We start from the raw sequence: 60,948 nt of genomic DNA, 5'->3' as shown, positions 1-60,948 counted from the left end.
ACCCACCTTTACCCAAACGCTAACCCGCACCCTAACCCAAAAGGTGTTTCGTTGTGGTAGGATTCTAGACCAGCGCCAAATTGTTTTACATGCAAAAATTAGGATGAAATAGGCTATAGCTCATTTTGAAATAAATTTTAACAAAAGCCTTCATTTTTACCTAAGTCTTTTTTACGAAAGACAAATCAAGTCAGCTCATTTAAAAATAGGGCGCTAGTCTAGAATCTTACCACAAGGCATAATATTTGGGTTAGCCTCTGGGTTTGGTTGGGTAATTAAGCAATATTAATATTAATTAATAATACTTGACCCACCCTAAGCCAAACACCAAAGGGAAATTGGCAGCTCGAATTATTTGCGTAATATCTCCAGAAGTAAACAAGATATCGATTAGAAATTTTGACACATTACTCAAAGCAACCTAACTTAGCCAGCAATTAAACTTTTTTTTTTTAAAAACATAAAAATATTAATATTCATATTTATGAAAATTATTATTCAGTCATATTCGGCCCCAAAATTAAAATGTGCCCTAAGTGACTTACATAGGGTGATAGCTACGAGTCTATTCTTTAAAATGAGATATGACTCGACCGCCAATTATTCGGTGATAAGTTATTAATATTCCTTCAAAAATTCATAAACGTCGATAATTTCGGCGCTGGTCTAGAATCCTACCACAACGAAACACCATTTGGGTTAGGGTGCGGGTTAGCGTTTGGGTAAAGGTGGGTCAAGTATTATTATTAAACAAAGAATATAATAATACTTGACCCACCCACACCCAAACGCTAACCCGCAACCTAACTCAAATTTTGTGCGTTGATTTTAGAACTGTGGTAGGATTCTAGACCAGCACCATAATTTCAAATCGGACAAAAAAGCAAAAGTCCCATAACTCGAGAAATAAAGAAGGTTTTCAGTCAAAATTTTTACACATTACTCGAAGCAACCTAACTTAGCCAGCAATCAGACTTTTATATTTATGAATATTAATATTCATATTTACGCGCATGCTTCCGGACAAGCACATGGTTCGCATCATCTTGGAACTTGAAAAAAAAAAAGCAAAAGTGTGGCCGAGTGGATGGCCACCAAGTGGGAAGAGGAGTGGGAACGCAGAACCACCCCTCTCTTTGTTTTATTATATAAAAGTCTATAAGCTAAAAAATGAGCTACCTTGTAATTCAACCAGGCTGAAATAAATCAAAACTCAAAAAAGACACTTAATTAAAATACAGCATCTCAAAAACTAAAAAAAAAAAACCTCTCTTATATTATAAAATACTTGTCACTAGGTGGCAGCACAGAAACTCTGGTCGAGTCTTGGGGTAGCCTTATTCTATTCCTAAAACGTAACTATGAGTGCTTAGTGCATTAGCCTTTCTTTACAGAGTCCATTCTTTAAGGGTAATTTGGCTGGAATATCTACGGCCGCCTAGCATATGAAATTGCATTGACGTGCGCAAGTCTAGAATCCTACCACAATATTTCGGCTATTTGCCCGAATTTAGAATTGTGTAGTTGCCCTTGTGCTGGGTCTACCCTAATGATTAACACACCGTAAGAAAGAGCCAACCCTCTTCTGTACAGCGAGAGTAAAAATAAACCCCTATATGCATGGTGCGACGCCTAGCGGGACTCTTAGCGTACCCTATATTATAAAATACTTGTCACTATGTGGCAGCACACAAACTCTGGTCGAATCTTAGGGTAGCCTTATTCTATTCCTAAAACGTAACTATGAGTGCTTAATACAGTAAAAAGCGCAGGGAGTGCGCTGAAAAGGCCAAACTGTCTAAGTTTTAAATCTGAAAGAATGCTTAAACGAGACGAGTTATGGCAGTTATTAAAGGAGGCTGATTTTCCTATCTGCAAAGTACTGTAGAGGTGCGGGTCCGATTAATGAGTCATCATTTATATAATTGCCAAGATGAATCGACCACACTCCTACAAGATTTGAGATGGCCTGTCTTCGTGAGGCCATTCAGGTCCAATTCTTTCCTTTAGTTCAGATACATGAACAGTCAATTTTTGCTGTCTTCAGTCAAAGCTGTAAAAGCCTCTCTCTGGTTCAGTCACAAAAGCACTCGAGTTTGCTGTCTGAGTAGAAGCTATATAAGCCTCTATCTCTCTCTCTGGTTTATATTGATTGAACACGCTATTTATAGACGAGAATCAGTTAAGAAAATTTCTGCGATAAAGAAAGATTTACGTCATTAATTCTTATAATACTTAACAAAATATCACGTGATAACAAGGCGTGGTCTAAACCTTTTTCTCTCGACTCTTATAGACGGAAATAATATTTTTGTCCCAATATGGCTTGAACAAAAGCGCTTCGATCTACATTGCGACGTAACTGGCGTTCGATTCTAAAAATAATGGATTGTTGACAATAAGGCGAATTTCAAAACAAAGCGCTCACATTAAACGGATATACGTCACATCACATACAGCTCTGACGCATAAAAATTGGTGTAACAAGGCATTCGTTGCAAACTCTAGCAAGATATATCGGCAATCGAATTTAAACAAAAACTTTCATGACGCAACATTAAGGCGATAAAACAAAGAATTAATTTGATGTGCTGACGTGTTGCGACAAATACTCCCTTTGCAAAGGTTTTGCAGTCATTTCGAATATATAGGAATGACATTCTTTTCCAATTGTTTTCGTGTGTTGTGTTTCAGCTGTTGTGAAATGCTTATGGGGCGTTGGACGCGAAATTGTCCAATCATTCAACGCATTTGCGCAATTGTTTTTGGTTCGATTCCTGATTCCTCGAGAAAATTTTCGTTTGTGCCTGAACTGGCAAGGAGGATTTTGATGTCAGCGTTCGCTGGTTGCTTGAAATGTGTTTCATCGATACGCCAGAGCAGTTTGCTGTGGCTTTTTTGCTTTTCAGGAAATCTGTGCGGCTTGCAGGTGAAAATCCCTGCGCGGTTCGTTGCAATTCTGACGTCACCAGGAAGCCGTTGTTTTGCGCGTTGCATCTCGATCTATCGCTTTGTCCAACGCTTGTTGTGTTTGTTTTCTGAAATTTCAAAATATTTTTCCGGCAGATGTGTGTTCGAAATTATCTGTAGCAACACTCAGTATTCAAGTTATTTATATTTTGGTTATAGACACACATATTTTCTATACTTATATATATATATATAGGCGCGACAGGTTACACTTAAAGTTTGAGACAATTAATTACTGCAATTTGTAATTACTCACGTTACATCTTTTGCGATTCAATACAAAATTAAATTCTATTGTTTTTTTAACATTGAGCAACATTTCCTTAAAAATTTGCATTTTTTTTTAGTTTGCACAATTCGTTCAATGTAAGTTTTAAAATAACGACGCATCACAAGAAAATACGCTTTGAAGTTGCTGCTTATTCACTATTGCTTTCAACAAAAGGCAGGAAATGGGGTGTTCCTAAAGTTGTGATTTGAAAGCTAATGTTTCACGTGTGGATAAATCATTATGCTTGATACGAGATGTTTAAACTCGTGTGTAAACGCGGCTGCGTGATGAGAGAAAAACAGACAAAAACCCAAAACGTACCAAATGTTTAAAAGAATTCGGAAATTTAACACAAAATTATTTCGTGCACAACAAAATTAAATCGTGATTGACAAGTTTAACGCGTTGATTTCAAACTATTGTGCTCCAAGCACAAAATTAAGCTCTTTTAACATTTATCAAAATATCGTGCAATCGATGTTTAAGCTTAGACTTCATAGATATAGACTATACATAATTTGCGAAATGCGATACATAATGGTTTAATAAAAAGTCGCATTAAAGCAATTTACAGACCTTTCAGTCGATATTTTTACTTATTATATATATAATTTTGTTTTTTTGTTTTTAAATGTATAATAGATTTTCACCTGATAAACTAGGCAGAATCAGTTATTGTGAAATCCATAATTCCGTTTCGTTTTCCATGATTCCAAACAGTGGTGATGTCTTTATCGGCAACGCTTGTTTGTATTTCGTGTTTCGAATTCCAAGCAAATGCTTTGCTGACGCTATGGAGCGTCTCTTCACGTATCTTTCGATGAGATTATTTTCTTCTAAAGCTGGCTTCTTGCAAGTTCCAAACATGACAGTTTTTAGGCGGTCGCTTGTAGCTGGAAAGCACATCTTTCCTTGTACATATGCGTGAAATTTGAGTTGTTCGATCCTCACTCGGGTCGCGCCAATTTGTAGGGGTATGCGTCCGGATTAATGAGTCATCATTTATATAATTGCCAAGATGAATCGACCACACTCCTACAAGATTTGAGATGGCCTGTCTTCGTGAGGCCATTCAGGTCCAATTCTTTCCTTTAGTTCAGATACATGAACAGTCAATTTTTGCTGTCTTCAGTCAAAGCTGTAAAAGCCTCTCTCTGGTTCAGTCACAAAAGCACTCGAGTTTGCTGTCTGAGTAGAAGCTATATAAGCCTCTATCTCTCTCTCTGGTTTATATTGATTGAACACGCTATTTATAGACGAGAATCAGTTAAGAAAATTTCTGCGATAAAGAAAGATTTACGTCATTAATTCTTATAATACTTAACAAAATATCACGTGATAACAAGGCGTGGTCTAAACCTTTCTCTCTCGACTCTTATAGACGGAAATAATATTTTTGTCCCAATATGGCTTGAACAAAAGCGCTTCGATCTACATTGCGACGTAACTGGCGTTCGATTCTAAAAATAATGGATTGTTGACAATAAGGCGAATTTCAAAACAAAGCGCTCACATTAAACGGATATACGTCACATCACATACAGCTCTGACGCATAAAAATTGGTGTAACAAGGCATTCGTTGCAAACTCTAGCAAGATATATCGGCAATCGAATTTAAACAAAAACTTTCATGACGCAACATTAAGGCGATAAAACAAAGAATTAATTTGATGTGCTGACGTGTTGCGACAGTACTTGGAATTGCTGAAATGAAAGGAACGCAGGTGGATGTGACCTGCACAAGTCGACAAAACGTCTTAGAATTACAAAGTAAGCTGGCTGGAATATCCTACATAAAAAATGTTCGACTTTATGAGAGTGACCTCATCAACGTGGGAATTGGCTGGGTTCCAATACCGTTTCAAAATGATATAATCGCAGAAACATTGAGTCAACATTATGGAGAAGTTGAAAAAATGATACACAAAAAAGACAAGGTTGGATTGCTCTCGGGAATGCGTATAGCCACTATGAACAAGACAGATTTGTCGGAAAACCCAATTCCAAGCTTCATAAAAGTTAATAGCTTTGAATTTTACGTAACTTATCATGGACAACAAGTTAGATGCAAGTGTTGTGGTGACGCTGGACACAAGTAAGCGAATAGCCCCAAAAGGAAACATGATTTTCCGGAATTACAACGAAATAATATGGCGAAAGAGTGGAGGACGAAACTAGGCGAAACCTTATCAGAACCAGTTCACCTGCGGCGCGCCAGACTACGCAACCAGCTACTGATAAGAAGTTGCCAAGCAATGGAAGAGAAGCGGGAAGTGATAAGACAAACAACCAGGATACCCCAAGCAACATTGAAATTCCAGAAAACAACTCCGACAACGAAAATGCACTGTCCACATGGTTTTTACCGGACGGTGCTAGCATTCAGCATACTGGTAAACCATAAATAGCCCGAATCCTAAAAAGAGAGTTCTAGAAAGTCCCGAATTGCTACCAAACAGCAAATCACAAAGCATGTGTGAAACGCCGATCTCGCTTGCATGCCCAGAATGCCACACCGAAAGTTGCCTGGGACCAGAAGCAACCCAATTCTATTGCTACAAGTGTAAACATGAGTTCAACATATCCAAAGCATGCTGCGACAAAGAAACTACAATTTTGGTGCCTACCCAGGAAAAGGCTATCAGCTGCCCGAAATGCACAGCGGTGCTGCGCTGGATGCCCTGCTGCAAACAATTTCAACCGGAGTTTGTGACGAAGGACAACTTATTTGAATGCGTACAATGTAACAGGTACTCAATTGCATGTATGTGTAATACATTTAATTCAGTTCCGAATCTCGCAATGAGCAAAGAGTGTTCCAATAGCTCATGTAACTATAAATTAATCAACTGTAGTTGCGGCAAGAAATCCAACGAATGTATCGAACCAAGTAAACCGTTTCGACGCCCATGTGGACTCGAATATGACGGTGACATAGAACTTGGGGCGGAACAGAAATGATAGCCCGATTGTACTTGTATTATTTTTGTGAATCTCGTGTTGTTTTTTGTCTTTTTTTGCCTAATGTCTATTACTATTGCGTCATTTAATGTTGCGGGAATCCGTGATCCGTCCAAACGAAAATCTATCTTAAGTATATTAGAGACAAAAAAATACCATATAACCTTAATACAGGAAACACATTGTACCCTTGGGGATGAAAAACTTTGGCAGATGGAATGGGGAGGAGAAATTGTTTGGTCACATGGTACAAATCGCAGCAAGAAGGTAGCCATTTTATTTTCCAAAAATTTAACGTATTCTATTAATCAATTGACAGCTGACCCAAGCGGGAGGTATCTCACATTAACCATTAAACTTAGTAATAAGCAACTAACATTAACAAATATTTACGGGCCAAACAATGATAAACCAGCCTTTTTTGACAACTTTTTTGCAGACCTTATCACAGCTACTGACGGCGACATGGTTGTAGGGGGTGATTTTAATATTATTCTAAATGCGAGTTTGGATAAAAGTCATGGACCCCGCATACAAACAAAAGATCACGGGCCACTGTGCAGGCTCACATGAATTCACTCGAATTGTATGATGCTGTTCGCCATGTGCATGGGGTAAAAAGAAAGAACTCGAGAATTCAAACAAAACCAATGGCAGCGTCTCGTATAGACTTCTTTATAACCTCAAAATCACTATTGACCAACATTATAGACGCCAGTGTAGCGCACGGCTATTTACCGACTAAGAGATTTTGTGTTTATTGTGCAATTTACGCTGTAACGGCTTATGCCCCAGATTTATTGTTTACTCGCACCAAAGTGTAAATGCTAAATGTGCTGTTCCGCGATTATCTCGGCGGTCAGCAGTTCGATTGTCTGTGGCTACTTAAGACCGCCTTCCGCTAGTAAGAAAAAAATTCTACCCAGTTATCGTCCGGTGCTGTTGACAGCGTTGTGCTGTTTCGCCGAAATAGTTGAAATTGGCAACCTGACGTGTCTCCGAACACCAGAAACTATAGTAATTTCTCGCTTCCATTAAGCGTTAAATTGAGGGTTAAACCGCGTTTATCTGGGTTACCCTAAGGCGGAAAGAAGAGTTCAAAAACATCTGTTGTGCGATTTAGCCGTTTGGTTATTTTCGCAGTACCTTGAACGAGTTGTTTCTTGGCAATTTTCTTAAACCTGTTCCAAAAAGGTTAAGAATTGTCAGAAAAACTACGTCCTGGTATCATCCGCCACGACAACCATTCCAACGCTCGCTGTCATCAACTTAAGGACAAAACCTTTGGTTGGACAAACGAAGTCTTGGACCATAACAAACTTTCTTATGCACTTGCGGTCATGGTTGCGACCTGCAAGGAGCTAGCTGTTGGAGGAACTGATCTCGTCGAAAAATACGTTACGAGACGCTCCATAGCATCAACAAAACATTTGCTTGAAATACGGAACCCCATTGATGAAGTACGGTGCAAGCTAAAGAAAGCGCCGCCGATGGAGGACAAATCACCACGCGGAATCATGAGAACGCAATTGCCGTTGAACATGTTTTTCACAATAACTGATTCTGTCGTGTCAACCAGGTGAAAATACTTTTAAAAATATTAAAAACATATATAAGTCAATATGCCGACCGAAAGGTCCGTAAATAATTTTTTTTGTGTACGAATTTGAGTTGAAACGCCGATCGCAAGATCTGTTGATAAATTTTAAAAAAAGCTTACTCTTTTGTACTTGGAGCTCAATAGTTTGAAATCAACGCGTTAAACATGTGAATCACGTTTTATTTTTGTTGTGCACGAAATAATTTTGTGTCAAAATTCCAAATTCTTTTAAACATTTGGTACATTTTGGGTTTTAGTTAGGCAAGTCTGAATCAAAGTACGCACAAGGCGTCTAGTTATGTAGAAAAAAAAACACGAGACGAAAAAATTCCTCGTTAAAAAGCATAATGATTTCTCCACGCGCGACACATATGCTTCAATTCGTGCAAGTCCAAACTCTAATTTAGGGATAAGCCCATTACCTGCCTTTGTTAAAAGCAATAGCGAATAAGCAGCAATTTAAAACGTATTTTCTTGTGATGCGTCGTTTGTTTGAAAAACTTACATTGAACGAATTGTGAAACTAAAAAAAAAATTGTAAAATTATAAGGTGATGTTGCTCAATGTAAAACATTTATAGAATCTATTTTCGAACACTTTACTGCTTCTTTCTCTTTTATGTTTTCACAGTTCACGTTTTTCACAATGAATGACGGAAGGACGTGGACTAGACAAAGAGACAACAACAAAACACCTGTCGTTCGTTGGCTTGTCGACAGAAGAATAACATCTTGTTGTTGAACGTGTTGCTAATGCTACAACTCGTGTGACTCATTGCCTTGTTCATGTTCAGGTTCATTTCGCTCTAATTGTCCAAAGCACAAATCTAAATGGGTTGGATAGATACATGTAGCGCACGGCTATTGACCGACTAAGAGATTTTGTGTTTATTGTGCAATTTACGCTGTAACGGCTTATGCCCCAGATTTATTGTTTACTCGCACCAAAGTGTAAATGCTAAATGTGCTGTTCCGCGATTATCTCGGCGGTCAGCAGTTCGATTGTCTGTGGCTACTTAAGGCCTCTATCCGCTTGTAAATGAGAGCTCTTCTCAGTTAACGTGTTGTGCGGTTGACAGCGCTGTGTTGTTAACAGTGTTGATTGTCCGCCTTCTATAGTTTCAACTGGGTGTTCGCTTATCAGATAATACAATTAATAATCACCAGAAGCTTTGTGGTTGGCAAACGAGTTATACGCATGCAACCTTCAAGCAACCTTAAAGCGAGAGTCAGAAACTTCAACTAATAAACTCGTGTCCCACACCAACATTGTCACAGGTATTATGTCTGACCATAAAATCGTAACGTTGACTTTAAAGCTAGCTCCAAATGAACACGGTAAGGGATACTGGAAGTTCAACACGCGCTTGTTAAATAACAAACAATATACTGACCTAATTAAAAAAACTATCAACGATTACATAATAACCAACCCGGAAAATCACGTCAATCCCCACGTTAGGTGGGATGCCCTTCAAGCTGTCCTTCGCGGCGTTTCGATTGAATTTAGTGCTAGATTGAAAAAATAAAACACTTCTCGCCAGAATGAACTGGAGAGAAATATAGAAGCGCTCGAACACGAAATAAGTCGCGCCAACAGCCCTGCTGACCCGAGGCTTGCAGTTAAATTAAAACAATATAAATGTAGATTGGATCAACTAGTAGAAAACAAAACAAAAGGGGCGATAATTAGAAGCAGAGCGCGTTGGGCCGAAAAGGTGAAAAAAACACAAAATATTTTCTTAATTTAGAAAAACGTCACGCGGTTAAAAAATCAATCAACCGTCTTCAAAAGGGTGACCACGTCTATACAGACCAAAAGCAATATTAACAGAATTATCGAGATTTTTTGGAAACCTATACAAAAGACGCAATTCGAAATGCGTCAAATCACAAATCGACCTTAACCTGTCAAACCTGAACCTTCCAAAATTAAACGCTTCCCAGCTGGAAAAGACCGAAGAGCCTATCTCAACGGCCGAAATTAAGTCTGCAATTAACACAATGCCAAAAAATAGGTCACCGGGTCTCGACGGACTGCCGGTTGAATTTTACCAAACGTTTTGGCCAGATATAAAATCTCTGTTTTGCGAAGCTTGGGTCTACACTGAGAATATCGGTCAATTTAGCCAGAGTCAGGCACAAGGGGTCGTGACCTTAATACCGAAACCACAGAAAGACCCCTTACTTACAACCAATTACCGTCCTACTTCGTTATTAAACGCTGATTATAAAATAATGTCCAACTGGCAAAGGCACTGCGCGATGATGCTTTTCAAGGAATAGAACTTAACAACACCGAATTTAAAGTGTCGCTCCACGCTGATGACGCGTTAATATTTCTCAGAGGCGACCAACTTGATTTTGATCGGGTATGTCGTGTTATTAATCTGTTTACTGAAATGTCAGGTTGCGCAGTTAATATGGAAAAATCCCTTGCGTTCTTTGTAGGTCCTAAACGGTTAAGTGAACATAAACCCTATGCAGACAAAGGTCTGGCATGGCCAAACACGTCATTCAGCTATCTCGGTGTAGAAATTCCAATCAGAGATAGTAAACAGTTGTTTTCACTGAACTTCGGAAATTTTATTGGAAAGGTTAATACAATTTTAAACATATGGTCGTCCCGCGGTCTAACTCTCTTGGGTCGTATATCCATTTTAAAAAGCCTTGTAATACCAACGTTAATTTACAAATGTAGTGTACTACCAATTACCTTGCCGAATACTTTTGCTCGTCAATTAAAAACAAAATTATTTCAATTTATCTGGGGCTCCAGCTGGGAAAGAGTAAAAAGAAACAAACTGACTGCAAACATTGATCTAGGAGGTGTAAATATGTTAGATGTCGATTCGTATATTTTAGCTTTAAACCTTAAATGGGCAGCTAAATTTTTGGATGTTAACTACACAGCCCCTTGGAAACTTTTAGAAAAAATGAGTTATCCTTAATGCAGCTAGAGTGCTGGGTTCAAGGCAACCTGGGAATAAACTCAAAACAAAGCGAAAAAATTGTCCCCCTGCGAACAATACGAAAAATAATATTTGACCTCAGAGCCATAATCCAAATTGTCCATTCAACTAAAATGCACAGCAGGTCACTGTGGGTGTCAAAGAGCGTTAAATTTAAAAGCCAAACATTTTACTTGAAGCCTCTCATCGATGCGGGAATACACGAACACTCAGACTTACTCGATTCGGAGGGAGAATACCTTAAGTATGACCAATTGGCAATAAAATACGACTTTAAACCGAATAACGAAGACTTCAAATCCTTCATTAAAATGATTGCTGCCTTACCACCCGAATGGGACCATACTGACGACATTTCGAAACCTAAAGTGTGTTTAGTTAGCAAATGTGCGGAGCTGTTTCAAGTATGTGACACTCCAAAGACGCTTTACAATAAAATTAAGAATTGAAACCAAGCTACGCTCTTTTCAAATCAAACTTAACCTACGTGCGATAGTAGCAAACGAAGCATTACACTCCTTTGGGAAAACTGACTCCGACCAATGTGTTTTCTGTCGAAATGCCCTTAAAACTATTTCGCACGTATTTTATTATTGTCTTCATATTGAAAGCTATTGGGAAGAAATAACATCTTGGATTTCTTCAAAACTTTTAATTTAATTGCAAAACGACCCTGTAACTCTCCTTTTTGGAACTGGTGTGGACAATGATTTACCGAATTGCTTACTGTTATGTGCGCGCTTCGTTATATACCGTTCTAAGTATGCAAAGACATTACCGACGCTTTCCATGTTTGTTTTTATGATCAAGTCTGTAAAACACTCTGACTAAATTCAGAAAATCTCGCAATTCATAAAGTTAAGTGGGCTGGCCTTTAGCCCAACCTCGCTTCTTAATAGGTGCTATTTTTTATTCTCGTCTGTCTTTCTATTTTGTTGTTTCAGCGTAATAAAAAAAAAAGCTGAGAAAAAAAAAATTGGTTCGTAACTTGCTGGTTACTGCGCTTTTTAGAGGATCGCCAAAATCAAAGGCTTGTGCCAAAATATTTTTGAGTTAACAACAGATAGGTAATTCATTGTTGAAAGTTACAACTGGGCAATGCGTAAACAGCCTGTATGATTTCGCCCATTTGGGCACTTTTAACAAAATATCAATTTTTTTTTTATTATTACGCGATAATAAGTTACACGGCGAAAGAAAAAGACGCACGAGAGATAAAAGATGGATAGCACTTAATAAGAAGCGACAGGTGTACGTTTAAAGACTGGCCCATTTAACTCGAAATGCTGCGAGATTCTTATTTCCTAGCGCAATATGGTATTCTGATTTTTTCACTGTTTTTACCATGTTCTTAAACATTAATAAAGAAGGAAAAGTTTTGGCGTATTTACATCGATAAATCACAAAGCGAGCACAAATCAGTAAACAGTTTAGCAAATCATCCTCATTTACTGTATCAAACAGAACAGTTACTGGAATGGTTTGTATGGATATAAAAAGTTTTGTGAAATCCATGCAGTGACTTCTTCCCAAAACTTTTCAACATGTTCGCAATAGAAAAACACATGAGAAATTTTTTCAACTTTTAAATTGCAAAATACACACCGGTTGGTTTCAGTTATATCAAAAGAGAATAGCGCATCATTGGTCACAATCGCACGAAGATTAAGTTTAATTTGATCGCAGTTTAGTTTCAATTGTGGCTTTACGAGTTGTTTCATATAACCTGTCCCAAGGAATTGTGTTGGGGACAAGATTTAAATCCCGTTCCCACTTGCGTTGTTCTTTATGCGGACGATCAGTGTGTATGTTTTTATCTCATTGTATAAAGCTTTTGACGAGTTATGTACCTGAAGTAACTGCCTTGAAGTGGTGACTAGTTTAGTATCGGGTGGAGATCCTGCCGTGGAGTGGTTCCACTCAGGTGGGAGAGCAGCGATAATTTTAATAAAGGTTTTAAAATCTACATTGTTTGGGTGGAATTTGTACTTAACAGCCAGTTGGTGATAGGTCATATAGTGTTCCGAGTCGTTGTGGTCAAAAACTCCCGCATTGATAAGTGGCTTTGCATAAACGTTTCTGTCTTGAGTCGGACGTTTTTGTTTACCCATAAAGGACGGGCCTTAAGTGTTTGCAATTGTGTTATTGTCATATACTTCCCACAGTCGGATATTGCCTTTCTAGTAGTGCGTAAAGGTATTAGTTTAGAACATTTCTTCGATGCGACAGACAAGTCTCCTCGCAGCCAGCATTCGAGTTCTTTGCCTGTTAGAACGCCTTTTTCAAGCGTTTTCCATGGTGCATTTTATACTTTATATTTATACTTATACTTAGGCTTGCCATTTTTGAAAAACGTAAATCCGGGACGCATATTGAAAACGGCAAATAAACTTAATGTACACCTAATACAAAATAATTTAATGCAAGTAATTAACTTAACGGGGTTGCGGTTGTTTTATATTTTGTCGGGGGGTATTTTTCAGGGCCCTATTTTTAATGGTGGTTTGTCTAAGTAATTTAAATTGTAACCGAAGGTAATGTTCTGTAATCTGTATTGTAAAAAAATGAGACGGATAATTACTTTCTACAATTAAAGCAGGATGCGGCCCTCGTGAAAGCAGCAACAATATTAGGCCCTAAATATTGGCAAAGGCGCTGTGTCCATAACAAATTCGTATTTCCCGTACCAAATCATTATCAAGCATAAGTTAAACAAAATGTAAGATTCCAGCAAGCTGGCCTCTTAAAACTATTACATATTATTTTGTTGTACTCTGCGTCATTTGCTTGAGCCGCGTGTTATTGCCGATGATTTAAAAAAGTAATCTACCATTTTACTAAAAAGTAATGTTATGGATAGCGTAATATCCTGGCTTGAGTGCTAACTAGTGTGTAAAGTGGTAAACATTTTAATTTTTTCTAAATAAAACTTTTTAATTTCTCTAATAGTTAATTCTTATACAACATATATGTTGGTCGTCCCTTGACTATTTTTTTCTTTTTGTGCCTGAAATGGGTTAACTAAATGATTCCCCACAAATGGGACACATACTTTAGCCTTTGTGGAAGCAGCATTTAATCGGATGGCGTGTTATAAATTATCGCATTTATCTGCGTGACTGTGAAACATCGTAATTGTTCGTCTTCGCAAACTAATATTTTACATTTTGTTGAAACAAAATCGCAAATAATGCGTGCTGCTTATTTGAAATGAAACGACTGAATACCCAACAGCTAAGCACGTCAAACATCTTTTACGTAACGAAAACCACCGATATATATCAATAGGGAACCACTCACAAACATCAAACCTTAAGTTGTAGCAGCCATTCAAAATGTAATCAAAAAAAAAAAATTTTGAGCGGTAACAGACATCAAAAAGTTTAAGTCTTCAGTTTGAAACATTAAAACTTGTTTGTATTAAGGAAATCAGTATGTTATGACTTCAATTTGATTTGTAATGCTGAAAACCCGCGACATTTATCGGTCCAGAATTACTAACAAACGTCAAACTTTAAGTTGTAACAGCAATTGTTTAGACTTGCGTAATATTCAACCAAATAATACCGGCACCTAACTGCGTCATACGTAAAAAAATCTTTGAAAATAAAAATTGTTTCACGGTGACCGGTTTGCGACGACGATAGCTTACCTTCCCCAAAAAGATATCTCCCAGCACTCGCCGGATAATATTCATTTAATTTTTTTACTCATCACAAACAAGAAAGGAACTAACCCCAGCAACCTCACCCCCAGAAAAATATTTCTTAAAACCCGCTGGAAAATAATTAATTAATGTTAAACAAAAAATTGCTACCAAAAATGAAAAGTAAAAAGTATTACTTAGTTTTGAACAAGAATTGCTAACTCAAGAGTTTTTATATTTTTATTTTTTTTTTGTAAATCTCAAATTGAAAAAACCGGGACAAATTGGTTAACCGGGCGGGACACCGGGACAAGGCCTTGAAACCGGGACTGTCCCGGCTAAACCGGGACGCATGGCAAGCCTAATTATATTCGTCGTCAAAAAGTTTTGACACCCATTTAATATTCAGCGACATAATATATGCGTCAACGTCCAACATATTTTCTCCTCCGTGTTCAGTATTTGCGCATATTTTTGTTCGCTTAACTCTCTCCCATCTAGACCCCTATGTAAACTAAAATAATTTCGTTTTTAGTTTACGCATCCATGCTTCGGGCAGGTTGTCCGGAAGAACACTCATTTTGTAAATTAGTGTGGGAATCACTAAGCTTTTTAGGATACAAATTCGTCCCAGAAGAGTTAGCCCCCGAGCGGACCAAATGTTTAAGACTGCACTAATTTTATTTATAACTTCACCAAAGTTAAGCGGAAACAGTTTCTTTGGGTTTTTTAGAGGAATTTTTCACCAAAATACTTAAATGAGCGTTCTGGCCAGGTTTTTCTGTCGAAGAGCGATTGGCTCCTACATGGAATGCAAGCGATTTTTGCATATTGATTTTACATCCGGACTTGTCTCCAAATTTATCTAGCACACCAAATATTCGTTCGAAATCTTTCTGTTCGCCTCTTAAAAAGACTAACGTATCATCAGCAAGTAGAGATACTTTAAATTCGTCGTTATTCAGTTGTATTCCTACAAATTCATCTTTTCGCAACGCCGTTGCTAGACATTCGATACATAGCAAAAAAAGTGTCGGAGATAATGGGTCTCCTTGCCGGACACCTCTTTCGATTTTAAATTCGCGCGACAAAAAGTTGTTGTTGGTTATTTTACAGGTAGGTTCCGCATAACAACATTTTATCCAGTTTATTAGGTTATGTCCGAAGCCAAAATTTCCTAATGCTGCGTAAATAAAATCCCAACCAACGGTGTCAAACGCTTTGTAAATGTCCAAAGATAGTATGGAACCCGGAATTTTATAACATCAGAGGAATCGATAATATGAAAGAGCAGGCGAAGATTATCCCCAATATATCTGCCCTTCATAAAGCCATTTTGGTCTCGACTGATTAGGAATTCGATATTGGCTTTTAACCTGTTGTTTATAACTTTTGAGATAATTTTATAGTCCATATTAAGCAAAGAGATGGGGCGGTGATTAATTATCAGGGAAGGATCTTTATGTGCTTTGGGGATCAGTGTTAGGCTACTGCACCTTGCGCTTGACTTTGGCTAAATTTACCGGTTTCTTCAGTATACATCCAAGCGTCGTAAAACAAGGTTTTTATCTCATGCCAAAAAGTCTGATAAAATTCTACTGGCAATCCATTAAGGCCCGGGGATTTATTCCTCGACATAGTGGTAATTGCCGCTAGAATTTCCTCAAGCGTGATTGGGCGCTCGGTCAATTCTTCCTGCATTGCGTCTAGCCTCGGCAGATTTAGTGTCGATAAGTGTATGTTAATTTGTGTTTTAGTATATTTAGCATCGCATCGTTTATATAGACTTTCAAAAAAAATGGCCAGTTCTTTTAGAATGTTCTTTGGATCTGTTTGGATTTGATCACCCGCTTTTAGGCGGTTGATTAATTTTTTTGGACGTTGTGTTTCTCTAAGTTTAGAAAACTTTGTGTTTTTTTCACCCATCTCTGCCCAGCGCGCTCTGCTTCTAATAATAGCACCTTGTGTACGTCTTTTAATCAAGTTATCTAACTCCAGTTTTAATTTGGCCAACTTATCGCTTTGAACCGTGTTGGGTTGATTTGTCAGTGTTAATTCTCGTTCAATGTCTTCTATCGCCCGTTCTAAATATTGCTGTTGGCTGTGGTTTGCTCGTTTTACTTTGGCGCTGTGTTTAATGGACTCCTCAAATATTACTGCTTTAAGAGCATCCCACCGAATGTGTGGATTCACCTCATGTTTAGGATTGTTAGCCACGTAATCACGTATTGTGCGCCTCGTGTTTTTTATGTATTCGTTGTTGTGAAAGAGATTTGTGTTTAGCTTCCAGTATCCTTTGCCACGAGGAGAACTCGAGACTGTCATCGAAAGGGTTACTATTTTATGATCTGATTTAATGCCTGGTGTGATATTTGCGGAATTTAAGTAATTTAATAATGACTCCGATATTGAAAAGAAATCAATACGCGTCGCGGTCAAGGGGTTCACCTGAAACCTTGAGTATTGGCGGGCTGCTGGGTGCAAATATCGAAACGCATCACTTAACTTGTAGGATTGCATGTGCGATACAACTCTGGCACGAAAGTTTCGGTTAGAATGAGAGGGACCCTGGTTTTTATCCAAGTTACCCTGCAAAATCGTATTAAAATCAGCCCCCAAAATTAACTCCGAGTTGTCAATAGATGCCAGTTTCGCAAATAGTTGATCAAAAAACTTAGGATCGTCGTTGTTTGGAGCGTAAACGTTGCACAATTTAAACTCTTTGCCTTCAACCGTTAACGAGGCAACCAGATACCTCCCTTCGAGGTCTATTTCTAGCTCCTTAATCGACATCGAGGTTATTTTTGTCAATAGAATGGCAACTCATCTACTGCGAGTAGAGCCATATGCCCATAATATTTTAGATCCCCACTCCTTTTCCCATAATTTTTTGTCTCTTACTAACGAGTGTGTTTCCTGCAAAAGGACAATAATGAAGTTTTTCTCTAAGAAAATTAAAGATTGGCTTTCGTTTGCGCGGATTTTGAATACCCCCCCCACATTAAATGATGCAATATTGAAGCTCATTATACAACAACAAAAAATATACACCAAAATAGTTACCATAATACATCTAATTGTTCATCTGTACTCCTAGTTCGATATCCCATTCATATTGGAACCCACAACTGCAGTTATATGGCCGGCTCGGTTCAATAACCTCGGCGGACTTTTTCCCGCAACTGCAGTGTATCAGTTTATATTTGCACAGATGATTTACACATTCCTTGGACATGGTAATGTTTGGAAGGGCATTTACAGTGTTACACACAAGTTATTGCGTACCTTTTGCATTGGATGCACTCAAACATGTCGCCGTCCATTCGAAACTCCGGTTGTATTTCCTCACAGCTGGGCATAAGTCTCATTTTGGCGTGGCACTTGGGGCAGTTGGCCACTGTTTCCTCCAAGGGCACCAAAAACAAGACGGTGTCATACAGCATGCGTTGGTAACTCTATATTCTTGTTTGCATTTGCAGCAGTAAAAATGACGGCATTGGGGATCCAGAAGACTGTCCGTGTGACAATTTGGGCAATCCAGTGAGACGGTCACTCATGCTTCTTGATTTACTGTCAGGGAGAAAAGGTGGACTGGTGCGGAATCGCTTTTGGGATGTTTGTAGTTGCAAGCTCGGAGATTCTGCGTTGTTTTGTTGTCAACGGGGATTGCTTCAACCCCGGGCAGTGATTCGTTTTTATTCTCGAGCGTTGGTAATCTTGCAAATAATCTTTTGTCCGTGGTAGGTAACAAAAAATTCACAACCGTTCATTCTTATATAGCTTGGTATTGGATTTTTTTCTAAATCCGCTTTGTTCATTGTTGCAATTCTCATTCGAGTTAACAATCCTTCTTTGTCTTTTCTGTGTGTCATTTTTTTTACTTCTCCAAACTGTTCTTCAATCCGGCTTTCAATAGCTTTATTCGGGAGTGGAATTGGTACCCAACCAATTCCCACATTAATCACACCGGACTCGTAAAGACGAACATCCCGAATGTATGACACATTCAGTAGTCTTCTATGAAGGTCAAGTACATTTTCCCTGAACGTACACGTCACGTCTTCTAGAGTCCCTTTCATTTCTGCAATTCACATAATTTTGGAAAATCAACCTCTTTCATTAAATCCCATAAATTTTCTCTTTTAAGCTGCATAGCTCCTCTAAAGCTTAAACAGTTAGGCCTTTTCTGCGCACTCACTGCACTAAAAAATCAAACTTAAATAAAATCTAAACATTTGTCTGCCAACAGCACCACCTAATTTCAAGATTTAGAATTACAACGGCTTTTAACAAAGAGAAACATAAAATAAACTCCTTTTTTTGAGTCACACAAATAAGTTGAGTCAATCATCTCTAAGTACGTAATGTTATCCAAATGACCACGAATATATAATGTTACACCCAGACCAAGCAACCAACTTCAACACAAGTAACCATAGTTCGAACAAACGTTGCTTTTATTGGACGTAATAATCTTATTCAATCGTGGCCAAAATAGGTTCGGGGGTCAGGTTCAAAGAAAATGCTGAAACAGAAAGTTATGGATTTTTTGTGCATTGGAAAAAACGCAGGTTTTGCGAGAATCAGTAAAGTATGAAGCCTAATAAAGCATTTCATGCGTAATTTAGCAATTTTCTCGTAAGGAGTTAATTTGAATATAAATATTTACCGGGTGCCTTACAGCAGTGGTTCTCAACCTTTTTAGCTTACGGTAAAATTTCAAAAGAATTTTTGCGGACCGGTGGACCTTCAAAAATAAAAATCAACCCGAAATTTAATTACGACAGAAGTATGCAACTAAAACGCTTCTTAGATTTCACGTACAACTGGACTTAAAGTTTAAGACTTAAACAAGTTGTAGCCTACTTTAAACAGTTGGCCAAAACACTTGCAGCATTGTGACATACGATAAATTCCAAAGTAGACCATTAACTCTATGTTACGTCACAATGTTGCAAATTACAAAGCTGGCGAAGTTCTAAATTTGATGGACAAGCTTTCAACATCTTGAATTTTGCAATTGAGATATCAAATTGTAATATATTTGGCGGACCAGCAGGAAAGTTGATGTGGACCGGCGGTTGAGAACCACTGCTTTATTGTATGATCTTTATATATATAAAATAAAAGATTTGTGAGATGTGGCAACATGTTCGCCTGGTCTGTCGCTGGCAGAGCAAACGCCGTCGTCGACTAACAAAAAGGAGCGGCGACTCCCCGCCGTGTGCTCGCCTCTCCCCAGGCGCGCGCGTGACAAATCGAAAACTTCTTAACGTAACCGCGCACAACTTTTTTTTTTTTAAGCGCAATTACCTGCGTTTCATAAAAAATCAAATTAGGTATATTGCCCTTATAAAAAATAAGTTTTAATGTTTTCAACTTAAAGTATGTTTGACGTGCTTAGCCGTTGGCTATTTAGTCCTTGCAGCGGTTTTAATAGTAGCCAATTTTCAGTTTCAAGCGAGATTTTACTTACGTTGGAAGAAGTATGGTACCGGGATTACGTAAAAAGCAAGGGTTGCGGGTTTTTCTGACGTTGGACGCAGCTTAAATTGGCGTTTAGTGCAAATGTTTACCATTTTTCACTTTTATAAACGCCCTTTGAATAAACATCAGGAAACCTACACGGACATCTACAAGAAACCTTCCCAACAATATTGTGACAGTGATTGAGGCCCAAGCCTAATGGCTTCTTACAATGTGTTTATCCACGCAATTCTTGGAAGAGTTCGCAAAATATTGCGTTTTTTGCAGCAGTTTCATTAGGATTCATTTATGAGGCATTAGGACACTTACACAGACAACGTACAGCAACCCTAACCGAGTATAAACTATACGCAACATTTGGAATAATTTTGCAAAATATCGCGTTTATTTCAGCGGTTTGAACACTAAGCAAATTTACTTTTCAAACAGGATCGCTGGATCTTGGATGCAGTATGCCACCTACCGGGATTACGTATTTGCACGAATTTCGCGCAATTTGAACAATTGATGCTACGACTTTTTCACGTTTGTTAGTCATTTTTGATCGACATATGTCACGGGTTTTCGTTACGTAAAATATGCGAAACGTCTTTAGTTAAGATTGTGTGTTTAGTAGCTCCATTTAAAAAAACACACAACGTTGCAATTTGGTTTGATGTTAAATATATTTTTTTAAATTATCGGCTATAACATGCGGCTTCAGGAAAAAGGTTATACAATGCATTAATGCCGCTTTCACACAGGCTGTGGGAGTTACTCTGATTGTGGGGAAGCATTAGGTTAAACATTTTTTGTTAGACACACGATATGACATGATTTGAAACACATCACATGATTTAAAATTTCTATTTAGTGACATGCAGTGTAAGCGTTTAGGCATAAGCAAATTTGTTATGACATTGAATTAATATGTTTGCATTTTGCCCTTTACGAAGTTCTTACGCTATCCGTAACATTCTTTTTTGGATATATTCTAATTACCACATTTATCTTCCATATTCATGGTATATAACATGAGGCTAGCAGGTCAACATGTAACCAATACCTATACAATACATGCCTGGACACGACTGCGATTCGTCAAAAATGCTTCTGCCGTGTTACGCTTCACTGAATTTACCACGCCTCGTTGATTTCTTAGCGCTCTTGGCCTCTTGGTATGTTTTTTACCACAGTTATTATTAGTCTTGTGCTTTAATATGGACAAAACCGAGAATTTTGATGACGAAGAAGATTTGGATGAAGCCTTGGAGCAAATACTTATTGAAATAGAAATGGATATTTCGTCAAACCAAGCAGACGAAAAGTATATATGCGAATCGTGTAAAAAATCCTTTTGTACATCACGAGGTCGTCAGTCTCATATCAATAGACTGCATATTGTTTCGGAATGCGACGCCATCACTATTGATAAATTAATGTCTCTTTGGAAAATTGCTGAAGAAAAATGTAAAATATACGTTTCTTCATTAACATTAGAAAATTTCGAGTTAACTTTGGATAGTGTATTGCAAATTTATAATCAAAATATAAAAATGGAGGATTTTAGCCAAAATTTTATGTTGACGGTTCACAATCAAAACTTAAATACCAGGTCAGTGCTGATAGAGCTTTTTCCAGCTTTGTTGAAGCAAAAATTGCACTGATTTTGAAAAACAACATGCTTCCATCAATGATACTGAAAGAGATATTTGCTACTACATAAGGGGAGAGTTCTACGTTCCCTGTATTACAAAACGGGCGAGGTTTTAATTCTGCAACTAAAAGGAGAAAATCCCAGCAGTGTTAAAAATCTTTGGGGTATAAATGAAGTTGCAAAAAATATTTTTCTGCAGTCTGAATTAAATGTAAAATCAGTACTTCAACAGGAATCTGCACGTGAACTTGATCCTGCATTGATTGCCGAAGAAGTTTTGCTTTCACAGAAAAAGTTAATTGAAAAATGGGTTCAAGACTTGCCAGTGGATGTCAACCAAACGCATTACTATGTGTTTTCAATTTTGTCTAATATTATTAAAAAATATGTCCGGACTAGAGGGCATTCATATGCCACCCACTTTACACAACTGTTTCACAGAGCCCAAGTGTTAAAGCGCAAAGTTAAAAAAAAAGCAAAAGGTCAGGGTGCATCATTTCGTCAGCAGTTGGCTTCTTCATCAAAATCTACAGTTTGATAATTTCAAGCTACATAACTGCTTTCATAGCAACAGCCAAGAGTAACCAGTTTAATTTTCCATAGTTTCCGAATATGGGGCTATGGGTTTCAGTTCTGGAATATAAAAAAATGGAAAACCTGGACAAAGGGCGACTCCTTGACGATGGGGTCCAGGCTTATTTACCAAGTTCGCCCGGCTAACAACCTGGTTTAAAGTTTATTATGCTCTTCAATAAAACAAAGGTGAATAACATGAATAAAAGTATATAAAAGACAAAAAATGTGTATATGTCATGGCGTGCAACATAAATCGGTTTGAAGCCCACCTCTATAGGGTGGGAAGGAAAAACAAAGCTAGGTCCTTATCATTTTGAACCTACTACTTGTGTTATAAATATTTGAATTACACCATACTTCCCTCAGAAATTACATTGCCAAATACTGAACGCTTCAAGCCCCTTGTTACATTCAGTGCATGAGCCCGTTGGCTAAATTCCCTTAAATTTGGATTTAAATTACAACCACCCTGTTGCCGCACCTGTCCGAAAAACGCCTCCAAGACATCCTGGGATAGACGTCTCAGAATAACATATTTGGCACCACTAGACAAAATAATTTTTGTAATAGTAACTATTAGGATTTCGCAGTGAAAATCAACCCATTTTTTGTTGCATGGGAAATCTTCATTTTTTCTTTTTCTGGTGCCGTAAAACTTTCTCCATTCTGTTTTTTTCTTGCTTCCACGACTCTGTCCCATTCCTGAAAATAACTTATAAAATCCTGCTCCAACCACTTTAGTCTCCAGTAATTAACATCATAGAATGGTGCTTTTAAAGGGTTGCCTTTTCCTGTACTGGAGTTGCAGATATCAAAGAAATCATTTATGAGTTGGCAAAACTTAGAAAGTGCCTCGTCACCTTTCTGTTTCAGGGCTGCAGCAACAGACCCTGACAACACCTGAGCAGCCAGATTAACCTTCATTTTGTCAAATCCATTGGGATACATGTGCCGTACTGTTAACTTGTGGAGCATCGTTAAGCACTCAGCACCAGGTTCACAGTTGTTATGATAAAGTGACAAAAGTGATGACCAGGTTAAATAGCCACTATTCCATAGGAGCTTGGATCCCGAACGACTGTTACATAGGTTGTTTCTTGCTGTTTTAAAAAAGTGACTTGGGTCACTCACGAAGAATAAAGTCCTACAAAGCATAAAATGTTTTATAAAACTTTATAATCATAACGACAGAACTCTTAGATAACTCAATACTCACTTATGTGGTTCAACTGGGTTTGGAGCACAGTGTGGAATTGGGCTTCCATCTGGTAATGCCGCCAGTATGCAAAACATTTTTCTGTTCATCTGACACCCATCACCTACATTAGTTTCTCAAAAGTATTTATTTGCAATATATATGAAATTAATTAAAATAACATGCTGTATGATAATATTTAACCAACATGTAAACCTGAATTTTACAATTATTAAACTTTTAATAAATGTAGGACATACCAATAAGTGCCAAACAACGAAGGTTAGAAATATGGAACAGAAGACTAATTGCTTGCATCACAAGCGACAACAATTCTTGTCCATTGGCAGTTGTCGTGGCAAAATGTCCCAACAGCACAGAAATGTTTGAGTTAGTTATACCTAAAATATAAAACTAGGTGCAATTTGTTTTTAGAAATATGAAAAATGACATTAATTTTAGACATTAAAACCGATTACTGTAGTCTTTTAAACCATACAAACAAAGACATTTTACCTTTAACATAAATTCCTAAGCATTGCTCGCTAACGATTGATTTTCCGATGTTAGGTTGCTGCCCAGATCAACAAATCCCAAAAATTTTGATGATGAGGCTTGAAATACCAATTCCTCTAAAATTAAACTTTTTCCATTCATATTTTGTAAAACCGAATTTACCACCTTGATAATTTTACTTACCACGAATTTTCATCTCATCAACAATAAGCATCACTTGATGGCTGTGGTCATCAATATCGCCTGGTAGATTTAGATTTTTCAAAATGTCATGATCAAATCCAACATTTGGCCGTGTGGCATTTCTTTTAACACATAACAAATAAATTAATAAATATCTATACATCTATAAATATATGTATATCCACTTTTATATGTCCATATAGCAACAGTTAAAATATATATATATACAGTATATCTCACTCATCTGTATATATATATATATATATATATATAGGAACTAAAAATGAAAATCAGTTGTTTACCTATATCTGCGGAGTGTTCTTGAAGATGGAAGAACAAGAATGTCAGTTTCCTGAAGCATTTGATAAGCTTTTGGTCCTTTAGCATAGAGAAGTAAACAATACCTGTAAACATGTAACCATTATTTTATTTTTAAATAAAAACCCAGCAGCAAAACTTACTTTATTAAATCAGGATGATATCGATTGGTTTTTCTACTTTGATGATTAAGAGAAAGTTGTTGTTTCCAAAATTCTTCATAGAAAGGCGAAATTCCTTTTTTTCCTTTAACTATAATATTCCAAGTATAATTTTATATATATATATATATACATAGGATATCCAAAAAGCTGTAAGTGTGAATTACAAACTGACCTTCTTGCATACAACTTTGGATATCAAAAGATTGATTATCGTCCAGTAGTATATGTTTGCTTTGATCCTTTAGTAGCTCCGAAATTTGATTTTGCAGGTTTGCAATGCTAAAATATTTTTCAATTAACATATAATCAATACTACGATCACATTTATTGATTTTAATATTTTATTTTTCACCTTTCATTTTTATCCTTTATGGTGTTTTTTACACATTGTGGTAGTGAACAAGCATCTACTTTGTGAAGGGGAATACCTTCAACTTTGGCAACATACCTCTGCTTTTGTTGCAGTCTTTTTTTGTTTGTCATTGATACCATCACACATTTTGGACAAAATCCAGCAAAAAATATTTCACACAGCAATGACCTAGATTTGATGAAGTTTACAAATACATTACTATACCAATATATTTTAAGTAATTTTTTGGCAAAAAATATAATCTTTTTATGAGCTGATTATCTCTATTTAAAACTTCCGAAAATTTTATATTTATTTTCATATATATATATATTATATCCTGTTCTAACTGGCTTCTTCTAACAAAATGTAATGTTCTTAACCTTAATATTAATCTATATTTAGAACTCTCAATAGGGATGTCTGATACTTGATATTTAATACCGATACCCAGTATTTCGAGCAAAAAGAATCGCGATCTGATCTGTTACCCAATATGGCTGTTAAGCACATACTATACTGGTATCGGATCGGCACCGATACCAACGGGTGAGTACCGACACTATCACACCAGGTTTAGGCTACGATCCTATATTATCGGACATACCAACTATCAAATAATCTGTAAGTGCTTAATATTTAAATAACATTAAACCCAGATTACTGAATAATTATGCATATACAAATTTTATCTGTTTTGGGGTAAACAAAATAAAAAGGTTTGAACATATTATCTAAATAATATATTTTACAAAAGTTCTGTATAACACACCTAACAGCCAATGTTACTGATTGAAGAGGTTTGCAGTGATCAAACGCTTGACTTGATTTTGTTACAATATGTGAAGCTGTCATATTGCTCTCTTCTCCATCTGCTAACACAGACACTCCTCCACAAATTGGTAGGTTCGAAATAAAATTTAAAAGATCTCTTACAGATTTGGACCTAACGTTATACTCAAAAATTTATTTAGAGAGGCCAGACCATCCAAAGTAGTGCACATCTAATTGAAAATTTTCATTAACAAATATTTTATATTTTTGTTGATCGAATTCAGAGACGTGGGAAATGCAAATTTGTGAGAAATCTTTTGCATGTATTTTCCATGTATCACTTTTTGAAACAAGACATTTGGCTTGTTTTAGAAATGAACTAAAAGTTTTAAAGACAATAGAATTTTCTGGATTTCGTGGAGTGGGTGGTCTGCGAGCTACCTTTGTACTGGCTGCTAACTTCACTGGCATGTTTAATGTTGGAATTGATCCAAATTTTAACGTATCTCGTTTCTGTCCTGTAGATAAATAATAATTTATGTTTTTTAAGTAAACTAACATAATGACTATTTCTAAAATACACAAACTTTTCCAAACCAGGAATACAATACAGGTGTAGAATAGTTAAGAAATTGTTTAAACTAACCATGAATAAACTGGTCTGCTTTAAAATGACGACCACATATCTTTACTACATCTCGTTTATATAAATCCCCAATTGCTTTGTCAGCCCTGAGGCCAAGAATAATTTTTTCCAAATCATTTGCCCACTTGAGTTTTTCGCCTGAACAGAATCTTTTTGCTGGCACATGGTAAAGTTGGTCGGGATATTTACCATCACAATCAGGAATACAGCAATGTTTACTCATTTTCAACTAGTCTATGAAAATAGGAACAAAAGTTACTTTGACCAAGGTAGTGAAATCTTGCTCAAGGTTTACAAATACTGGACCAGTAAATAAAAGTCATTGTTAAAGGTAAGTAGGTCTACATGTACACATGTAAGAAGAAGTTTGTTCTTAGCCGACGACCAGTCTGTACTTCAAAGCACTTTACGCAAAAATCACCGAGATCTCCTGTGCACACAACTTGCCTAAAAAAATGTTGGGCATGCGTTTGCCACACCATACAGACTGGGCCAACGAAATCTCGTTACTGTTGTATTACTTTGCCCACAATCCAAATAAAAAGTAACTATATTGTAATTTTTTCGTTCGTGTCGAAAATGTAAATATTTTGGTCTTTAACTAACTTTATAAACTGCAATCCTAATAAACATATTACAAAATCTAATGAATCTCGCAGACTACAACCAACGTAAATTGTTTCTTTTGGTAAATTCAGTCAAGCGTGAGACGGCAGACTCAAATATACAACAAATAATACAGCTACAATGGGCGGGGGAATTCCCGTGTCCATGCCTGTGATATAAGCCTTGATGTAACACTGTAATGTGCAATAGTGATAAAGAGCCACAGTATGTTGGATTGTTTCATTTTGTTTAATCAGACAAAATTCAGGTAGACTTCGTACATTATTGTGATTGTTGTGGTGTAATTCATTTTTAACCAGTTAAAATAACTAGTTAACCTGGGCAACGCCGGGTATTTCGTTGGTAGAGCGACGGCCCCGGCTTGACCGGAGGTCGTGAGTTCGAACCTCACTGCAGGCTAGTTGTTTTTCTAGTCTCCCCTGCTTGCATCATTGATCTACAGATTCGGTGAGTCTGCAATGGCTTTTCGGTGTATCACGGTATTTGTATACTTTTTTACTTCACTTAAATCGCAAAAGTGGGTAAAATTTTACAAAACTTTTACAGTTTCGGTGTAATATATGTGTCTGTATGTGCAATATTTGAGTTTGTATGTGTAATATTTATAACTTTATGTGTAATATTTGTGTGTGTATGGGCAAAATTTGTGTCTGTATGTGTAATTTTTGTGTCTGTCTGTATGTGTAATATTTTTGTCTAGGACGATATTTCTGATCATCTTATTCTCACAACACTTGAGGAACATTGAGATCCCTCTACCACGCTTCAAACCCGGTCCGAGTGAAACTCGATTTGTCAGAGTCAGATTCTTCTCGCTATTTCCGGTAAGAACCGCGTCATATCCGGTATCACCCAGGTTACGTTGGGTCATATCCGGAAGTATCAAAGGTTAATATTCGCGTAGTAAACAGGTTAATATGGGTCACACTTACAGGTGATCCTGGCCGTTCCACTTTCCTGGGGTTTCTACCCCAACAACTCCCTAACCCCACTTTTCACCCACAGGTGATATTGGCCGTTCCACTTTCCTGGGGTTTCTACCCCAAACAACCCTCTAACCCCACTTTTCACCCACAGGTGATCCTGGCCGTTCTACTTTCCTGGGGTTTCTACCCCAACAACCCCCTAACCCCACTTGTCACCCACAGGTGATCTTGGCCGTTCTACGTTCCTGGGTTTTTTACCCCAACAACCCCCTAAACCCACTTGTCACCCACAGGTGATCTTCGCCGTTCTACTTTCCTGGGGTTTCTACCCCAACAGCCCCCTAACCCCACTTGTCACCCACAGGTGATCTTGGCCGTTCTAGTTTCCTGGGGTTCCTACCCCCAACAACACCCTAACTCCACTTGTCACCCACAGGTGATCTTGGCCGTTCTACTTTCCTGGGGTTTCTACCCCAACAACCCCCTAACCCCACTTTTCAACCACAGGTGATCTTGGCGTTCTACTTTCCTGGGGTTTCTACCCCCAACAACCCCCTAACTCCACTTGTCACCCACAGGTGATCTTGGCCGTTCTACTTTCCTGGGGTTTCTACCCCCAACAACCCCCTAACTCCACTTGTCACCCACAGGTGATCTTGGCCGTTCTACTTTCCTGGGGTTTCTACCCCCAACAACCCCCTAACCCCACTTGTCACCCACAGGTGATCTTGGCCGTTCTACTTTCCTGGGGTTTCTACCCCCAACAACCCCCTAACCCCACTTGTCACCCACAGGTGATCTTGGCCGTTCTAGTTTCCTGGGGTTTCTACCCCCAACAACCCCCTAACCCCACTTGTCACCCACAGGTGATCTTGGCCGTTCTACTTTCCTGGGGTTTCTACCCCCAACAACCCCCTAACCCCACTTGTCACCCACAGGTGATCTTGGCCGTTCTAGTTTCCTGGGGTTTCTACCCCCAACAACCCCCTAACCCCACTTGTCACCCACAGGTGATCTTGGCCGTTCTACTTTCCTGGGGTTTCTACCCCAACAACCTCCTAACCCCACTTGTCACCCACAGGTGATCTTGGCCGTTCTACTTTCCTGGAGTCTCTACCCCCAACAACCCTCTAACCCCACTTGTCACCCACAGGTGATCTTGGCCGTTCTACTTTCCTGGGGTTTCTACCCCAACAACCTCCTAACCCCACTTGTTACCCACAGGTGATCTTGGCCGTTCTACTTTCCTGAAGTCTCTACCCCCAACAACCCTCTAACCCCACTTGTCACCCACAGGTGATCTTGGCCGTTCTACTTTCCTGGGGTTTCTATCCCCAACAACCCCCTAACCCCACTTGTCACCCACAGGTGATCTTGGCTGTTCTACTTTCCTGGGGTTTCCACCCCAACAACCCCCTAACCCCACTTGTCACCCACAGGTGATCTTGGCCGTTCTACTTTCCTGGAGTCTCTACCCCCAACAACCCTCTAACCCCACTTGTCACCCACAGGTGATCTTGGCCGTTCTACTTTCCTGGGGTTTCTACCCCAACAACCTCCTAACCCCACTTGTCACCCACAGGTGATCTTGGCCGTTCTACTTTCCTGGGGTTTCTACCCCAACAACTCCCTAAGCCCACTTGTCACCCACAGGTGATCTTGGCCGTTCTAGTTTCCTGGGGTTTCTACCCCAACAACCCCCTAAGCCCACTTGTCACCCACAGGTGATCTTGGCCGTTCTACTTTCCTGGAGTCTCTACCCCCAACAACCCTCTAACCCCACTTGTCACCCACAGGTGATCTTGGCCGTTCTACTTTCCTGGGGTTTCTACCCCAACAACTCCCTAACCCCACTTGTCACCCACAGGTGATCTCGGCCGTTCTACTTTCCTGGGGTTTCTACCCCTACAACCCCCTAACCCCACTTGTCACCCACAGGTGATCCTGGCCGTTCTACTTTTCTGGGTTTTTTACCCCCAACAACCCCCTAACCCCACTTGTCACCCACAGGTGATCCTGGCCGTTCTACTTTCCTGGGGTTTCTACCCCAACAACCCCCTAACCCCACTTGTCACCCACAGGTGATCCTGGCCGTTCTACTTTTCTGGGATTTTTACCCCCAACAACCCCCTAACCCCACTTGTCACCCACAGGTGATCTTGGCCGTTCTACTTTCCTGGGGTTTCTACCCCAACAACCCCCTAACCCCACTTGTCACCCACAGGTGTTCTTGGCCGTTCTACTTTCCTGGTTTTTTTACCCCCAACAACCCCCTAACCCCACTTGTCACCCACAGGTGATCTTGGCCGTTCTACTTTCCTGGGGTCTCTACCCCAAACAACCCCCTAACCCCACTTGTCACCCACAGGTGATCTTGGCCGTTCTACTTTCCTGGGGTTTCTATCCCCAACAACCCCCTAACCCTACTTGTCACCCACAGGTGATCTTGGCCGTACTACTTTCCTGGGGATTCTGCGCGGTCCTCACAGCCACCGGGGTATTTCCCTCATCGGAGACCGAGTACGGGTACTTGGCCAGGACCGACATCAGGGGAGGTGTGCTGGCCCAGGCCGCCTGGTTCCGGGTTTCCTACCCAGGTTAGTTTAATCCCTTATGTTTAAAGGTATTACGAAAGTTTAAAATTCAGGAATTGCTGATAACCAATTTATTTGTGACATCAGCAGAGGTGTATTGTTGCAGGACAATGGGGACTTCCGGTGGTGACGGCTTCCGGTGTCCTTGGGATGGTGAGTGGTGTCCTTGCTTCGATGATCGAGTCGATAGGCGACTACTACGCATGCGCACGACTGTGCCGCGTGAAACCTCCCCCGAACCATGCAATTAACAGGTCAGTGGTGAGCTCACAAACCACAATCGGAATGCAGGAAGCCCAACAACAACATTTCTGACTTAATGAGATATTTCTGTCACAACGGCGGTCGGATTCAAGGGGAGTTTGTCGTAAAAACGTTATTCTGCTATTTATTCTATTGTAAGGTCTTTTTTTTTACTTTGTCTATACTTCAAGTTTGAAAGTGGTTTTGTTTGTAACTTATCTGTGACGTCACAGAGGCATTTTCATGGAGGGGATCGGTTGCGTCATTTCCGGTTCGCTCGGCACCGGAAACGGAACTACGTCATACAGCGAGAACATTGGAGCGATCGGGATCACAAAGGTGTGACGTAACAATTGAACCATTTATTGATAAATAAAATGTTTGGGGAGTTTCTATTGCAAGGATTTACAACTCCACGTGAGATAACTTGATCAGCAACAACATAAAAAGAAACAAACACGTTTCACATTCGAATATTTGTTGAATCTGCACCAGCTGTAATGTTGATTAATCACATGATTTAGGAAAACGTTTAACTGTAACTTGTTACTTGCGAAATTGAGCACTTGTCAAAAATATTGGCCCAAAATGGGTCGCACATAATGACCGGGTTTGACGCCTCTTCTATTGGATGGAACTTTGTCACCACCAGCTCAGCCAAGCGGGCAATGAAGTGTAAACTTGGTTCAACTCTACATTACGTCGCACTTTAACCCTAACACCACCCTTTGTGCGTCAATAGTTGTGTGTGACGTCATGTGATTCTGTTACACAACAAAAGCTGGCTCACAACGATTCGCCATTTCTCAAGATATATTCATTCTATTAGATTGAACATCCGATATTATTCCCTCCATTAGTAAAACCTAAATGCGACCAACAATGATTTATAGAAGAGTTGCAAACATTAGATTATATTCGAATACTTACGTCACAAACGAACCACCGATGTTCCGTTTCTAGGTTGGCAGTCGGCGCGTCATTCAAACCGGGGCTGTCATCATGTTAATTCTAGCTGTTATCGGCAAGTTCGGCGCTCTTTTCACAACGATTCCTGATCCCGTTGTAGGTGAGCATACGTAAACTATGTATCACATTATGTCACAGGCGGTATATTGTAACATTGTAACATGTGCGTGACGTCACAGGCGGTATATTGTAACATGTGTGTTACGTCACAGGCGGTGTATTGTAACATTGTAACATGTGTATGACGTCACAGGCGGTGTATTGTAACATGTGTGTGACGTCACAGGGTGTATTGCAACATGTGTGTGATGTCACAGGCGATATATTGTAACATGTGTGTGACGTCACAGGCGGTATATTGCAACATGTGTGTGACGTCACAGGCGGTATATTGCAACATGTGTGTGACGTCACAGGCGGTGTGTTGTAACATTGTAACATGTGTGTGACATCACAGGCGGTGCATTGTAACATGTGTGTGACGTCACAGGTGGTGTGTTGTAACATGTGTATGACGTCACAGGTGGTGTGTTGTAACATGTGTGTTACGTCACAGGCGGGATGTTCTGTGTGGTGTTCGGGATGATCGCTGGGGTTGGAATGTCGAGTTTACAATTTGTTGATCTCAACTCATCGAGGAACTTGCTCGTTATGGGGTTCGCCACCTTCATGGGGATTACCCTTCCGGAGTGGGTGAAGGCCAACCACACCCTCATCGCAACTGGTGAGTGGGAAACCCTCCATGGGGTAAATCGAACAAGCGACCTTCGTAACTCGCTAATGCCTCGCAGGAAAGCGAACCCGCGACCCTCGGTGGCACGTCTTAAACTGGGCTCGTGCGACTTGCATTTTAAAACGAGGCTTCTCTTTAGTAAAATTACTTAATGCTGTTAAGAAACAACTTATTTTACCGCCGCAAATTTAAATGCGAAATCTGGTGGCAACTCTAATCCAACATATCAACACCAGGCCTACACAACTTAAAATCGTGTGTTGATATGTTGGATTGGAGTAACATACTATACAGGTGCAAATAGCAAATATTCTCCAAATACGATTTTTCCAATATTCTCCAAATCGTATTTCATCGTATTGTCGCGGTAATACACAAAGAGGTAAGGCCGTGAATAAAGTTTCACCCACCATACAATTAACGGAGGGAAGCATTGCGAGTAGAGATGTTCAAAGCAAAATATCGGCGACTCATTTATAATGCTTGCTTTCAATGCGGCGTTAGTTTTTTTTCGGGCGACCAATTACTTCGCGATAATCTTCGCCTAATAATTAAGTGTCAATAGGGTGTATTTACCGCCGCAAATTTAAATGCGAAATCTTAAGGCAGTCTACGCCTCTCTGTTAGCACCTGTCGTGCATCTTGCTCCAACCAGCATACTACCAACATCAGGCCTAAACATCTAGCAAAACTTTCGATTTAATAGTTTGCGTATTGAGAACATAATAGTGTTTTTCATATTGTTTAAAACTACAGATTTAAAGTCTGTTTTAACAGTGATTGCTCGGACCAAGCCATGGTAAAAATTTACCGAGTAAAAGTTTGCAAAAGTATTGCAAACCATAGGCGTTAAACCATTTTAAGTCTTTAGGAGAATGATAATATTTGCTTTTCAAACACGTAAGCTGGCCAAAATGTAATAAAATGGCCATACGCATTATCTACGTAAATTCTATTTATCAAATATATGTTTCGATCATTCCCCAAGTACTACGCCATATTTGAACCCCTTTCGCATCAAAGTGGGGAAGTTTTCGGCCCATATCTGTTTTTGCTTGCAGAAACAAGTTAAGGAAAATGAAAAACAAAATATGAAGTATATAATATAAAATACACAATACAAAATATTAAAAAATAAAAAGTAGAAAATAAAATATAAAAAATAAAAATTTAAAAATGAATATGAAAACAAAAATTGAAAAAAATAAAAATAAAAAATAAAAATTGAAAATGAACACTAAGCCCTGAATATATACCCCCTGACAAAATATACAACAACCGCACCCCCGTCTAGTTCTTTTATATTTTTTTTGGTTTGTTTCAGACCGTTTTTTGTCCAGAGTTTTACAGGAAAACTATAATTTGGAAAGACTTCAAATGTCCATACAAGATGGAGGCGTATATGTAGATGAGCCTTTAAGGGTTTAGAAGTCTATTTACCTAGGAGCCTTATGCTGGGGGTAGAAATTGCAAACAAAATATGACGTCATCGTAAAATTGGTTTTAGCTCTGTACTCCTACCTAGCGGTGGCAATATTTCCTAAAAAGAGGATCTGGTTAAAACGACACCGGTTATACCGACTGTCTCGCGTTAATACGCGTCAAAGGGGCACTGTTAAAGCAGCGAAACAGATTCCGCCAAGGGAGTGCATTTCTGATTTGAAACGCCAGACACAAGTATGTCAATACTTACAGCCGAAACCTAAACATCTTCCCTGCCATAGGCTGTTATCTGCAGTTACGAAAACTATCCATTATGTTTTTATAAGCCTATGGATATGTGTATTTTTACATTTATTATTGCATTAAGCAAACCAAACAATCAATTCTTTGAAACGTATAACGTCACTCTAAAAAACACATACTACGGTATGTCATGGATTCTACACTAAACGCTAACATTGTATAACGTTGTAAACCTAGCAAGATTTAGCTCGTTTTAAGGGAATTGTTGCGCAATTCTATAAGATTTACAAAATTCAACTTTGTATCTCATGCGGCTCTTTGTAAAAAACTTGCCCATTCTGGTCTAAATGTTTAAAAAACAATTCTCAATTGAAAAATTATTTTTTCAAATTTAATGTCACAATAATATGTCAATTGCAGTCTTAGGATTTTAGGAAAACAGTTGGGCGCACAAACGTTTGACGTCTTTTTCGCAGCTGCAGTCTGGGGGAGTTTCTACTGCTCTGTTGTGAAATGATCTTTGGTTGGCTGCATTATATTGAAACTGATGCCTGACCGCCCTAAACAAACACCGCGTAGCGCAATATAATTATATGGGCCGAAAATTTATTTTCGGGACATATCTTGTTTTTGCCGTTATTATATGGGCCGAAAATTTATTTTCGGGACATATCTTGTTTTTGCCGTTATTCTTTTTTGGTTTCCTATGGTTTCCTATGGTTTCCTATGGTTTCCTATGGTTTCCTATGGTTTCCTATGGTTTCCTATGGTATGTTTCAGACCGAGTTTTGTCCGAAGCTTTATAGAAAAAGTAGACATCGTAGAACCTTCAAATTTTCAGACATGGCGTAGAGTGGTATGTAGGTGCTTTGTAAAAGTTTATGAGGCTGCACCCCCAGGGGCCTTTGCTTGGGGGGAAAAACCTGAAATATTGCGTTTTAGCACTTTCTAGCTAACTGCCATCTAGCAGCAGAAAAACTTTCATACAGAACTCGTTCACATTCGCTTGCTTTGTCCAGCTTGTGAAGTGACGAAGCGACTTACCGCCTGCTGGGCTTTATTGTCCCGCGCGTGAGACTTTCATTGTGCGAAGTTGCATGTCCTAAACTGGGCTCGTGCGACTTGCATTTTAAAACGAGGCTTCTCTTTAATAAAATTACTTAATGCTCTTAAGAAATAACTTATTTTACCGCCGCAAATTCAAATGCGAAATCTTTTAGGCAGTCTACGCCTCTCTGTTAGCACCTGTCGTGCATCTTGCTCCAACCAGCATACTACCAACATCAGGCCTAAACATCTAGCAAAACTTTCGATTTAATAGTTTGCGTATAGAGAACATAATTGTCTCGCGCGTGAGACTTTCATTGTGCGAAGTAGCACGTCCAAAACTGGGCTCGTGCGACTTGCATTTTAAAAAGAGGTTTCTCTTTAGTAAAATTACTTAATGGTCTTAAGAAACAACTTATTTTACCTCCCTAAATTTAAATGCGAAATCTGGTGGCAACTCTAATTCAACATATCAACACCAGGCCTACACAACTTAAAATTGTGTGTTGATATGTTGGATTGGAGTAAAATACCATACAGGTGCAAATAGCAAATATTCTCCAAATACGATTTTTCCAATATTCTCCAAATCGTATTTCATCGTATTGTCGCGGTAATACACAAAGAGGTAAGGCCGTGAATAAAGTTTCACCCACCGTACAATTAACGGAGGGAAGCATTGCGAGTAGGGGTGTTCAAAGCAGAATATCAGCGACTCATTTATAATGCTTGCTTTCAATGCGGCGTTAGTTTTTTTTCGGGCGACCAATTACTTCGCGATAATCTTCGCCTAATAATTAAGTGTCAATAGGGTGTATTTACCGCCGCAAGTTTAAATGCGAAATCTTAAGGCAGTCTACGCCTCTCTGTTAGCACCTGTCGTGCATCTTGCTCCAACCAGCATACTACCAACATCAGACCTAAACATCTAGCAAAACTTTCGATTTAATAGTTTGCGTATTGAGAACATAATAGTGTTTTTCATATTGTTTAAAACTACAGATTTAAAGCCTGTTTTAACAGTGATTGCTCGGCCCAAGCCATGGTAAAAAATTACCGAGTAAAAGTTTACAAAAGTATAGCAAACCATAGGCGTTCCATTTTTAGTCTTTAAGAGAATGGTAATATTTGCTTTTCAAACACGTAAGCTGGTCAAAATTTAATAAAATGACCATACGCATTATCTACGTAAATTCTATTTATCAAATATATGTTTCGATCATTCCCCAAATTCTACGCCATATTTGAACCCCTTTCGCATCAAAGGCATATTTTAAGTGGGGAAGTTTTCGGCCCATATCTGTTTTTGCTTGCAGAAACAAGTTAAGGAAAATAAAAAACAAAATATATAATATAAAGTACACAATACAAAATATTTAAAAAAAAATAAATAAATAAAATAAAGTAAAAATTGAAAATAAACACTAAGCCCTGAAAATATACCCCCTGACAAAATATACAACAACCGCACCCCCGTCTAGTTCTTTTTTGGTTTCCTATGGTTTCCTATGGTTTCTAATGGTTTCCTATGGTATGTTTCAGACCGATTTTTGTCCGAAGCTTTATAGAAAAAGTAGACATCGTAGAACCTTCAAATTTTCAGACATGGCGTAGAGTGGTATATAGGTGCTTCGTAAAAGTTTATGAGGCTGCATCCCCACGGGCCTTTGCTTGGGGGGCAAAAACCTGAAATATTGCGTTTTAGCTCTTTCTAGCTAACGACTGCCATCTAGCAACACAAAAACTTTCATACAGAATTCGTTCACATTCGCTTGCTTTGTCCAGCTTGTGAAGTGACGAAGCGACTCACCGCCTGCTGTGCTTTATTGTCCCGCGCGTCAGACTTTCATTGTGTGAAGTGGCACGTTCAATCTGGGCTCGTGCGACTTGCATTTTAAACAGAGGCTTCTCTTTAGTAAAATTACTTAATGCTCTTAAGAAACAACTTATTTTACCGCCGCAAATTTAAATGCGAAATCTGGTGGCAACTCTAATCCAACATATCAACACCAGGCCTACATAACTTAAAATTGTGTGTTGATATGTTGGATTGGAGTAACATACTATACAGGTGCAAATAGCAAATATTCTCCAAATACGATTTTTTCAAATATTCTCCAAATCGTATTTCATCATATTGTCGTGGTAATACACAAAGAGGTAAGGCCGTGAATAAAGTTTCACCCAGCGTACAATTAACGGAGGGAAGCATTGCGAGTAGAGATGTTCAAAGCAGAATATCGGCGACACATTTATAATGCTTGCTTTAAATGCAGCGTCAGCATTTTTTCGGGCGACCAATTACTTTGCGATAAGCTTCGCCTAATAATCAAGTGTCCGCTGCAAATTTAAATGCGAAATCTTAAGACAGTGTACGCCTCTCTGTTAGCACCTGTTGTGCATGTTGCTCCAACCAACCTACCAACATCAGGCCTAAACAACTAGCAAAACTTTCGATTTAATAGTTTGCGTATTAGGCAAATAATAGAGTGTTTCATATTGTTTAAAACTACAGATTTAAAGTCTGTTTTAACAGTGATTGCTCGGACCAAGCCATGGTAAAAATTTACCAAGTAAAAGTTTGCAAAAGTATAGCAAACCATAGGCGTTAAACCATTTTAAGTCTTTGGGAGAATGATAATATTTGTTTTTCAAACACGTAAGCTGGCCAAAATGTAATAAAATGGCCATACACACTATCTACGTAAATTCTATTCATCAAATATATGTTTCGATCATTTCCCAAAATCTACGCCATATTTGAATCCCTTTCGCATCAAAGGCTTAAGTGGGGAATTTTTCGGCCCATATTTGTTTTTGCTTGCAGAAACAAGTTAAGGAAAATGAAAAACAAAATATATAATATAAAATACACAATACAAAATATTAAAAAATAAAAAGTATTAAATAAAAAAAAAAAATGAAAATAAAATAAAACATAAAAAATTAAAAATTAAAAATCAAAAAATTAAAAATCAAAACAAAAATCAAAAAAAACTAAATCAAAAAAATAAATAATAAAAATAAAAACATTAAAAAATAAAAATATTGAAAAATAAAAATAAATAATTAAGTCAATGAAAAATATTAAAAAAAAAATTGAAAAAAAAAAAAATTAAAAATTAAAAAAAAATAACACTAAACCTTGAAAGTATACCCCATGACAAAATAAACAACAACCGCACCCCCGTCTAGTTCTTTTTTGGTTTCCTATGGTTTCCTATGGTTTCCTATGGTTTCCTATGGTTTCCTATGGTTTCCTATGGTTTCCTATGGTTTGTTTCAGACCGAGTTTTGTCCGAAGCTTTATAGAAAAAGTAGACATCGTAGAACCTTCAAATTTTCAGACATGGCGTAGAGTGGTATGAAGGTGCTTTGTAAAAGTTTATGAGGCTGCACTCCCAGGGGCCTTTGCTTGGGGGGTAAAAACCTGAAATAGTGCGTTTTAGCACTTTGTAGCTAACGACAGCCATCTAGCAGCAGAAAAACTTTCATACAGAATTCGTTCATATTCGCTTGCTTTGTCCAGCTCGCGTCGCGACGAGGCGGCTGCTGGCATCCCTGCTGCGCCCTATTGTCCCGCGCTGCAACATTTGTGTTGGAAGTGGCTTGCCTAGTAAAACTATGCACATGCGACTTGCCTTTCATAAAGAGTCCTCTCTAAGTAAAAAAACCTATTGCTCTTACAACACAAAATATTTTACCACCGCAAATTTAAATGCGAATCCTACAGGCAGTGTACACATCTCTGTTAGCACATGTTGTAATTGTTGCACAATTCAAACATATCAACACCAGGTCTAAGCAAATATAATTATACAAGGGCCGCAACAACAAAAAGCTTAAGTTTAACGCATTCTTAACGACGACGTTACAAAGCTACGTCATAACATGGCGTCATAAATAAATAAATCTTGCGTTTATTGGATTTAAATTGGCAAAACTTTCAATATAAAACGTGGCTTATTAGGCACATAAACGTGTTTGCATATTGCTCAAAACTACAGATTTAAACTCTGTTTCAACAGTGATTGCTCAGACCAAGGCATGGTAAAAATTTACACAGTAAAAGTTGGAAAAAGTATAGCAAACCATAGACGTTAAATCATTTAGAGAGAATGAAAATATTGACTTTTTAAACATGCTAGCTGACCAAAATGTAATAACATGGCCGTAAGCATTATCTACGTAAATTTTTATTGATCAAATGTATGTTTCGATCATTTGCCAAAATCTACGCCATATTTGAACCCCCTTCGCTTCAAAGCCATAAGTTATTATATTATTATATACAACTTATAATTGTGTGTAGATATGTTGGATTGGAGTAACATACAGAACAGGTGCAAATAGCAAATATTCTCCAAATACGATGTTTCCAATATTCTCCAAATCGTATTTCATCGTATTGTCGCGGTAATACACAAAGAGGTAAGGCCGTGAATAAAGTTTCACCCACCGTACAATTAACGGAGGGAAGCATTTCGAGTAGGGATGTTCAAGGCAGAATATCGGCGACACATTTATAATGCTTGCTTTAAATGCGGCGTCAGCATTTTTTGGGGCGACCAATTACTTCGCGATAAGCTTCGCCTAATAATTAAGTGTCAATAGGGTGTATTTACCGCCGCAAGTTTAAATGCGAAATCTTAAGGCAGTCTACACCTCTCTGTTAGCACCTGTTGTGCATCTTGCTCCAACCAGCATACCAACATCAGGCCTAAACTTATCTAGCAAAACTTTCGATTTAATAGTTTGCGTATTAGGCACGTAATAGTGTTTTTCATATTGTTTGAAACGACAGATTTAAAGCCTGTTTTAACAGTGATTGCTCGGACCAAGCTATGGTAAAAAATTACCTAGTGAAAGTTTGCAAAAGTATAGCAAACCATAGGCGTTAAACCAGTTTTAGTCTTTAAGAGAATGATAATATTTGATTTTCAAACACGTAAGCTGGTCAAAATTTAATAAAATAGCCATATGCATTATCTAAGTAAATTCTATTTATCAAATATATGTTTCGATCATTCCCCAAATTCTACGCCACATTTGAACCCCTTTCGCATCAAAGGCATAAGTTAAGTGGGGAATTTTTCGGCCCATATCTGTTTTTGCTTGCAGAAACAAGTTAAGGAAAATGAAAAACAAAATATATAATATAAAGTACACAATACAAAATATTTAAAAAAAAATTAAAAAAAAAAAAAATTAAAATAAAGTAAAAATTGAAAATAAACACTAAGCCCTGAAAATATATCCCCTGACAAAATATACAACAACCGCACCCCCGTCTAGTTTATGTTTATTGTCGCGTACAAATTGCAGTGATGTGATTCTAGTGACCTCCAATGCAGACAGGAACTAAAATACGTGATGAATAGTGAAACATACTAAACGAATGGAATTAGGCTACGCTTAATCAAAACCGGAAACTTTTACGCGCTTGCGATTACATAACAACGTTTATTTATTGCTACAATATCATGAAAACATAATTATTCGCAAGGATTAGGATGAAGCAAAATTTTGAATTTTAACTGGTAAAATTAATTACACAAAATCTGCAAAAAAAACTCTCGCTTGCAATGGTAGAATATAATGGGCAACAAAAAAAGTTTTTTTTTTAAGTTTTTGTGGTCTTAAGTACCAACAGGTTTACTGACGAAACTTGGTGAATATCAGCCCCCTGTAAATAAAAGTCCTAACGAAACAGAACCTATCTAACGGTTTAAGCCCGTGTTCATGTTTTAAAAGAACCTAACGAGTTTGCCGCAATCTTACAAGTGGAACATGCACTTAATGTTTTTTTTAAGTGTACAAAGCAAAATATTTTTACTTTTAGCCAAAATACACACTTCAAAGAACCATTACAATATCCATTACCAAGATTAATATTTGAAACGCAAAGGCCTGTAATAAGTTATGTCAAAAGTCGAATATTAGACAAGATCAATTTGAAATGTGTAGTACAACTTCAACATTGTGTACAGCTGTTTGGACTATAAATTCGATAGCCCATAATACGTTAAAAGGAAAAAGTTGTGGAGGCTGTCTCGCGGTAATAAGTGGCAAAGGGGCACTTTGCAGCCAAACAGATTACGTCAAAGCGTTGTATTTTTGCTTTAAAACGCCAGAAGCCAGTATGCCAAACAAATACAGAAATAACCTAAAAGTCTCCCTGGCCATCGGATGTCATATGCAACTATGAAAACTGTTTTATATGTTTCCACAAGCCTTTAGATTTCTCGCAGTATAAACAGTTCATCGGAATGTATAACGTCAACTTGAATTTATGCGCAATCTAAATTTTTATCTGAATAAACAAATGCGTACGGCAATACGGTAAGAGATAGTCTTAATGAATTCTAGACTAAAATCTCACAGTTTTAGAAGGAAATATAATTATCGAAACTACGCAAAATATTTTGACTATAATGGTAAAAGCAATCATTTAAATCAGTGGTTCTCAACCTTTTTTTTTTTCGTGGCCCATTTACGTTGCAAAAAAATTCTGTGGCCCAATATTTTTTTATGAAAGAAAAAACTTTAAAATAGGTTTAGAACAAATCACAGCAGAACATATTTAAAAACAGATTATTTATTGAACCGTGCATTAGTGAGATACTTGCGGCTGAACAATAAATTTACATTCCTTCCCCCCCAAGCCATTATTCCTGTAAAATTAAATATAGTGACACAAATAAAACTAAATCTAGCTTTTTTAAATTGGTCTGTGGCCCACCTCAAATGTTGTTAAGGCCCACCAGTGAGCCATGGCCCACTGGTTGAGAACCGCTGATCTAAATTATACAATTAAGACGATAAAATGATAACAGAGCGAAATCTGTCGTGCAATACTATTTACTAGGGTTGCCATGTTTTTTACATCATCTCTAATAAACAATATAATGATTTAAGGGGCAAAAAAATGTCGGAAACGTCAAAAAGTTTTTAAAGTTTTAAAAAACTTGCTGTTGTCACGCGAAACAGACTGCAAACAAGCAGCTTAAGTTAAGTGTTTTTGCGCAAAGCGCGAAAAAGTTGTTTTAATTCTTTAAAACTTTATACCAAGTTCATTGTTCGTATTTAAAAAACGGATTTTGGTAATTGAGCCTCAAATAGTGTTGAGGGTCTATAACAGCGGAACTTTTCTAAAAATTTTGCCTGGTGGACCCGTTGCAATTATTTTGCTATTTCGCGGCCCTATAAAATTTCAAGGGTGAGTTGACCCATATTTCTTGTAGTACACTAGTGCAGTCACGATTCTTTCTAATGTTACAACCTTCGAACTCAGGGTGGTCCACGGTTGACTGCATCGCGGGCCACAATATTTCTTGCATATTCTTTGCGGGCCACATAAAGTAGGCTAAATGCGTACCAGGAGCGGATCAACGTTTTTCGTTTGGTTGAGGCATGAAATGTTTAAAGATAACGCACAAAGTAATATCGAAAGACGGATGCGCTCCAGAAACTTGCTTCTGCCGTCGAACCAGTGCGCAAATAAAATCGAATGTTATGAGACTGCGAAAAATTTGCGCATTTGACAAAAATTTTAATTAGAAGACTGCCTTTTATAAGCGTAGAATGTTCGCGTAAAAGAGATGTTGCATATTCCCCAATCGCTAAATTACAAAGACGTTATCATTTCGCGCAAAAAGGTTTAATTAACCAGATCAATTTGGCTGAAAATGCAACTGGGGTTGGACCACCTTGTTCTAACTCAGTGGTCGGCAAACTGTGGGCCGCTGCCCAAATGTGGGCCGCACAGCCATTTTTAGTGGGTCACAAGCTACTTTTTAATAGTTTAGTTTTATCATGTAGTTGTGGGCCGCGTGAATGCTGTAGCCTACATATATTATTGCATTTTAAAAGCTGGTAAGAAATTTTATATTGTCTCAGCGTGTGGCCCGCGTGCTAAATGTGGCCCTGTGAGTGCCTATCAAAGCCACTTTAACTATGTAAAGTTAACGCACATTTTTTTCGCGCTACGGGCGTATACTTGGTTGTGTAGTATGTTTTACATTTGAAATAGCGGTGTGTTTCGGCATCGAGGCGCCGTTTAATATTTCACCATTTCTTCGTTTTAACAGCCTAACGCTGTGTAGACTAAGACTTTCCCAAAAAATACAACTTCTACAAACATATATATAGTTAATGTTTTTTAGTTGGGGAACAAATGGTTCACTTGAGTAGCATTCTTTGCATGAAAATAAACACTTTTTCTGTACGGACATTTCAAGTTAAAAGCTGTGGTATATTGGCGGATAGATTAAAGTTAGTGTTTAGACTTCTAAATCCCATTTACGAGGAAACTAAATCCTGCAGATGTAAAAACGTCAAAAGTGAACCACTGGTCCCACATCTCCCCTACGTCAAAGTTCAACGTTTTGCCAACCGGATTTTAGATTCACATTTGCGCACGAGTTCGTTCGAGGATAACTAAGAACAATTGTTTTATGGCGTACCTTTGTGACGCCAATCTAATGCCTCAAACTCAAAACAAATATCCTGGACCCGACCTTTTTTCGTAGTGATTTTACGTATTGGGCCTCCGAAAGCTCTTAAAAGAGTTATTTGGGCCGCGACAAAAAAGTTTGCCGACCACTGTTCTAACTAATGCGAACGATTCGCTGATAGCTAACTTGGACAACTAGATGAATCTAGTTTTCTAATTCATTGAATTAGAGCAAAATGCGGCTAATTCTAATTCTAATCTAATTTGGGAATTGCTTGTTTGCTCTAATTCTAATTCTAATCTAATTTATGAATTGCCCGTGTGCTCTAATTCTAATTCTAATCTAGTTCGGATTTTTCCAAAACTGCTACTTTGTCCAACGGCATTTTTAGTCACTCAGTTGAAACACAGAATTTCAATTAAAACTCTTTGGTTGGAACGAGTTGTATGTAATTTTTACAGTCTAAAAAGCATCAAAACGTATAAAAAATAACACACACATATTTACCATTCGCGTTGTAATACGAATAAATTGCGATTAAATTAAATTGGTTGCAAAAACTAAATGTGATTCTAGTTCAAATTCTAGTTGAAATTTGTTTTTTTTAGGAATTCGTTAATTCTAATTCTAATCTAATTTGAAAAAACTCAAAACAATCTAATTCTAATTGTAATCTAATTTAGAAAACCTAAAATGCTCTAATTTTAATTTTAATCTAATTTTAAAAAGCTAAAATAAATCTAGTTGTCCAAGTCTGGCTGATAGCAGGTAGTACAGCATAGATGCTTTATGATGTCACAATAGACATCATAAAACACGCTATGATCGAATAATAAAGCATAACTAAAGACAATAAAGATGACAGATAATGTTTAAAACATAGACTAATGTTAAAAGACTTAAAAGACTAATTCTCCTTGCGGACCCTCTGAAACTGCTGTACGGACCCCAGTTTGGGAACCGCTGGCCTATAATATGGTACACATAAAGTTAAACTTTGAAACTTAACATATTCGGCTTTTTTCAACTTTTGAAACTTAACATATTCGGCTTACTTTCATTTTTTGAAACAAGTCAAGAAAGTACAACTTAATATAAACCGTAAAACGAATAAACCAGAGCGTAAGTTATAATATTACAAAAACTAACCTGGTAAATAATCTATTTATAATGACCCAATTATTGAATCACCCATGAAAATAAGGCCCTGAAAAATACCCCCTGACAAAATATAAAACATCCGCAACCCCGTCTAGTTTTGACTTGTTCCTTTCTTGGACGAAATTTCTGGATTCACATCAGTAGTTTTGCTACAACTTCATTATAAAAATGTGCCATTCAATGTGCCGTGAAAATGAAAATGACGTTTCTTTCTCGTATTTTGATGTTTCGTGTTCATTTCACAGATACTTTGTTGTAATCCATTTTAGACAAGTTCATAATGATATTCAACATATTTGTATCTGCATTTGAATATTCTCATTTATATTTTTCACGTTTTTTATTTCGGTTGTGGATTTATCGCAACAAATCTTTCGTTTAAAATACAATCTTGCCGAAGACAACTGAAGCAGGGATTGCAACAGAAGAGCTTTAGATGTAAAAACTAACTTCTTGTGTTTTTCCGCATTTTTTCACAAAGTTTTTGCATTTGTGGAACTTGAATAAAAATCATTAGAACGCTCCTAACAAGTTTCTAAATGAAATTTAACAATTAACTTTAACCTAGTAAAACTTTTTCGAGTTTTCTTTATTGATCTGACGCGTTGGTCTTTGTGCGTCATAATTGATTTTGCCGCCATGACATCCCAGCAACCCAAACTACATAGACAATAGGGTGTATCTTTATAGAATCGAAAACCATCGGCGGCAGGTTTTAGCCAGTCGATCACTGCTCCGCTGACGCGTATATTGACAAATAAAACTCATAGTTAAAAACATGAGTAAAAACAGGATCAGACGTCTATTATAATGTTTTAATATTTTATTGTTTACTTTTATTGGTTTGTTGATGGCTGCGCTCTGATTTTATTTATTTGTACTCTTACAGGAACTGATGATGCCACTTTGGCGAAATATATTTTCCTTTAAACAAAACGTCTGATCCTGTTTTTACTCATGTTTTTAACTATGAGTTTTACTTGTTAAACTACATAGACGTTTGTTTATTTACTTTTTATTTCTAAAATCAAATACATTTCCAACACAATATTAAGAGTTGGCACCAGTAAGTTACTTGCCACAGAACATTTTCCACGGGTTTAGGGACACGTTTCGCCACTAGGTGGCCGGGTGTGTCAGGGAGCAGAAGAATTCGGGCAAAAAGTTTAAAGTTTGCGGCGGAAGGTGGGAATATTATTTCACCGACTTGTTAGAAGATTGCCAGCCGAGCTGAGGCATTTAAAGACGGTTCTTGGCCGGCTGTTGGTCGGCTGTGGTGTGAAGGACGAAGATGAAGATTGGATGAAGGATTTTCATCACTCCTGGGATGCGGATCAAAACTTTTGGCACGGTGAGTTGTGAATGATAACTTAACCTTTCCTATGTGATGTGTTGTTTCAAAACAAATATATATTCAGTTTAATAAACATTTAAAGATGTGAAACCTGTATAATTAGCATAAGTAAAGTGGGTTTTGAACCCCTTTTCCCTGCCAAACTAGTTTTATATGGATTACCTTGAGTAGTAATAAGACAGGCCTCCAACTCCAACACGCAGATAAATAGGTCAAATGTCTCTCGGTTTGTCCAAACTACTTTGCTTTGCTGTAAAATTTGGTGCCGTTTGTATCAGAAGGATTTTCACCAATTCACATTATTGTGACTAAGCTTATCTGAAAGTGGATTTGGCAGAATTATCATTTGTTGGTGATAAACCTGAACCCCGTTCACTAATTTCACCCACTTCAACACAACAACTGCGTAAAAACGAGCAAAAGGGAAAGTACCGGGTACGAGGGGTTAACTCAACGGGAAACCCCCGAACGTAGTGGGGTTAGGTTTCTGGGGTAATGTTTGTTCAACCGTGACTTCCATTCGTGATTTCCGCAATAAACTTCTTTCTTGTAAAATAATTAAATGAACCCCATTGACAAATTTCCCTTATTTTCGACTCCTTAGTCCTTCAAAACTTTTCCTGTGCTCTTTTTAGAACTAGGTTTTTGTTTGTTCAAAACTGTGAAAAAAAAAGTGTGAAACAGGGCAAAACTTCAAAGCGCGTCACCAAACCGTAAGTAAAATCGTGATTGTGTGGCGATATATTAACTCAAAATTTGTAGAAACACTGGCCCTGGGTGTAGAGCGGGGTTTCTTACATTGTGCGTCGTTTTAATCTTCCAAGGGCGTCCCACTATGATTCTGTATCGAAGGTCAACTGTAGTAATGAAATTCTTTTAAATATTATTATCCACTGAGGGTGCATTTGAAATGATTTTTGCAAAAATGTTGCGTTGATTAAGATTTAACAATCATCCGTACTTTAGATGAGCCTGACTGTACTTTCGTTTAAACATGTTCGTGAATTTTTAACAAAATTTAGTTCTCTCACTATTCCTCTATTTTAAAAGAAATTACAGTAGTTCAATATGATGGAAATATTAATATACAAACGACAAAACTACACTGCTGCCATCAGTTCATTATTATTATATATATATATATATACTAAACCAGCTAACAATTAGCGTGTTACGTCATAAACGTGCGAAACCACCAGGGAACTTAAACAACATTAGAAATTACCCAATTTGAAAGTTTTAAATAATTTAAAAGTTGAAAGTTTTCGCAAATTTATACGTATGCTAAAGCAGTGTTTCTTAAAGTGGTGAATGGTTCACCCCAGGGTGAATAAAATTTTTGCAGGGGTGAACTGTAGCGCACGGCTATTGACCGACTAAGAGATTTTGTGTTTATTGTGCAATTTACGCTGTAACGGCTTATGCCCCAGATTTATTGTTTACTCGCACCAAAGTGTAAATGCTAAATGTGCTGTTCCGCGATTATCTCGGCGGTCAGCAGTTCGATTGTCTGTGGCTACTTAGGCCGCTGTCCGCTTGTAAACGAGACCTCTTGTCAGTTAACGTGTTGTGCTGTTTACAGCGCTGTGTTGTTAACAGTGTTGATTGTCCGCCTTCTATAGTTTCAACTGGGTGTTCGCTTATCATATAATACAATTCTATTAATCTATACGTCTTGTGGTTGGCTAACGAGTTGTACGCACGCAACCTTCAAGCAACCTTAAAACGGGAGTCAGAAACTTCAACCAAACTAATCTCGTGCCCCACAGAACCAACCAAAAGGGGTGAATGAGGGTGAACGAAAGTTCAGGAGCATCCTATAGTCACTGGTAAACAACTTTCTGAAGTAAATCGACTACTGAACTGTTGTTCTTTGGTGTATTTTTGCTTATTGCAATAGTTAAATTGGTTTGCACTGAGTGTATAAGTTAGGCCTACCATATGTCGTCTCTTTTAGGAGGATTTGTCACCTTTTCTTAAGAAAACTGAATGGTCCTCCGAGGACGCTCAAAAATGCCCAAATGTCCTCTTTTTTCGCATTTCGAGTTAGTTGCTTATACTTTTAACAAGACTTTTAGGCGAGAGGTTGTATTTATTTCCCAAAATACTTAAGCCATGAAAGATGCTGAATTGTTTGTTTAAAAAGAGTTTCTAGGGGGGCTCCAAGCAATTCATAGGGGGAGGAGTCGAGCTCTAAGTTAATGTTCAAATTTTTGCTATGATTATAATGGTATCGTTTTCGTTTTGGTTGTACACCACTCCTACAGCGCTGTACAAACTCTGTTTTTGCCAACTTTAACATTAAAAATAACAAAAAAAATTTGCGAATTTTCTGTTATCTAATTTTGTTTACTTTGTTGAGCACAAAGTCTCTTTGAGTGCCATTGCATGATTTCACACCATCGAAGGTACAACGGCCCTATTTAATTAGATGTTTTCTAACTTATAGATAAACGATAAAAGTCATCCACCGTTGGAACTATTTTTTATCCATATTTTATATAATTGGATAACAGGCTAGCAACAGGGGGATGAAATGTTTTGCGAAAAGCCTCCTGATTTTACAGTTTAGCGCCAATTCAACCAATTAAATCCAATTTTTTTCGCGCTTCGACGACCGACAACAAACTACACTATTTTTTTAAGTTGTCTCAGTGATATTTAATTAAAAATTCTTTTTTTCGTAGGGGTGCAAATCATAGGAAAATTACAAAGGGTGCCGCTGCTGAAAAAAGTTGTGGATATGGCACGTATTTCTCAAACGTAACAATTCTATTTTCGTTTTACTTGCAGGCAAAAAAGTGTCCTCTTTTTGGGTGCGAAAAATATGGTAGCTCTAGTATAAGTACAACAATTTGGTGACTTTGTTTTGTGCTTTTTTAGCTTTATATTCCTGGACTCGAGAAATTGTAGATTTACAATGGTTAAACTTAGCTGGAGTTGATCTTAACAAAAATCGAAACAACCTAAGTCACTTTGTGCTGTTATATATAGACGAGATAGTTTTATCATATTATGAGACAAGGGTGAATGAAATCTGGAGATAGATGCTAGGGGTGAACAAAACTAAAAAAGTTTAAGAAGCACTATGCTAAAGTTAGTCGCGTACTACCTAAAATACTCTCGCGTACCACCGGTGGTACGCGCACCACAGTTTGGGAACCCCTGGGTTAGAGGAAGGTGAAGTCGAAGTAAAAACGCACATATGCTGCACGATCGAAGGTGGTAGTCTTGCAAATATGGTCGGCTAGTGCAATGACAGAATTCGTGGTTTCCATTTTGATAACTTTTGGGGAGATCATGGTGCAGGGTTCTCAAACTTATTTTAGCTGCGAACACTCTCGATTCATCTGCTTGTTTTGGCGTACCACTGAACATATGAAAAATTGAAAAGTTTTTTGTCTTAAAAGCCATAAGTCAGAAGATATTTTTGGAAGCTATTTTTCAGGCCTTTAGCGCGTGAATGGTGGTTGAATAAATTTCACCACATTTACTTAATCTTCGACCAGTTACGCCAAAAACAATGTAAAAGCTAATTTCTTGTGAAACAACATTTAACTTTAAGGGCGAGATAATATGGTCAGTTTGTAATGGTGGATTAAATAGTTTGCATCCAACAAAAGCATTCCAAAACATTTTGTGTCTAGAAGCAAGTCATAAGTTTGCGCAATATCACTGCTGTGGAAATCCCCAAAGTGCGGTGAAATAAATTTGCCCGCGAACCCGAGGTACGCTATTATGATAATCCAGTCCTAGTGTGTTATTTGCAGTGACGTATAGGTCAGTAACAGGATGATTCCTATTGAACGTTATTTGGCCTCAATAAGGATTATTACATTCGCAATTCGTGAATAAACCTAGAATTATTTTGTGCGTTTTTATACACAAATAAATAAATAAAATAATAAAATTCCTGCCGCTGCGTGATTTGCAACAAGAAAAACTTTTGCAAATGCGCCGCAAGGAAAACTTCGAGAACCACTGGGTTATCGGTTTGTCTTCCAAGGTTTTTTTATATTTTTTTATCCTGCCAACGTGTATTTCCAATTGTAGCGAATTAATAATTGTCTTTATGAACAAGCATTTTACTTCTTTAATTAAACTATTATTTAAAGATGCTCACCCGAACATTCCATGTTTGTAAATTTATTTAATTTGTTCCAACATCGAACTTATTTCAATTTGCTGTAATATTTGTCTTCTTTCTGAAATGACATCAGATGTTCCGCATTTCTGTTTATAGTTAATGAGGTTTGACATATTTTAATTAGCTTGGTTAGGTCGCAGTGTTGTAGTCTAAATAGTGTCAAGCCCAAAGCAATTCACGAAATGAAATAAATGCAGCTTTATTGTTGTTAGTGACACGTTTAATTAATTTTCAAACTCGCTTTAAATCGCCTTTTGTTTCACATGTTGCAGCGCCACGTAAACCTACACGAACAGAAATATATATTATCACGCTAAACAACTTCTATGACGTCATACAAAAAAAACTCTATTAGATTTTGCTTTTGTGTGATTGGCTCCTTTATTTAATGCAAGAATATCTATTTCAGTAAATTTGGAAGATAGTGTTTAATATTGCCACAGTAGAAGTATTGGCAAAGCCTACAGCAGAAAGAAGGCGTTTGGAACGTTTAGCTTTTTATTAGTAAACTATGTAGTTTCCAATCTGCCCCGGGAAAAATAAATTATCGTAAATTTGCGACTTCGCTGTAGCGAGTTCCAATAAAGCAACGTCATAAACGTCCACCAGTAGCGCTACAGAGCTGACATAATTATTATGACGAAACAAGGAACAAAACGTATGTTCACAACGCTTGGTGTATTGCTGAATTACGTATTGTCGCCCACTTTGGTCAAATTGTTTCTTTTCACTTGATGCGATTTAGTACGGCATAAATTTCTATGCAAGTATTCAAGTGTAAAAATTTTAGAAAATCATCGTAAAAATGCATTTTTTGTGTCCGACCAAAATTTCTCAGTATTTTACGATAATGACAAAAATGAAAGTTTTACAAGTTTATTCAAAATAATCACATTTTATGCTTTTGCCCAAAACAACTGAGTGTAGTTATAAACTTCTCTTAGAATGTAAAGTATTGTGGTTTATCAGCAATATAGCTTGGCCCGTTGAACAAACATCCACCCCGCCCGTGGTTTGTGGAGCTTTTGTTGTTTGTTGTGATAATGTGTGAGAACCTAGGGTTGCCTAGCAACGATTGTTTGACTTCCTGTTACTTCTTCCCACGCACAACCACTAGGGGCGATGTGGAGCCGCTCGCAAAAACGTTTGTGACGTCATACAGCGATAGAAGGAAGTTTTCAGTAACATTAGGGGGGTTATCGCCGTTGGAGGGCGACACAGAGTCGCATCACAACGATGAATAAAAGTTGCGCCGATCAACAAACCACTGTGGTGTAAAATGCTTAGAATTAAATTTACCCAAGTCCACGTTAAAAAAATGATTGTGGCGTTTCACAATTTACATGTAGCCAAAAGTAATGTTGCGGGTGGCCTAGCACCTTCGTGTGGTGACACACAATTATGCGCAACGCGAGGTTTCCAGTTGAAGTCAAACCATCCAAACCCTAATTGACTTCCCGCGGTAAAGTGGCCCTTGACACATCTAATGGAAATATTAGATGCTTGTGTATTGTCTCGGTTGACCGTTCCATACGTTCTATACCAGTGGTTCTCCAAGTGAGCCACTTGGCTCCCTGGGGGAGAACTTTTAAATTTTGGAAGGAAATTTGTTCCAGGGAGGAATTGGGGAGGAAAAGACATAAAACAGAACCAATTTAATCGGTTAAATGCAATAAATAACTTATTTAACTGCAGTGATTGTGTTGTAAAAAGTCTATTAGACCCATAATATAAGTCCATTCTTTCTTCACAGTTACATATTAATCTATTGCCAAAGAAATTCATCTGGCCCGCCGCCTCTTTGATAAATTAGGCTAAGAGTCCATTTCAAATACTTTTTGACTATTTTAACTACGTAGGCCTAAGTGAGAAAATTTTTCGCAATGATCTTTAAGCATCCGGTTTGTTTACATTTTGATGCTGTATTTTAAACTAAATATCGGACAAACATATTTTCCTGGTATTTAAAAACAAAAATTGCGGTCGCTTCGCTCGCCAAGTGTGCCACAAATTAAAAAGAATAACAAACACTTAACTAGATTAACTATTAAACTTATCGAGTTCCTCGAAGTAGATTTATCACACTATTCATTAGTATTATGGATGACGACGTGTGGACTCGAATTTTAAGCCAAATAAACGTTTTTTTTTAACACTTTACTGCCGCCTTAAATGTACACAGGCCACAAAACACGTTTAAAACATGTTTTTATTTTAAAACACGTTTTTAAGTGCAAAAAATATCCGAGCCCGCCTGATTGATAGTTGTTCTAACACAATTTCTAGTTAACATTTTGTGAGGCCCACAGAGATATTTCTGAGTTTGGTTTTGGCCCGCAACTAGAAAAAGGTTGCCGACCCCTGGTCTATTGTTTCTTCACAGTCACAGCCATTAGAGAAATATAAACCAATGAAGGCATTTTACATAGGTAATAAATCAATACCTGCGCCATACGTTCAAACAAACTGAACTTTCAGACGATTAGCGCATCGAAATTACATTGAAGTAATAAATAAAAAGTTAGAATACCAGTACTTTGTGTTTTTTTTCTGGGGAGGAATTAATTAATAGTATTTGGGCTTTTAAGGGAGGAATTCGAAAAAAAACTTTGAGAACCACTGTTCTATACAATGGCTACAACGTGAACAAGTTGCGCATATGAGTGACACAAACTAAAGCTTTGGATCGAAATAACAAAATCCCAGCACGCAGTATTAACGCGAACTTCAAAGCACGTCATAACCGAACGCGACGTTATGTTTCATTAAAAGTATTTTGTCGAGTTGATCACATTAACCGACCTTTAAACGAATTTGAGCAAATAAAGTATGAAACGAAACAAATGCGAATAATATTTTGCCACAGTTATTGTCGGTCCCGTCAATTATCGCATATGGGCAGGAGCACACCCATAGGTGGGCGAGGGGGAATTGCCCAACACTGTAGTTTCGCCAACATTCACTACATACATCAAAAACTTTTACCGCTTCGTTTCTGCCAAAATTAAGTTTAATGCAATTTTCGCTTTTCAGCACAGCGCTAACGATTTTGCAATATCGGCCATTGTATCATGATTGTCTGTAACCATCAAATTTTAAACAAGATAATCGCAAAGTATGTTTTTTTGCGCTCGGTGGTAACATTTTTATGTGTCTCTGTGCAGCCATGCAGTTGTGGAGATGATAAAGTGCTAATCTGTTTATGTGCTCAATGTGCGAAGCATATTATAGACCTCCAAGGTAAACGTTTTGCTATTAAAACCGGGTAGACGATTTTTTGCGCATAATGTTTTTTTCACGTGATTTCTGTGCAAAAATTAAGCTGCGGAGCAATGTGATAATATATTTAAAGCAATAAACGCAAGCTTTGTGCGATTAACGTAATTTCAGTTCCAGTTGTTCGACAACAGCACGATTTTTAAGATACTATAACGTCACGTTATATCTCATTTATTTTTCCCTTAAACAAATAAATTAGCTGGTTCCGCCCATGCCGATGGATAATGTAAAATATTGAGTAGTTTTTGCGATATGGAGTTGTATTTTCCACGCTCGGACAAAAACAGCCTTGTCCTTGTTGACTTTTGGAAGGTTTTTGCCATCCTTCGGAGTTCGGACACATGAACGTTAATCGCTTCAAGTATATGTATCTATTTATGTATATTTTTCCAGGCCAAATTAACAAGTTTCGCCCGAAACACACAGATACAAACAACGGTTCTACCACTTATGGATGTCAAATGGCGCACAGGGATCTACGCATTGTGGTGTCATGTAAGGGACGGTGGTTCCGTTTGAGGTAAACCTTTGCTTGTACATTAAGTAACCCGTTGTTTGGCTCCACAGTGGCTTAACAACGCGCATATGTTACTTTAGTTCCTTGTTATTTTCCCGGTGTTAGTATAAGGCCTGTGTTGCAACACCAGCTCGCATTACACCCACCTCCTCCATTATAAACCTACCCAAGCACTCTGTGCTATAATTAACTGCTGGCTGAACGGAAGCCACTTCCTTAATTCCTTAATGCAGCGCCAACCCACACTGGATGGAAATATAACCTCCCTGCATTAAGGAGGTGGCTTCCGTTCAGCTACTGTTGGCAAAACATTACAGCAACAATAAACAAATTATGCTGGAAACATATTGTGAAGACACAATGGCTAGTTCCTGATTATAACGCTGCACATACCGGAGACTAAAAAAAATTTTGTAAATGGAAATGTTGTACGTTTCAAATAATTTTAGGAAATCCAATTGTTGCTTTGAGCAAGAACAGTGTTTCAAAGCAGACATGGGCATATAATCTGACCCGCGGCTCATTTAAAAAAAACTTTTGTAGACCTCAACAGTTTTTTCATAGTTTCAGAATATTTTTTGAAATAAATTACTCTAATACATTTTCCAATGTTCTTGTGCTTTTCATCCCGTGGGATGGTACGCACTTGCGCGGATGACAAACGTGGTGCGGATGAAAATGGTGCATGTTATTATTTTTTAATATATGTAAGAAATGCAGTAATCAAAGGCGCCTTACAGTTACAGTAATATGGTCTCTCAGTGCTTCATTGCAGCTTAAGCTATCCACTTTATATCGGTCAAGGCTTGAGCACACGGTTTTTATACACAAACCATTTCATTGTTATGTCACAAATAAAATTAAAGTTGGTAAACTTACTGTATTTGTTTCGTGCGGATGGAAATTATCCGAAATAAAAAAAGTGCGGATGGTAATTTTAAAGGTTGAAAAGCACTGTCCTTATTGAATTTAGCGTACACCGTCAACAAATCCTTGTAACACATATGTGCACTTAGTTGATGTCGTATTATCTTTATAATTTTACCTAAAAGTCACTGCTCTGTAAGTTGTTTCAAACTTACTATCTGGACATGTGATAGGTTTGATTGTGACGTTTAAATTATCATTGTTACCACACACTGACAATAGAATACCAACAATTAGACTTTCCTAACAAAGCATTACAACTTCAACAAAACACAACTTTTGACGTTTTGTAAATTTTATTTGTGACGAATCATTTCAACATTTTGATGATTGGTGAAAAAATATGAAAGCAAAAATATCAAACAATCACACATAATAGAAAAACCTGAAGTTGGTAGGGAACGGCATTTAAGATTATTCAAGAAGTTGAGTGAAATGTTATATCAATACACAATCTATGAGTGACTGACAGAATAACCTTTGTTGTTCAATAACTTTAAAAAGAATATTTTTATTATTACAAATTTCAGCTTAACAAAACGGATTGCCATGATTTAAAAAAATAACAGTGGAAAAAAGTGCAAACAATTGAATACAGTGAAGTAAATAATAAAAAACATAAACTTGAATAATAAAATTGCACTTGACAAAATGGGTGAATGCCAACAAACAAAAACAAACACATTTACTGTCAGCAAGTAATTCATAAATAAGAAACCTACATCTATTTGCATAATTTCAATAAAGTTTGAATAAAAATTAACTACTCATTTATAAGAGCTCACTAATCTTATAAATTTGTCGCTGTTTTTTACACTTAATGGTTAAATATTAAACACCCTTAATATGAAAGGCAAGAGATAGCAAATAGTTAACAATTTAAAATCATACTTGAACTTAGAGATCTTTAAAAGACGAAAAAAATAATTTGCAAAAATATTGTGCCAGGTCAAATGTTTCACAGTAAATTAAATGTTGTCAAACAACCTACAGTGGAATGAACAGTGCAAATGCAATGATGGCTTGCCAGCTAACTAAATATTGCACCAAAACAACAGCTTTAAGCTCATACGTTTCACTTGATTGCACTTTAAAGTTATGAAAAAATAAATAATTAAAACCTTCACAGGCTCAGACACAAACTGCACAACTAATAATTTGAAAAAACTTTAAAACTACAGTAATTATTAAGCTAAATGGGCATTTTAATGAAATCTACACATAAACTAAACATTTTGTATTTTGTAACAATTAGTTCCTAGGATGGGGGTTTGTTGTTTAATTATGCGAAACAAAAAATATGGTGAAAGAACAAATACAAAAAACCAAAATTACCCAACACCTAATAACAGTCGGTATTGTAGCGCAACCCACATCATGACAATATAATAACAAGTGCTTTCCTGGACAAGTTTACACCAAGATCACAAAATATAAAGAGAAAATATTATCAAATGATAAAATGCACAAAAAGTTCCTGCATTTAATGTTTAAAAGCTTTTTGTCATGGAAGTTTACAGACAAGTTTATTAAATAGAGCAAGATTCAAGATTGCACCGGTTTATATTATCACCCAATAAAATATTGCACAGGATTGTTTTAAAACAATGTTAAACAACTAAACCAACACATTTTCGCAAACACAAGTATATTAAGGAATATATAAAACAATAATCTCTCAAGCAACCACAATTTAATTAAATATAGCAATATAAAGTGTTCTACGATTCTTAAAAAACATTATTATCTATTTCAAAAACTTAAAAAATCCAAAACCAAAAAAGCAATATTTTGGTTAAACTAGCAAAGTAAGAGTCCATACAGTGCTAAATAACCTACAATAACGCCATGGAGAGGAAGGAAAACATTTTTTAAATGTGTTGCAAGAGTGGAACCACTTTACAGCTTACTCTCAATACCCAAACATCCTATTTGGAAACCAACACCTTTATATCAAAAGTAAAAAGCTACAGTGGAATTTAAACAGTGGTTTGTAAAATAAGCACTTTTTAGGTTAAAACTTACAGAAAATCAAAACAATTGATGCTGACATATTGTAAAATAATGTAGGATATTTGAAGATATTATTTACACAATAACACATCATATTTACGTGCACAAAACAATCATAAAAATGCTGCAGAGCAACTCAACCTGGCAATATATTAACAGTCAAGATGAATTGCCAGATCTAAAACTGGTTGAAATAATCAGAGTCTTAAATTAAAATCAACTAATAATGGTGAAATAACTATTATGAAGGAATCCAACAGATTTAAGCAAACGAGGAATCCAGTGAGTAGATGTTGATGTTGTTGACTTCATGTGAACTGAAACAATTTAAAACAAACTTTTTATTCCCGTGTGTTTTCTATAAATAATCACGTTGGCAGAGCAAGAATGGTTGCTTAGTTTACTTAATAATAAAAACCGGAAACTATTTTTATAATGGAATTATGTTTTAAAAAACTACACATTCACATGGTTGAATATTTAAAACAGGTTATAACCTGGCAAACTCTATTTATGAACATAAATTATATTTATATGCTGTATATGTATATTTACATCACCTATTTGTTACCTTTTTGTAGGGTTGGCAAGCCTGTTAATTGACCGGTCAAATACGGTCAATTGACCAGTCAATTGACCACACTTTATTTAACCGGTCAAATACTTATATTGGATTTAAATGTTGTAAATTTTTTAAGAGTTGTTTTGTGATTTGAGTTTTAAATAATCTTGATTGTAACTTTTTTAAAGAATTCAAATATAAAATTGTAGGGTTTACCTGATGCAAACACAGGTTCTGTGGTAATCACAAAGTGTTTGTAATAGCAAAGTAGATTTATTTTGTTTAGAATAAGTACACATATATCATGAATCGCGTTTGTCATAAAAGAAAACACTAGTTCCAGTGGTGGGATTCAGCTGGTTCGCACCGGTTCTATAGAACCGTCCCACGAAATTTTATGAGATCAGCGAACCGGTTAGCAGCATTACTGGTTACTGTCAACAGATTTTTGCATCTTATCTGATACACCGAATTTTGAGATCCAAGTAGCTCACGTGTTTGTTTTTTTCATAATGTACAATGGTTAAGTTCTCAAGTAAAAGTTATACATTGTGTTAATTTTTTATAATTATTTTTTTCTTTTGTGATTGTTTGTCTGAAAATTGAATTGCTACGTCATAAGTACAAGTAAAAAACGCTGCTTTTCAATGTGGCTGTTATATAGCAATGATGGGATTCAGCTAGTTCGCACCATTTGCTGGAACCTGGGGTTGCACCCAGTTTTTGCAACTACTTTAATCTCAAGAATAGGTTGTTAGATAGTTTGGTTTATAAGAATGTGATAGGAAAAGAAGACGTTGTCTTCATAAAACGAAGTTCTGTCGTATATATAAAAATTATCTGTTCACTGCCTAAAAATAAGACTTTTTGTAACAGGACCGGTTTAAAATGTGACTTTTGCGATAGAAACTGCTAACAATAAAAATGTTTCCCACCACTGGGTATACCACAATCTTTTTTACTGATGCATTTATTTGTTGTAAAATTTCGTTAATAAACTTGTTGGCTTTACTTGGTGGTTGTAGTAATGTTAATAGTTACTACAATACTGCTATAGTATTGCTTGCAAGATGGGCATGGTTTTGCAAAAATTCTTATTGATAATCAAAAAATAATTGTTTTTGTTTTGCAAACTATTGTACTTAAACCAAAATGTTCATATATTTATTTAAAGGTAAAATCAAGGTTTATTTTTAACTTCAATTGCATTTTGATTGTGTGTATAGTATTTGACCAATATTTGACCTATTTGACGAGTATTTGACCGGTCAATTGACCGGATTTTATTTGACCGGTCAAATGCCCAACCCTACCTTTTTGTTTTTACTTGTTTGAAGATTGTCCGTGCAAGTCAACTTCAGCATAAGGATCCGCATCTGGAAGTGAAAGCAAGTAAATGAAGGTGAAAAAATATTAAATACAGGTTGGGGAGTTGGAATCTCGCCAATGCGAGTGCGATTCACTTTTCGCTTTGGGCGAGTGCTGATTGACACCCACTCGCCAAACTGACTTAACGCCGTTAAGCTAAAATTACCGGTTATTAAACTATTTAACGATCTTACTTGTTGATATACGAAAAATTATTATGTTAAACGCCAACGATACACGCTTGCAACTACAACAACGAACTAAAAAAGTCCTTCACATGTGGCAACAAGTCTTATGCATTCGATATGGCAGTAAAAATTCTATTACAGCTAAAACAGAATTATGTTAAGAAGCGAAATAAAAAGCAAATCAAATCAAATCACTGGTAAAACAATTCGGAAACTCTAATACAGCAGCCGATATTTTGAAAAAGAGTATTTTTGTTCAAACAAGTGCTAATTGGCAGACATCGCCTGACTAGCGCACATAAATAGTTCCATTTCCCAAAAAACACATATTCTAACTCTTTCAACAACAAACGCACCTTGTTCGCCAGGATCGGGTGGATTTGGAGGATTTGGTGGATTCGGTGGCGGAGCTCGCTTCTTGTCTTTCTTCTTGTTCTTCTTGTTAGGTTTGTTGACGGTTGAGTAAGTATCTCCACTGCTTCCAGCAACATCATTCACTCCTCCGTACAAAGGATTCAAACGTTCCTCCTTCTCATCTGACAAAGTAAGTTTGAAGTATACATTAAGGTTGGTAGTTTTTGCTTTACAGTGGAACGGCGATGGCATTTTGTGCCGTATAAAACCAGTGCATGTTGTAGTAGGGATGCTCAAAGTAGAAGCCAGAGGTAGGTGTTCTAGAATAATAGGTTTCGGATCTAGAATAACGAATCCTAGTATTTTTAATTAATTAACTTTTAATTGTTCGGTGTAATATTCATAATATATATTGCCCTTAGTGAAAAAAAAAGCATAATCACAAAACCTTTTCCTACATTTCTATATAGTAATTGAAAAATTAAATTACAATTGATTTACATTCTTAACCACTGCTATTTCAAGCAGCTGTTTAAATCATGATGCATAACTACATGAAAAACAAAAGGTTATAATAGTAAGTGTAAATGCAGAATAACCTCTTTATAAATTCAGTTTGTTTTATAGGACATATGTTTTTGGTTGTGTTTTAGTTTTACTTTACTACAAACGCGATCCGTCAATATGACGGCCAAATATTATCATGTGAAGAATGCAAAGTTATTACTGCCATTAATGAATTTCTATTACTTGACAATTAAGCTGTGAGTAGCCTCGCTGAATATTGACCTTAAGTAACCCTGTTCCCCTTTTTTCAAACGCCAGAACGTTTTACGGAGAATGTCAACTAGGAAAATTGCGAGCTACGCACCTGACATTTCACGTTAGTCGCTCGCGCAATAACGTTTGATTGACACTTAATTATTAGACGAAGGTTATGGCGAGACGTGAAGTCATAGGTCGCCTGAAAAAACGCTGACACTGCAATACCAGGTTACATTTAAATCAGTGGCGGGCGGGCAACTTCTCCAGTCGGCGGGCCAGATATGGGAAAATAAAGTACTTGGCGGGTCGGATTAGGTACTGCCAAAGCTTGCATGTTTTGGCGCATAATTGCGGCTAGAGTTGTACTATTTAAACACGGCAACACTTTCATTGCACATCAAACATACTACTTTCTTCCCGACGTAAAAAATAACCAAGTACAGAACTTGGGAAACCAAAAATCAGTATGTTTGAATGTTATAAGATAACAATATTTCGCTACTAAAAGCATCAATACTAATCATGTATTTAGTAGCGAAATATATTCATCTTATAACATGCAAACATTCTTTTTCATTGATGTGCAACCAGAATCATTTTTTTTTCACCATTCGGATTCAGGCAGATTTTGTTATTTGAAAGAAAATTCTGATTATTGCCGACTTGAGTGAAAAAGTATTTTTGCATCCAATCCTTGTTAAATTCGCGACATTCTTTGTCAAACTTACGTTTCTTAGCAAATCCATGGGGAAATATTTATTGTAA

General features: G+C 37.3%; 1 protein-coding gene and 1 pseudogene across 1 annotated transcript; both read left to right on the top strand.

Annotated features, from left to right (window-relative positions):
• Positions 1 to 1,013: 1,013 nt before the first annotated feature.
• LOC146170525 (uncharacterized) lies at positions 1,014 to 7,786 on the top strand (annotated as a pseudogene).
• Positions 7,787 to 21,106: 13,320 nt separating this feature from the next.
• LOC146170524 (solute carrier family 23 member 2-like) lies at positions 21,107 to 45,943 on the top strand. The gene is made up of 8 exons (XM_083391907.1): positions 21,107 to 21,213; positions 27,595 to 27,718; positions 30,261 to 30,417; positions 30,521 to 30,668; positions 30,891 to 30,996; positions 31,621 to 31,726; positions 32,183 to 32,373; positions 45,833 to 45,943. The coding sequence occupies exons 1-8, from the start codon at positions 21,107 to 21,109 to the stop codon at positions 45,941 to 45,943; spliced, it is 1,050 nt and encodes a 349-aa protein (XP_083248033.1).
• The last annotated feature ends 15,005 nt before the right edge of the window (positions 45,944 to 60,948 follow it).

This window comes from Ascidiella aspersa, chromosome 1, assembly GCF_963924565.1.
Source record: "Ascidiella aspersa chromosome 1, kaAscAspe10.2, whole genome shotgun sequence".
In the NCBI taxonomy this organism is placed as follows: Eukaryota; Metazoa; Chordata; class Ascidiacea; order Phlebobranchia; family Ascidiidae; genus Ascidiella; species Ascidiella aspersa.
This window is presented reverse-complemented; position numbering and strand designations above follow the sequence as displayed.

What these genes read in the sequence shown, in the direction of transcription:
- LOC146170524 (XM_083391907.1), top strand. Translation starts at nt 21,107, where the DNA reads ATGGACAAAACCGAGAATTTTGATGACGAAGAAGATTTGGATGAAGCC. An exon ending in GTTCCGGGTTTCCTACCCAG is followed by an intron (nt 30,418 to 30,520) that starts GTTAGTTTAATC and finishes GTATTGTTGCAG; the next exon opens with GACAATGGGGACTTCCGGTG. An exon ending in GAGCGATCGGGATCACAAAG is followed by an intron (nt 30,997 to 31,620) that starts GTGTGACGTAAC and finishes TTCCGTTTCTAG; the next exon opens with GTTGGCAGTCGGCGCGTCAT.